General features: G+C 34.1%; 2 protein-coding genes, 1 long non-coding RNA gene and 6 other non-coding genes across 10 annotated transcripts in view; 1 reads left to right on the top strand and 8 right to left on the bottom strand.

Annotated features, from left to right (window-relative positions):
• The window catches only part of LOC130970008 (external alternative NAD(P)H-ubiquinone oxidoreductase B3, mitochondrial-like), a 4,070-nt gene extending 616 nt beyond the window's left edge, over nt 1-3,454 (bottom strand). Inside the window, exons 1-9 of one of the 2 annotated variants that reach the window (XM_057895947.1) lie at nt 3,114-3,454; nt 2,386-2,641; nt 1,923-2,087; nt 1,597-1,847; nt 1,303-1,522; nt 1,100-1,204; nt 764-1,024; nt 539-660; nt 336-455 (exon numbers count right to left, since the gene is read on the bottom strand). In XM_057895947.1, the coding sequence (XP_057751930.1) occupies nt 336-455; nt 539-660; nt 764-1,024; nt 1,100-1,204; nt 1,303-1,522; nt 1,597-1,847; nt 1,923-2,087; nt 2,386-2,641; nt 3,114-3,205 (1,592 nt within the window). In that variant the 5' untranslated portion in view covers nt 3,206-3,454. Of the gene's footprint in view, nt 1-335; nt 456-538; nt 661-763; nt 1,025-1,099; nt 1,205-1,302; nt 1,523-1,596; nt 1,848-1,922; nt 2,130-2,385; nt 2,642-3,113 lie in introns of both variants that reach the window. The other variant, XM_057895946.1, reaches the window with a different exon arrangement.
• On the top strand, nt 342-2,733 carry LOC130970009 (uncharacterized). Its single transcript, XR_009081981.1, has 3 exons — nt 342-872; nt 1,291-2,147; nt 2,331-2,733. It is a non-coding gene; the product is annotated as an uncharacterized LOC130970009 (long non-coding RNA).
• A 512-nt stretch (nt 3,455-3,966) lies between the features above and the next one.
• Nucleotides 3,967-8,422, bottom strand: LOC130965299 (external alternative NAD(P)H-ubiquinone oxidoreductase B1, mitochondrial-like). Its single transcript, XM_057890048.1, has 10 exons — nt 8,189-8,422; nt 7,311-7,581; nt 6,937-7,140; nt 6,507-6,757; nt 5,758-5,977; nt 5,543-5,647; nt 5,062-5,325; nt 4,854-4,975; nt 4,447-4,566; nt 3,967-4,349 (listed from the first exon to the last, which is right to left on the bottom strand). The coding sequence occupies exons 1-10, from the start codon at nt 8,281-8,283 to the stop codon at nt 4,262-4,264; spliced, it is 1,740 nt and encodes a 579-aa protein (XP_057746031.1). The 5' UTR covers nt 8,284-8,422; the 3' UTR covers nt 3,967-4,261.
• Nucleotides 8,423-52,832: 44,410 nt separating this feature from the next.
• LOC130972370 (small nucleolar RNA snoR97) lies at nt 52,833-52,943 on the bottom strand. Its single transcript, XR_009083553.1, has one exon. It is a non-coding gene; the product is annotated as a small nucleolar RNA snoR97 (small nucleolar RNA).
• A 558-nt stretch (nt 52,944-53,501) lies between these two features.
• On the bottom strand, nt 53,502-53,610 carry LOC130972369 (small nucleolar RNA snoR97). Its single transcript, XR_009083552.1, has one exon. It is a non-coding gene; the product is annotated as a small nucleolar RNA snoR97 (small nucleolar RNA).
• A 172-nt stretch (nt 53,611-53,782) lies between these two features.
• On the bottom strand, nt 53,783-53,897 carry LOC130972354 (small nucleolar RNA Z278). The gene has a single exon (XR_009083538.1). It is a non-coding gene; the product is annotated as a small nucleolar RNA Z278 (small nucleolar RNA).
• Nucleotides 53,898-54,167: 270 nt separating this feature from the next.
• LOC130972347 (small nucleolar RNA Z223) lies at nt 54,168-54,260 on the bottom strand. Its single transcript, XR_009083531.1, has one exon. It is a non-coding gene; the product is annotated as a small nucleolar RNA Z223 (small nucleolar RNA).
• A 56-nt stretch (nt 54,261-54,316) lies between these two features.
• LOC130972388 (small nucleolar RNA U36a) lies at nt 54,317-54,404 on the bottom strand. Its single transcript, XR_009083569.1, has one exon. It is a non-coding gene; the product is annotated as a small nucleolar RNA U36a (small nucleolar RNA).
• Nucleotides 54,405-54,655: 251 nt separating this feature from the next.
• On the bottom strand, nt 54,656-54,793 carry LOC130972392 (small nucleolar RNA snoR134). The gene has a single exon (XR_009083572.1). It is a non-coding gene; the product is annotated as a small nucleolar RNA snoR134 (small nucleolar RNA).
• Between the last annotated feature and the right edge of the window lie 17,296 nt (nt 54,794-72,089).

Below are 72,089 nucleotides of genomic sequence, written 5' to 3' on the forward strand. Positions count from 1 at the left end.
CTATTAAATTGCCAATGATAATTTTAGAAGAAAAAAAAAATCACTAATAGTAACTTTTAGAAGCACATGAGATTTTTGAAAATTAACAGGTCATCTTTGTTTTAGAATATTTCACCCTGTTATGACCCACATAGAAAATAATTAGTGTATGCTTAGTTTGCATATTTGATCTTTTTTGTTTTTATTTCTATCATTTTTTTTGGAATTTTGTAAATAAAAATAAAAAAAAGAAAAAAATAAAATTTATTATTTTTTTATAAAATTCTAAAAATAAAAAATAGTAAAAATAAACATAGAAAATAAAAATATGAAGAAAATGATTTAAAATGAATTACCTAGCATATATAGAATACCACAACCATTGAGTGCTATGGCCAATTGAAATCCAATCTCCCGGAAGTTGAGCTGCAGTTTGTTCTCCTCCTAGAGGAGCAAACTGTCCAAAATGCTTGTACCTTGAAGATTGATGAAGTTGTTGATGTCTATGTGGTTTGATTAAGTAAATGAAAGGGCGAATTGAAGCATCTTGAATTGGTACCTGAAGGGATGAAAGCGATGGCGTCCGGTTCCCCTGAATCTAAGAGGACCTTCCGGATACCGCTCGCATATCTCCATACGGTTGAAACAATCTGCAAGATACGCTCCTTGCTGAGCAGCTACCTATAATTTCTTCAAATTTGTAAGTAACATCATTGGGTTTTCAGAACCTTATATATTTACAGAGAAGCTCTTTTGATTTATAAGGGAAGCGAGTAGAATTTACCTGAGCTGTTGGAGGGAGATTTTTCATCTGAGTATCAACATTGGAAAGTGCAGATTTGAAGGATTCAATGTCAACAGTAACTGAGCTCTCTTGAGAAAACTTGAGCAAGGTAGCAATATCTTTCATTTGGTTCTTCTTTAAATAAATCTCCACCTGAGGGTACCTCTCGATTATGTCGTCCACAACGCCTTGAAACTCTTTCAGATCCAACTTCCCGCTGTTCTTCTTGTCTGCCTTGCTGAATATCAATGCTATATCTTCCTGTTCAATTCAATCCAAATTATTTTTTTTTTCATTTTATGATCCTTCTCAGCTTAATGCATAGGATGCACATACCATAACTTTCCTCTGATTTATAGTGGCACAATCACCTAAAGCATATATGTTGTCATATCCCTCCACCCTTAGCCATTCATCAGTGGCTAATGCACGTCTATTACTCTATAACACAAACAGTTCCAACCAACAAAAACAATTAAATAACCAACACTTTTTTCTTGGTTTAAATATATTAACTCTATGAATAGGAAGCGACAAACCTGGCCAACTTGTTTCATAAATTCAATTATTTCTGGTCGAGGACCGACGCCGGTGGACCAAACTACCATTCCATGAGGTATGGAAGCAACTTGACCGCTTACTCTGTCTTTGGCCGAGATTTCTCTCTCACTTACTTTGATAACCATAGATCCTAACTTCACATCTATGCCATCCCTTTTGAACTTTGTTTCAGCAAATTCTGTGATTCTCTTGTCAAACCTGCATTAAGTAAAGAAAATAGATGTGATTGGAAGAAAACAATGTAAGGAATAGGAAAAGAAAGAAAATGTTACATGTTTAAGATATGATCTCCGGCCTCCAGCAAAGTGATATTGACATAACGTTGTAGAGAAGGATAGAGTTTAGAAAGATCCTCATGAACAAAGTCATGAAGTTCTGCAGCAAACTCTACCCCAGTTGGGCCTCCTCCAACAATCACAAAACTCAGAAGCTTCTTCTTCTCTTCATCAGATATGGATGGAATGCTTGCTTTCTCAAAAAGATCAACCACCTTTTGCCGGATTCTTAGAGCATCATCCACTTCCTTCACATATATTCAAACACTACTACTTTAACACATTACTCTAACTATAAAACCTTATGTACATGATTACCATACCTTCAAGAAGTAAGCATGTTCCTGAACTCCAGGTGTGTTGAAGGTATTAGAACGTGCTCCCATGGCTATTACAAGGTAATCATAATCAAGGGAAAAATCTTCAATCCCACCCATCTTTTTCTCTGGATCAGCACGGCAGTAAACTTTCTTGTTCTTCGGGTCGATCTTATAGCATTCAGCTTCACTGAATTCAATATTTACACCACTCTGCGTTGCAAATTAAAGGTGTGTACTAATCACTATTTATCTCATGAGTCCATATTCGATCACTAGTTTTCACTTTAATCATGCTATTTTTACTTTACCATGAAGCAACAAAAAGTCGAACATGCACGTTTGAAAATACAAAAATATTAAGTTTATATTTATATTTATATGTTGTTTAATATGTATTTATATTTCAAGAAGGATGCGATTGTTTATCAATTTTGACGCCCCAATAAAACGTACCCAAATAGAGTACCTTTCTTGAGATGTTGCGAATGGGTTCAACAATGCTGCGTGCTTCGACAGTGCCACAAGTGACACTTGGCAACAAAGGGGTGAATGCAAAATAGTTACGAGGTGAAACAACATGGATATCATAAGATGAACTTCTGATGCTCTTAAGAAAACTGGTTCCTGCCCAACCAGTTCCAAGAATCACCACTTTCTTTTTTGGGGCTTCTTTCACATTCTCACTTTGTACCGCTTCACCATATGCCACTAGGCCTCCACTACTGCAAACCCCCAAAACAAAATAATATAATCATCACAACAAATAAGAAATGATCATTAATTGCTAGAGTTGATCCATTGTGGTGTTTTGATCCTTTAAGGCATACAAAATTTGTGTTTTTTGAAGTTTTGTTACATTTGGATTTGTCATCACAAATAACTCGAGATGTTTAAAGAAAACAAATTTCTAATTATTTGAACCAAAAAAGCATTGAATTCTAAATCAAATAAGGAGTAGTCAAGTCACCAAAAAAACAATAAGGAGTAGTCTTCGTTTATTTATTTATCTGTTACAATCACTTTTCGCTTCATGCATTTTTTTATTCGGCATATTCTATTTGTTCAGATACAAATATACAATACTATGGCTACTAAAACATTAAAAAAAAGAGAGAGAAAAAGAAGAAGCATGAGATAGAAAAGGAAAAGAGTACAGAAAGAAACAAAAGTAGAGAATTAAGAAGGTGTGAGGACCTGATAACAGTGCATACAATAGCAGACTTGGACCAGCTGGGATACTCATTAAAAACCCTTGATGCTGTGTGATAGAAGGATGACCAACGCATTCTGAATCCCTTGATTAATTTCACTTCTTTTGTGCCTTTGTGTTTGTTGTGCTTCTATATTTTCATTCCTTGCAAATGAGTGCAACCAAAAACTAGTAACAGATTTTTGAGGTACAGTTTTAAATACTGGGGAACCTGGTCAAATTGAAAGTGTTAATGCCACGTAGTGTATGATGCATTTTGTTCGGTTACATTGTCAAGTTGAAAGGATTAATTAAGACATACACTTGCCTATTTTAATGTAACATAATTAGGACATTTGCCTATTGTAAGAGATACAGATCTCCAATATATGAGGACTTGGATTGGATCATGTTTGAAATAATAATAATTAAAAAAAAAAAAAAAAAACAGAAGTGGAACAGTAATCTATTGAATCGGGTTCTTCATGTTTCAAGAAAACACTACACTTTGTAGGCTTAATTCACGGATCATTCATTTAATAAATCATGCAACAAACGAAATTGTGATACTATAGACTATAGTCTATCTTTGACATAAATGTTAGTTTTGTATTCGCTTTTTCCTATCATGGATAGGATGAGAATTTTAGTTAATTTAAATCAGATACCCACCTAATACTAAAGGAGAATAAATTGACTCAATGTTCATAAAAAGTGTGAATATCCAGTTCTATTGGAATATTGGACTCGAGAAAATATACACTTTTGGCCAATATTTTATTTTTCTCCATCCTAATTTTAGTCTACCTTAACTTTTTTTAAATTTAAAAAACTAGAGAGACTAAAATTATCATAATATGCTTGATATTAAAGTTAGATAATAATAATAATAATTTCAATATAGGCTACCATTTGAGTGAAGTTCCATATCGAACTCATATCGCAGGTGAGAGTGACATTTCCGAACATAGTCTACCAATTGTGACAAATTAGATGGAAGCTGAAGAAGCAATTTTCATCCAAAAGATTATGACACTTCTCAAAATGTTACTAATAATTGTGCCTCCAAAATTACCACACTATACATGTACCCGTATAAGAATGAACAGAGACACTGCCACAAATTTATTCAGCCTTGAATTTGTTAATCCCACTAAACACGACTCGAGTCTCTTCCAAAAATGAATCTTCTAGTCCAATCAGATATGACCAATACCCTTGTGCGCCAGCTTACTTGCTTGCTGTATGTTGTTCAAATAAAACTAGTTAATACATAGCATGATTGAGTTGGTAGCTGATATTTTGTGTACACGTAGCATGGTTGTACTTGAAGATTACCTTGCATATACAGAATACCAGAGCCATTGAGTGCTGTGACCCATGGAAACCCAGTCCCCGGGAAGTTCTGCGGCTGCTTGCTCGCCGCCCAGCGGTGCGAATTGCCCAAAATGCTTATACCTTTGTGACAACAATCCACCAACATCTCACTGATTAGTTGAGTTTAAAGCAAGGAAATGGCATAAATATCTTAAGTGAGCAAAATGCTAATCTATATATCTTTATTCACCCACTTGGTTATCAATTTTGAATAATGAGTTCATAACTATTTTGTGCCGTGCCTTACTTTTTGGCTAGTGGCAATGTCGGAGTAGAGTACGTGTTAGTAGTTGAATACGGTGTTGAGTACCTTTGTTTAAGTTTTTGTTTTCAGACAAAACCATAAGACAACAGAATATAAGGTGTACCGGAAGGGAAGGAACTTATGACGTCCGGTTCCTCTAAATCGCCGAGGACCTTCAGGATTCTCTTCACATTGATCCATGCGGTTAAAGCATCTAGCTAGATAGGTACCTTGTTGGGCAGCAACCTAAACAAACCAAACCAAACCTTTAAAAACTCCAGGAATCTTTGATAACAAGCATTGGGTTACTGGTGTGGTGACATAATGCAAACCTGTGCAGTAGCTGGAAGACTCTTCATCTGTGAATCCGCATGAGAAAGAGCCTGCTTAAACCCTTCTATGTCTATCTCTTTCCTTTCATTCCCTTGTGAATCTAACCACAGAGACGTGAAATCAAGAAGATGCTTTTTCTTCATAAAAAGTTCAACTTGTGGATATCTTAATAAGATGTCATCCATCACATCTTGGAATTCTTCAATGGTTAAGGTACCGGAGTTATTTTTGTCTGCAGCCGCAAATATGGCTGAGATATCATCCTAAAAACAAAGGCAATGAGTTAACTATGACATAGATAAACTCAACTGCGATTTATATCTGTCTAAAGAAGATCTTGTATTTTCCTCCATTCTCATCCAAAAGTTGAAAGATAAAACTGTATGATAAGTTGGTCAAATGTGTATTAATTTGAAGGAAAATTACAATTGACAATATAAGCTTAATATTAAAAAAAAACACTTAGGATCAAAACGATACCATGATCTTTCGTTGATCTATTGTACAACAATCACCAACAGCATACACATTTTCACATCCTTTTACTCGCAACCATTCGTCGATTGCTAGTACACGTCTTTTACCCTGCACATAGAGCAAGTCTAGTTTATACATGTTACCCGAATAACAGTTGATCATGATTTGAAGAAGAAAAGAGGGGCAGTGTTTTAGAAAATCATGGAATTGAGAAGCACCTGACCAACTTGTTCCATAAAGTCCCTTATAACTGGAATAGTTGAAATGCCAGTGGACCAGACAATCAATCCGTGCGGCACAGAGCAAATCTCTCCTGTTGATTTCACCTTCATTGTAATTTCCTTGTCGCTAACACTGATGACACGACATCCTGTTTGAACCTCTATACCGTCTCTTGAAAATTTCTGCTCAGCAAATGTACTTATTCTTTTATCAAACCTACAGGATCAAAGATCACATTTTGATGAGTCTTGGAAAATACATGCTTTATGGGGTAAGTAATACCAGAAACTTAAGAAAATTATTAATGTTGGCAGAATGCATCAAATGATAGAAGGCTTATGTTGTTGCTTGAGTTATAAGTTTCAAACGAATAGTAAATACAATCTTCCATCAAAGCTAAAGAGGACCAACTACATGTTATAATTAGAAAAGTTATAAGGAATATATCACCAATTCATCATACTAGTCCTTTTTGAATCAAAAGCACTTATTTAAAGGTTTAATTGGTTGATAACCCAAGTGATTTATGATGCCTGATAATGAAGAAGAGGCTAAATACCAATCATAATACCAAAACAAACACTCAAAAGTTATTCCACTATTTTTGTATGCCATGTTAGAAATAAACAAAAAAAAAAAGTGATTTTGGGATGTAATATATAACAGCACAACTAATAAGATAAAGAATACCTAAAAAAATGTGATTTGAGGAAGATAAAGTGTTTCAATTTTATGATTTTCTTACGTATTCAGGATGTGATCTCCTGATTGAATCAATGTTATCTTCACCGAATCCTTAACGGCCGGATATAAGTTCGTCAAATCTTCTTGGACATAATCATGGAGCTCTGCAGCAAATTCTACTCCAGTTGGACCCCCACCAACAACTACAAAATGAAGATTCGACCTTCGCTCTTCTTCAGATAGACTAGGAAGAACAGCCTTCTCAAAGCAATCTGTGATAGACAGCCTGATCCTCTTAGCATCCTCAATATCCTATATATATATATTATACACACTTTGGATTAGTCAGAGACAAATTAAGAAAAACAAAAGAACTCAGATAATAACATTTTGTCATCAACAAGTTCAAAGTTTTACTGAATATTTGAATCAACAATCAGAACTTTTTCGAACCATAAATGATCAGATGTTGCATAAGAAAATATATTTACCTTCAGAAAGTGGCAGTTCTCTTTCACTCCAGGGGTGTTAAAAGTATTTACTTGTGATCCTACTGCTAAAACCAAGAAGTCGTAGTCCAACGAAAATTCGCCCCTTCCCACTAAGTTGTTGATATTGTCTTTACAAAAGACCTTTCTGTTTGCAGCATCAATCTTGACACACTCTGCCTCCCAATATTTTATTTCACCTTTATTCTACAATATGAAAAAAGAAAGACAATTTATAAAAAAGAAAAAGAAAAACCACACTAGTCATCGATTAACTACTCAACATACTCTTCATATCATTAGAAGACAATGTCAAGACACATGACAATCTAACATATCAGTAGTAACTCTTAGAGCTATGGTTTTGTTTCCTCCACCTTTTTTATTAAGGTCCGAACTGGCTCTACGATGCTTCGAGCTTCAACTGTTCCACAAGTGACACTGGGTAACAAGGGAGTGAATGCAAAGTAGTTCCGAGGCGAAACAACCTGAACATCGTATCGTGAGGCATCCAGATCCTTAAGGAAACTGGTACCAGCCCATCCTGTTCCAAGAACCACTACTTTCTTTTTTGGGGCTACATGAGCATCAATGATAGGATGTTCGCTTTCTGATCGCGATTCTGAGTATGCCACAACACCTCCACCACTGCAGTTTCCAAGAGCATATTGACTCAGTCACACTCAATGAAACTATTGAACACATCACATATGCATAAAAAGAATAATGAAATACATTGATGGATTCATCCACACAAATGACTCTCTAAATGCTACTATACATACATTCACAATATTGTTGTAAAATAAGTACCATACCATGTCACACTCATAGTGGAAGATCCAATTCTGTGAAATAGATCCTCTTATTTGCAAATTGCACATAGTATTCATCCCACTCTCACCTACAATAATTATTTCTTACATGTGTAGGAGGACAACCCATGGCACAAGAGTGAAGGTAAAAAAGTCAACACTTGGTCAACAGGGCCAGTAGCCTGAACACACATGGAGTAATTTTTTTTTCCTATGATTCTCAAGATCTCAGATTGGTTCTATCTTCCTAACTTGAAGTAATAAAAATTTGTTTATCTGCAGATTATGATGATTGATAAATAATCACCCCTACTATGCCAATTATCATGTGTTCACTAGTCCAAGATTCCCCATTTCTTTGCAATACTCCAACATTAATTTCATCAAAAGCAGAAGAAAGAAAGAAAGAAACAGTATTGAAGGGTCAAAGAGAAAGGGACCTGATGCTGAGAGTGCAGAGAAGAAGCAGCTTGGAGGATGAAGAGTAGCCTTTGAGAGCATTGGAGGTCCTCATGAAGAAGGAACCCATCTTCATCTTAGTTTGTTGAGTAGTTGAAGATTTTCTCCAATGGAGTCACAGCAGGTAGGTGAATAGGAAAGAGTTCAGAATTTGATAGCTCACACCAAAAGCGACTTTCTGATCTCTCAAAGTTCATTTCTGTTTAGAAAGTTTCTTTCAGTTTTCAGATTTGGAAACTGACATAGATTATTCTATGACACGTGTAACAAGGACGTAACAGCTTGGCAATAAAGTTGACTTGCAGAATATTTTTTGTATTGGAGTTATTATTGTTCCCAGGTAGTCTGCGAACAGATTTTTAAAAAATAAATATTAAAATTATAGAGATGGACACGCATCACGTTTTTACACGTTATTATTATTCATCCTGTCCGTCGACAATTTTTTTACAAATGTATCTAGTCTTTGAAGAATAAGAAATAAGTAAAAAAGAATGAACAAGTATCTGATCTAAAGACAAGATAAGATACTATGACTATTTTTAAACATATTTAGTCTATAACAAAAATGAAATATATATATATAATTATTTTGTCTTTTAATGAGGACAAGATACGTATAAAATTATTTTTATCTAACCTAAACTAACAAAATGTATACTTATCTTTACAATATATATAGAAAGACCTCGAATTATTATGTATTTTTATTGACCCCATTTAAGCTTCATTAATAACATCTCAATCGTCAAATAAACTTTAAAGTTTAAAACACATTCAAAAAGATCTATTAAATCTAGACATAATAACCAAGGTATATCAATTAAAATATTTACTCATATTTGTGTGTGGGAGAGAAAAAAAAAAACACAAGCATATTTGTATTAAAAATATCTTATAATAAAGATGTTAGGAATGCATACATAAAATATATACAACAATAACTAACATCTAGATCATTATTTATTAATGGAAAAACTCTACATCCATGTAAAAATTACATGGATGTTATTCAAGTACCTTCTATTATACGTGTTTTATATTTGTTTATTTTACACGCGCCTCATATAACGTATATAACCTAATTCTCTTTTTGCGTGATCAACCTTTTTCAACGTAAACCTTTCTCAACCTAAACCTTGTTCTATTCTTGCGTTTTCTTTCTTCTTCTTCTTCTTCTTCTTCTTCTTCTTCTTCTTCTTCAACCTAATTAAATTTGTTCTTCTCCTCTGTTCGCGCTTTTCTTCTCTGCATTATGGATCTGGATTGACTTCAACATAATTAGCTTCGTCGTTCTTCTTCTTCTTCGTTTTCTTTGTCGATCTGCACTTCTAAATTGAAACAATGAATGAATCAACTTTAAATCAGTTAAATGAGTGCGATTTGGATAATTCTTCCGAAACACATCAATTTGATGAGGTTTGAATTATTGAATTTTTAATCGAATTCAATTGCTAATTTTATTTGAATTGAATTGAATGGACTGAGGTGATCTGTATCTGAATTGAATTGAATTAACTTGATAATATGTATAATGGTTTCGTTCATTGTGAGTAACTTTTCGGTTCAGTAAATACTATAGAGTTGTTTAACCATGTCCATGTGTTCGGTTCGATATGCAGAAAGGAGTCTAAAAAAAATTAGACGAATATATTCTGTTTTGTTCCCTAAGCACTATATAATTGTTTAACTGTAATTAAGATTTCGGTTCACTGTATTTAAGATTCTGGTTCACCGTGCAGACCAGCTGTGTTGTGGATGAAAAATTTGTCTCAAATGTGAGAATGATTTCAAGACACTAGAAGAAGCTGGAAAGTTCTACAAATATTATTTCAAACTTACCGGTTTTTCTATGAAAATAAGGAACACGACTCGTGATGGAGACAAGATTAAGAATCAACTAATTGTATGCACTAGAGAGGGGAGGTGGAAATCCAGGATATCTCCAACTTTGAAGACAAACCCTTTAGCTGGGTTAAATTGTCCGGCCAGAATTTACGTACACATAATGAAGGACGTTGGTCTTTGGACAATTTCCAAAGTTATGGTGGAGTAACATAATTATTTTTAACTTATATTGGTGTAGTTTTAAAACTCTTTCTTGGATGGGTTTTGGGTTTAGGATTTTAGGGGTTTAGGGTTCAGTGTTCAGGGTTCAGGACTTCAGGGTTAAAGGTTCAGGGTTCAGGGCTTCAGGGTTCAGAGTTTTAGGGGTTAGGATTTAGGATTTTAGGGGTTTAGGGGTTCAGGGTTCATGGTTTAGGGTTTAGGATTTAGGGTTAGGGTTTTAGGGGCTTAAGATTTATGGGTTCAGGGTTCAGTATTCAGGGTTTTGGGTTTAGTGTTTAAGGTTTAGGATTTAGTGGTTCAGGGTTCAGGGTTTAGTAGTTCAGTGTGTTTCCAACTTTTGGTTCACCCAATGTATTAATTTAGGTTCATTGTGTTCAAGGCTCAGGGTTAGGGGTTTAGGGTTTAGGGGTTCAGGGGTCAGGGTTCAGGTTTCAGGGTTCAGGGTTTAGGGTTTTAGGGGGTTAGGGTTTTAGGGGTTTAGGAGTTCAGGGTTCAAGGTTTAGGGTTTAGGGTTTAGGGATTTAGGGTTCAGGGTTTTAGGGTTTTATAGGGTTTAGGGTTTATGGGTTCAGGATTTAGTGTTCAGGGTTCTGGGTTTAGTGTTTAGGGTTTAGGGTTTAGGATTCAGGGTTTAAAGTTTAGAGTTTATGGTTCAGGGATTCAGTGTGTTTCCAACTTTCGGTTCGCCAAGTGTATTAATTTTGGTTCACTGTGTTCTTTTGGAGTTCGTAATGTATTGGTAAATACAGTGATTGCAATCACTGAGAACCTGTAACAAAATAGCAGCCAAACAGTTCCAACAGATATATAAATTAACATCTCAGATGAGTAATCCATCTTGAATCAAATATAAATATTAACATTAACATTTAGATTAATATTGACATATATACATTTGAAGTAAGCATTTTTTGCTTTTTAAACAAGTTAAACAAAATATTGTTAATTATAACCAGCCAATCATAGTATATGCTATTTACTATCTAATATTTATGGGACATTTGCCAAGGCACCAAATCTCATTTCTTCCACTATATCTTTCTTTTTTTTTACTCATATCCATGTACACTGTTGTTATTGACTTTGTTTGGCATCTACAATAATGAGTTTTCTGCAAGTTTTGAAACAGAATGTTAGGATATATTTATAATATAAAATAGATATTATTCGAATGAAAATGGATAAATATATTTAATCTGCTTATATTATAGTGTGGCTTCTCCTTCATTGTTACCATTGTCTTGTTTTGTTTTGCTGTAATGAAAAATTTTGGTCAATACTTCGCTCAATACATCAAGCACAAGCATGTATATCTTAATCAAGTCAATTAAAATGCCATAGGACACCGAACCGAACAACATTCACTTGGTGAACCAAAATCACAAAGGTCACCGAACCGAACAACGTTCATGTGGTTAATAAATGGTGATCAACTTTCAATCAACAAGAATAGTATTCCTCCATGCAAAAGAAGTACTGAAGATAGTAACAACCAATTTCAAAGCTCTAGTTAAACTATCCACACCGATAAGAACAAACACGTATATCTTAATCAAATCAACATCTTCCAAAAGAAAAGTTTTTCGAATTTCATGAATTAGGTGTTCTTTCAAAATGACATTTGCAAATTGGCTTCTTTAAAAACTCTTACTGAAATTTATCCAATATAATGAGACAATTTTACAATAGTATGACTTATCAAAGTGAAAGAGTTGTCTCTAATGTCAATTGTCCTAAACAAAATTTACATTTGGACAATACACTATTTGCTTCTCAAAGGGATTCAAACTGAAGATTCTTACTAGCATTATATAGTACAGCCTTAACGAAACTCATTCATGCACAGAATCAAACATTATAAATAATGAAACAACTAGGAAATGATTTGCTGCATGCTATCACAAAAGGAACCCATCGAACCGAACATCATTCACTTGGTGAACCAAAATTACAAAAGCCACCGAACCGAACAAATCTCAAAGCCCTAGTTATACTATCCACTGAATTGAATTAAAATGACAACAAATTTCATTCGAAGGCCTAGTTATACTGTAAAAATGCATTCACAATAGTTCCATCTACTAAACAAAGCAAATCAATCTAGTAAACCTACAATGCAAGTAGGAGAAGCGCGACATTGCAAGATTTCAAATGAACAGTAGTTTTCTCATACCTTTAGTAGTCTCTGTTGCAGTTTTCATTCGTTTCTGGTTGTTGCTTGCGAAATCTTCTCCCGATTCCTTTTCAGTAATGATTTTCGCAGAGAACGTGATTGAAGTTTGAGTGATGTTGAGAGAGATTCGAAGAGAATGATTCATTTCGTGTTGAAGAAAATGTAACATTTTTTCATAATGAAGCGCGAATGAAAAAGGAGGGTTTCATTTGTCTCTAGCGCATATTTTCACTCGTTATTTAATGCACCTGATTCTCTTTGAATTTGGGCCAACTTGATTATATGATTATATGGATGTGTAGTAGTCCTGATTTATTAAGTAAGGCAAATTATAAAAAAATTTCAATAAAAATGTTGAATTATAGGTCATTTTATTACGTATCTCGTCCTTAATTTAAGATCGAATATATATTTATTACAAGATAGTTTTATATATATATTGTCCTCATTATAAAAGAAATATGTTATAAAATGATTGTAGTGTTTTATTTTATTTATGGACTAAATACGTATTTATTCTTCTTTACTTATTTTAGTTTTACTAAAAATGAGATATGTTTTTAAAAAGTCGTTCTATTTAAAAACGAGATAAATAATAACATATAAAAACGTAAAATTTTTAACGCAAGTCTGTGTCTTTAATTTTTATGTTTAATTTATTTATTTCAAAAAATCCCCGTTTGCAAACAGTGACATGAAAATGAAATAAACGAAAGAATAGTTTAAGACCATATTGAAAAAAAAAAAAGGTTTAAGACCAAAACCGTTGGAAAAAAAATATTTAATTACTCAGCTTTCGGGTTGTGTGATTTTGTGTTGAATAGATCTCATGAATGAGAGTGAGTATTATTTTTTAGGCACCACTCACATAAAGTTGCCAAAAACAACTTTTTTTAAAGATGCCTACGTAGCAAAATCTAAACTATATATTCTAAAACCACATTTCTAACTACATAACACTTAAAAACCGTAGCCCTTTATAAGAAAAGCGTCACCTAATGAAAAAAAAGTAAATTAAAAGATTTAAGAGAAGAAATAATTAAATTATCAAAATTAATAGATCAAAAACTAATGATTTTGACTAATGTTAATTGTAATGACACCGAATTCTTAAAATCAATACAAAATGATTTTTTCTCAAAATCTTTATTTTACTATAAGTTTTATTGAAGGGTTTCAAAAACCTGAAAAAACTTATATTTCACATGAAATTTCTAAAAACTGCTACTATGGAAATGATTCCCCACATCTCTATCATACTTTTAATCCACAATTAAATTCTATAGTAGATATGCTTGAGGAAATATTAATATCCATAAAATTTCAAAAAAATAAGGAAAAAGAGGAACCTAATATAAACGAAATTAAACAAATATTAAATAAATATTTTCAGAAAGAGGATCCCAAAGAAGAAAAAATTCAAAATATAGCCAATATAACAAAACTAAAAGTAAAACCACCATTGAAATTATGAATATTGAAGAAAAATTAGAAGAAGTTACAATGCTTTTTAAACAATTAAAAATGGCTCAAGAAAATAATATTATGGAACAAGAATTTCAAATAGAAGAAGAATTAGTAAATTCTGAAAATATAGAAAATGAAGAACACATCCTAGATTATTCAAGTGATGAAGAACCAGCAATTCCAATACAAGTAAAAAATGAAGCTGGAACATCTAAGGATAATCAATCTCAATTTAAATGGGAAACAGGGTTTGAAAATTATGCTTTTAAAAAGGGATTTATAAATAAAAATTCAAAGTATACAAAAATACCATCAAAATACGTTCCTAAAATCCAGGAAACGGAAGGAGAAAGAATGCTCGATTTAGACTGTAAAAAGAATGAAAAAAAAATTTTGAGAACTGGTTGAACTCCTTCTTATTAGAAGCCTTTACTAATCCAAAACTTAGTGAATTATCTGGAGGAGATATCTGGAATTATATAGGATTTCACACTAAAGGAACTGTAAGAGATTATACGACGTCAATAGAAAACAAAATAATAGAGGAATTAGCAACAAAAACAACAGTTTACGATAAGATATTACATATAATGATGATTCTATATAAAGAATTTTTTGGAAAAAATATTATAGATCATAGACAAGAAGTCTATAATAACGAATATCAAGAAGCGAAAAACCATTTAGCTAATATTCAAATATATGATTTATGTAATATAGAATCTTATATATGTGAATATAGAATACATTATTATAAACTAAAAGAAGAAGATAAAAACCATTATCTTAGTATGTATATAACAAAACTTCCATACCCTGCTAATGAATTCATAATGGGAAGATTTATAAGAGAAATAAATAGAGGAACAATTGAAAATAATTTTGGAGGAGCAACCTCTACAATAAGAGAGGAAATAAAAGAACCATGTATGCAAGAAGCAACTCAAAAAAGATTTGAAAATATAATTAGAATTTGCTGTCAAGATAATGAGGAAATACCTCAAAAATATGGTCTTAATAAAAATTTTCAAAGAAAAAGAAAATATCAATTTAGAAAAAGAAAATACTATCCAAATTGGAGAAAAAAGAGGTATTTTAAAAAAAGAAGTAACAATAAAAACAAAAAACAAAAAAATGACTATTGCCCAAATAAAAAAGAAAATTGTAAGTGTTGGTATTGCCAAGAAGAAGGACACTATGCAAATGAATGTCCAAAAAAGAAGGATAAAAAAGACCTTACCAAACAATTAGAAATTGCTAAGTCTTGTTTCATGGAACCATTAGAAGAATCAAATAATAACTTAGACTATATTTTTGAATATGTCTCAGAAACAGACTCAGAGACTGAGTAATAATGCCACATTTATTACTATAAAAATAACAGAAAAGTTTGTAAATGCTTTTATAGATTCTGGAGCAACACAATGTTTTGCTAGTACAAATATAAAACTTGATTGGAAAAAATTAAAGAAACCATTAAGAGTTAGAATAGCTGACAAATCAATACATAAAATTGACCAAAAAGCAGAAATGGTTGAAATATTTATTCAAAATTATAGGTTCATTGTTCCATCCATATATATGTTAGATTCTGGGATGGATTTTATCATAGGAAATAACTTTTTAAAGCTATATCATCCATTCATTCAAGAATTAACATATATAGTTCTAAAAGCTCCACATGATTCTTCAATAAATCAAAAATCAAAACGTATAAAGATACCAACTACTACCATAGATAAGATTTTAAAATTTAAAATATTCTCTATATTAGAAACATGTTATTTAAATCTATATTTTCAGATAAATATCCCAAAAAATAATCTTGAAATAAAAGTAGAAGAACTTTTGGATGAAATTTGCGCTGAAAATCCTTTAGATATTAAAAATACAAATAAAGAATTAGTAAGTATTAAATTAAAAGACCCTACAAAAGAAATAAATGTTCCAAATAAAATTCCTTATTCCGCAAGAGATAGAGAAGAGTTCTCATTAGAATGTAAAGATCTTTTAGAAAAAGGAATTATAAGATTAAGCAAAAGTCATCATGCGGCTCCAGCCTTTTATGTCGAAAACAATAATGAAATTAAAAGGGGAAAACGAAGAATGGTAATTAATTATAAGAAAATAAATGAAGCAACTGTTGGTAATGCTCATAAACTTCCAAGAAAAGATCCTATTTTAGAAAAAATCAAAGGAGCAACTTGGTTTTTATCTCTTGATGCAAAATCAGGATATTGACAACTTCGTTTAGACGAAGAAACAAAGAAATTAACTGCTTTTACTTGTCCAACAAAAGAATCAACAAGTGTGTTGATCTATGAATGAAATGTTTTACCATTTGGATTAAAACAAGCCCCAGGTATCTATCAAAGATTTATGGAAGAAAATCTAAAGGAGTTAAATGAATTTATCTTAGTTTACATTGATGATATATTAATTTTTACAAAACAGGATAAAGAATATCACTTTCAAAAATTATTAATAGTTTTAGAAAGATGTAAAGAAAAAGGATTAGTTCTTAGCAAAAAGAAAGCAAAAATAGCAAGACAAGAAATAGAGTTTCTTGGGTTAATTTTATCCACTCAGGGAAAGCTAAAACTTCAACCAAATATTTTAGAAAAGGTAAATTTATTTCCTAATAAAATAGAAGATAGAAAACAATTACAAAGATTTTTAGGATGCATAAATTATATTTCTGATCAAGGATTTTTAAAGAATATAACAGAACGCACTAAAAACTTATTTCCAAAAATAAGTACTAAAAAAGAATGAAAATGGGAAGAAAAAGATAGCATGCAAATTCAAAGAGTCAAAGAATTATGTGAAAAACTTCCGAAACTTTATATTCCAGAAGAAAATGACTACTTAATAGTAGAAACAAATGCTTCAGATATAACCTGGTCATGATGTCTAAAAGCTAAGAAAGCTATAAAAAGTTGGAAACAAGAAAAAGAATCACTAGATTCTAAATATTCCCCAAAGAAATTACTTTGCAGGTATATTTCAGAGATTTTTACTCCAACAGAGCAGAGATATACTACTCATGAAAAGGAAACTCTAGCAGCAATTAAATCTCTTAAAAAATGAAAAATTGATTTATTACCCAAAGAATTTACATTAAGGACAGATTCAAGTTACCTAACAGATTTTATTCGATACAATTTAAAAGTTGATTATAATCATGGGCGACTGGTAAGATGGCAATTATTTTTGTTACAATATCCAATAAAAATTGAATATATTAAGGGTAACAAAAATGTTATTGCAGATACATTAACAAGAGAATGGAGTTCGTCTACAACGCATTAAATCAAGAAATTCAAAAATATCAGCAAGAACTCGAAGAATGCAAACATTGTCAGCAAATAAGGACACAAATCCAATCCCTCGAGAAGGCCATTGAAGCAATGAAATCAGCACAACAAGCAAAACCATCAGAGTTCAGCCAGCTAAGCATGGTGGACAAACCAGGTGAAGGAAAAATTTCCGAAAATAAAATAATTGCTGAAATTATTAAAAAGTCCACACAAGACAAAAAATATTATGTAATTTATAATGGCCCCATGAAAGGAGTATATGATGCCTGGGAAAAAGTAGCACCATTCACACATCAATCAAAGATAGTTCACAAAGGAGGATTTTTAACACTAGAAGAGGCAAAGGAATCCTTCAGGGAATATGAAACTCTTCATCCAGAGCAAACCTGATGAGCGGATAATTTGTACGCTTTTTGGCATAGTTTTTACATAGTTTTTAATAAGTTTAAGCTACTTTCAGGGATGTTTTCATTATTTTTTATGTTAAATTCACATTTCTGGACTTTACTATGAGTTTGTGTGTTTTTCTGTGATTTCAGGTAAATTCTGATTGAAATTGAGGGATTTGAGCAAAACTCTGAAAAAGGGCTGACAAAAGGACTGCTGATGCTGTTGGATTCTGACCTCCCTGCACTCGAAATGGATTTTCTGGAGCTACAGAACTCCAAATAGCGCGCTCTCAACGGCGTTGGAAAGTAAACATCCAGGGCTTTCCAGCAATATATAATAGTCCATGCTTTATTCGAAGAATGACGACGTAACTTGGCGTTAAACGCCAAGTTCATGCTGCTGTCTGGAGTTAAACGCCAGAAAAACGTCATTATCCGGAGTTGAACGCCCAAAACACGTTATAACCTGAAGTTTGACACCAAGAAATGCCTCTACACGTGGATTGATCAAGCTCAGCCCAAGCACACACCAAGTGGGCCCCGGAAGTGGATTTATGCATCAATTACTTACTCATGTAAACCCTAGTAGCTAGTCTAGTATATATAGGACACTTATCTATTGTATTAGACATCTTTTGACCACTTTAAACTCTTTATTCATTCGGTCACTTGATCATGGAGAGGGCTGGCCATTCGGCCATGCCTGAACCTTTTGCTTATGTATTTTCAACGGTGGAGTTTCTGCACACCATAGATTAAGGGTGTGGAGCTCTGCTGTACCTCAAAGATTAATGAAGTTCTATTTTCTTTTATTCAATTCCTCTTTTATTCTTATTCCAAGATATTCATTCGTACCCAAGAACATGATGAATGTGATGAGTTAATGACCCTCATTAACGTTCTCACTCATGAACGCGCGTGATTGACAACCACTTACGTTCTACATACAACACAAGCTTGAATGTGTATCTCTTAGATTCCCCAACAGAATCTTCGTGGTATAAGCTAGATGGATGGCGGCATTTATGAGGATCCGGAAAGTCCAACCTTGTCTGTGGTGTTCCGAGTAGGATCCTGGGAATCCAGAAAGTCTAACCTTGTCTGTGGTATTCCGAGTAGGATTCCGGTAATGAATGACTGTGACGTGCTTCAAACTTGCAACCTGCTGGGCGTCAGTGACAGACGCAAAAGAGGGATTCTATTCCAGTAGGAAGCGGGAACCAACCGGTGATTGGCCGTACTGTGACAGAGTGCGTGAGCATTAGCTTTCACTGCGAGGATGGGATGTAGCCATCAGCCATGGGTGATGCCTCCAGACTGGTTAGCTGTGCGAGTGACAGCCGCATAGGATATTTCCCCGAGAGGAATGAAAGTAGCCACAGTTGATGGTGAACCCCTATACAAAGCTTGCCATGGAAAGGAGTAAGAAGGATTGAATAGAAGGAATAGGAGAGCAGGCGTCCGAGAGCTCTACAGTATCTCCATTCAGCTTATCTGAAATTCCTACCCATGAATCTACATAAGTATTTCTATCTCTTTTATTATTTATTTTCTTATTTCTATTTTCGAAACCCATAAATCAATATTTAATCCGCCTAACTGAGATTTACAAGGTGACCATAGCTTGCTTCATACCAACAATCTCTGTGGATTCGACCCTTACTCACGTAAGGTTATTACTTGGACGACCCAGTACACTTGCTGGTTAGTTGAACGGAGTTGTGAAGAAGGCCAATTTCTAAAAGGAATTTCATAACGATGCCAAAAGGCACAAAATAGGAATCACAATTTCGTCCACCAAGTTTTTGGCGCCGTTGCCGGGGATTGTTCGAGTATGGACAACTGACGGTTCATCTTGTTGCTCAGATTAGGTAATTTTCTTTTCAAAAATCTTTTTCAAAATTTTTTCTTTTATTTTTCGTTTTTCAAAACTTTATTTTCGAAAAAATTTAATAAAAATCCAAAAAAAAATCATAAAATCATAAAATCCAAAAATATTTTGTGTTTCTTGTTTGAGTCTTGAGTAAAATTTTAAGTTTGGTGTCAATTGCATGCTTTAAAAAAATTTTTCTTGCATTTTTCGAAAATTTCATGCATTCAAAGTGTTCTTCATGATCTTCAAGCTGTTCTTGACAAGTCTTCTTGTTTGATCTTGATGATTTCTTGTTTTGTGTCTTTTCTTGTTTTTCATGTGCATTTTTGCATTCATATTTTCCATGCATTAAAGATTTCTAAGTTTGGTGTCTTGCATGTTTTCTTTGCATCAAAAATTTTTCAAAATTATGATCTTGATGTTCATCATGATCTTCAAAGTGTTCTTGGTGTTCATCTTGACATTCATAGCATTCTTGCATGCATTCATTGTTTTGATCTAAAAATTTCATGCATTGAGCATTTTTGTTGTTTTTCTCTCTCATAATTAAAAATTCAAAAATCAAAAAATTATCTTTTCCGTATTTTCCTCCAAAAATTTTGAAATTTTGGGATTGACTTGGTCAAAAATTTTCAAAATTAGTTGTTTCTTACAAGTCAAGTCAAAATTTCAATTTTAAAAGTCTTATCTTTTCAAAATCTTTTTCAAAAATCATATCTTTTTCATTTTTTTTTATAATTTTCGAAAATTTTAAAAATCTTTTTCAAAATATTTTCAAAATCTTTTTCTTATCTTTATATCAAACTTTCAAAAATTAGCTAACAATTAATGTGATTGGTTCAAAAATTTGAAGTTTGTTACTTTCTTGTTAAGAAAGGTTCAATCTTTAAGTTCTAGAACCTTATCTTGTAGTTTCTTGTTAGTTAAGTAATTTTTAAAAATTAAATCTTTTTCAAAATATCTTTTTCAAATATATCTTTTTATCTTTTTTTATCTTTTTCAAAAATTTTATCTTTTTCAAAAATTTGATTTCAAAATACCTTATCTAACTTGCTATCTTCTTATCTTTTTCAATTTTGATTTCAAATCTTTTTCAATCAACTAACTAACTTGTTGTTTGTTTCTTATCTTTTTCAAAACCACCTAACTACTTTTCCCTCTCTAATTTTCGAAAATTCTCCCTCTCTTTTTCAAAAATTCTTTTTGTTTTAAATTTTAATTTTAATTATGTTTTGTCTATAATTTTCGAAAATCACTAACCATCTTTTCAAATTTATTTTCGAATTCTTCCTTCTCTTCTCCTCTTCTATTTAATTAATTAATTACTAACACCTCTCTTCCTCCATAAATCCGAAACCTTCCATCCCTCTTCTTCTACCCCTTTCTTCTTCTACTAACATAAAGGAATCTCTATACTGTGACATAGAGGATTCCTCTTTCTTTTCTTGTTTTCTTCTCTTTCATATGAGCAGGAACAAGGATAAAGGCACTCTTGTTGAAGTTGATCCAGAACCTGAAAGGACTCTGAAGAAAAGATTAAGAGAAGCTAAATTACAACAATCCAAAAACATCTTTAAGAGAAACAACCTTTCAGAAATTTTCGAACAAGAGAAAGAGATGGCAGAAGAAAATAATAATAATAATGCAAGGAGAATGCTTGGAGACTTCACAAAGCCAACATCCAAATTTGATGGAAGAAGCATCTCCATTCCTGCCATTGGAGCCAATAACTTTGAGCTTAAGCCTCAACTAGTTGCTTTAATGCAACAAAACTGCAAGTTTTATGGACTTCCATCTGAAGATCCTTACCAGTTTTTAACTGAGTTCTTGCAGATCTGTGACACTGTAAAGACAAATGGAGTTAATCCTGAAGTCTACAGACTCTTGCTTTTCCCTTTTGCTGTAAGAGACAGAGCTAGAGTATGGTTGGATTCACAACCCAAGGATAGCCTGGACTCATGGGATAAGCTGGTCACTGCCTTCTTGGATAAGTTCTTTCCTCCTCAAAAGCTGAGCAAGCTGAGAGTGGATGTTCAAACCTTCAAACAAAAAGATGGTGAATCCCTCTATGAAGCTTGGGAAAGATACAAGCAGCTGACCAAAAGATGTCCATCTGACATGTTTTCAGAATGGACCATATTAGATATATTCTATTATGGTCTCTCTGAATTTTCGAAAATGTCATTGGACCATTCTGCAGGTGGATCTATTCACCTGAAGAAAACGCCTGAAGAGGCTCAAGAACTCATTGACATGGTTGCAAACAACCAGTTTATGTACACTTCTGAGAGGAATTCGGTCAACAATGGCATACCTCAGAAGAAAGGAGTTCTTGAAATTGATGCTCTGAATGCCATATTGGCTTAGAACAAAGTGTTGACTCAACAGGTCAACATGATCTCTCAAAATCTGAATGGATTGCAACATGCATCCAACAATACTAGAGAGGCAGCTTCTGAAGAAGCTTATGATCCTGAAAACCCTGCCATGGCAGAGGTTAATTACTTAGGTGAACCTTGAGGAAACACCTATAACTCATCATGGAGAAATCATCCAAATTTCTCCTGGAAGGATCAACAAAAACCTCAACAAGGTTTCAACAATGGTGGACGCAACAGGCTGAATAATAGTAAGCCATATCCATCATCTTCTCAGCAACAGACAGAGAACTCTGAACAAAATAATTCTAATTTAGCCAATATAGTCTCTGATCTGTCAAAAGCCACTTTCAGTTTCATGAATGAAACAAGATCCTCCATTAGAAATTTGGAGGCACAAGTGGGCCAGCTGAGTAAGAAAGTCATTGACACTCCTCCCAGTACTCTCCCAAGCAATACAGAAGAGAATCCAAAAGGAGAGTGCAAGGCCATTGATTTAATCAAAGTGGCCGAATGCACCAAGGAGGAGGAGGACGAAAATCCCAGTGAGGAAGACCTCCTGGGACGTTCCTCAAGCAAGAAGGAGTTTCCTATTAGGGATCCTGAGGAATCTGAGGCTCATCTAGAGGCCATAGAGATTCCTTTAAATCTTCTTCTGCCATTCATGAGCTCTGAAGAATATTCATCCTCTGAAGAGAATGAAGATGTGACTGGAGAGCAAGTTGCTCAGTACTTAGGAGCTATCATGAAGCTGAATGCCAAGCTGTTTGGTAATGAGACTTGGGAAAGTGAACCTCCCTTGCTCATTAGTGAACTAGATACTTGGATTCAGAGAACTCTACCTCAAAAGAAACAAGATCCTGGCAAGTTCTTAATACCTTGCACCATGGGCACCATGAGCTTTGAAAAAGCTCTATGTGATCTTGGGTCAGGAATAAATCTTATGCCACTCTCTGTAATGGAGAAGCTGGAAATCATTGAGGTACAACCTGCCTTGTTCTCATTACAATTGGCAGATAAGTCCATAAGACAAGCTTATGGAATAGTAGAGGACGTTCTAGTAAAGGTTGAAGGCCTTTACGTCCCTACTGATTTCATAATCCTAGACACTAGGAAGAAAGATGATGAATGCATCATCCTAGGAAGACCTTTCCTAGCCACAGCAGGAGCTGTGATAGATGTCAACAGAGGTGAGTTAGTCCTTCAATTGAATGGGGACTACCTTGTGTTTCAGGCACATGGCCATCCCTCTGTGACAAAAGAGAGTAAGCATGAAGAGCTTCTCTCAGTTCAGAGTCAAGAAGAGCCCACACAGTCAAACTCTAAGTTTGGTGTTGTGAAGCCACAACCAAACTCTAAGTTTGGTGTCCGAACCCCATATCCAAACTCTAAGTTTGGTGTTGGGAATACCACACTTAAGTTGACCTGATCACCTTGTGGCTCCATGAGAGCCACTGTCAAGCTACTAACATTAAAGAAGCGCTTGTTGGGAGGCAACCCAATTTTATTTATCTAATTTTATTTTATGTTGTTTTGGTGATATTTTTGTGTTGAATTAGGTACATGATCATGAGGAGTCACGAAAAAATCAAAAAAATTAAAAACAGAGTCAAAAACAGAAGAAAAAAATTTTCACCCTGGAGGACGCACGGGTTGGCGTTCAACGCCCAGAAGGAGCATCTGGCTGGCGTTCAACGCCAGAACAGAGCACCATTCTGGCGCTGAACGCCCAAAACAAGCTACATCCTGGCGTTTAACGCCAGAATGCGCACACAGAGGACAATCTGGCGCTGAACGCCAGAAACAAGCTTGAAACTGGCGTTCAACGCCAGAAACAAGCATCACATGGGCGTTTAACGCCCAGAACATGCATCAATGGGCGTTTGAACGCCAGAATTATGCATAAAGGCATGTTACATGCCTATATGGTGAAGGAATGGTATTTGTTTGCACCTCAGGATCTGTGGACCCCACAGGATCCCCACCTACCATATTCCCACCTTCCCTTTTAATCCTAATCACACTCTCTTAATCCAAATCTCATTCTCAATATCACACTTCCCAAAAACCTTCACCAATCACCTCAACTCCTCTTCCCAATTATCCCATTCACCATTCACATCAACCTCCTCTTCCCCATAAACCCCACCTACCTCCATCAAATTCAAATTCAATTTCCCACCCTTTCCCACCCAAAATGGCCGAACCTTTACCCTCCCCCCTCCCTATAAATACCCTTCTTTTCTTCTACATTTTCACACAACACAAACCCACATTCTCCCACATAGCCGAACCCTCTCTTCTCCCTCTCCACCATATTTTCTTCTTCTTCTTCTACTCTTCTTTTCTTTTCTTGCTCGAGGACGAGCAAATTTTAAGTTTGGTGTGGTAAAAAGCCTAAGCTTTTTTATTTTCATTCACCATCAATGGCACCTAAGACCGGAGTTTCCTCAAGAAAAGGAAAAGGGAAAGCAAAAGCTTCTTCCTCCGAGTCATGGGAGAAGGAGAGATTCATCTCCAAGAGCCATCAAGACCACTTCTATGATGTTGTGGCAAAGAAGAAAGTGATCCCTGAGGTCCCTTTCAAGCTCAAAAAGAATGAGTATCCGGAAATCCGACATGAAATCCAAAGAAGAGGTTGGGAAGTCTTAGCCAACCCCATGCAACAAGTCGGAATTCTAATGGTTCAAGAGTTCTATGCCAATGCATGGATCACTAGGAACCATGACCAAAGTATGAACCCAAGCCCAAAGAATTATCTCACAATGGTTAGGGGAAATACTTGGATTTTAGTCCGGAAAATGTGAGGTTGGCGTTTCACTTACCCATGATGCAAGGTGATGAACGCCCCTACACAAGAAGGGTCAACTTTAACCAAAGGTTGGACCAAGTCCTTATGGACATATGTGTGGAAGGCGCCCAATGGAGAGTAGACTCCAAAGGCAAGCCAGTCCAACTAAGAAGACTGGACCTCAAGCTTGTAGCTAGAGGATGGTTGGAGTTCATTCAAAGATCCATCATCCCTACAAGCAACCGATCTGAAGTTACTGTGGATCGGGCCATCATGGTTCATAGCATCATGATTGGTGAAGAAGTAGAGGTTCATGAAGTCATCTCCAATGAACTCTACAAAATAGCTGACAAGCCTTCATACATGGCACGGCTAGCCTTCCCCCACCTTATATGCCATCTATGTTACTCAGCTGGAGTTATCATAGAAGGAGATGTCTCCATTGAAGAAGACAAGCCCATTACCAAGAAAAAGATGGAGCAAACAAGGGAAGCTCCTCACGGCCTCCAAGAAGAACATGAGGAAGTGCATCATCAACAAATGCCTCAAGGAATGCACTTTCCTCCTAACAACTATTGGGAGCAACTCAACACCTCCTTAGAGGATTTGAGCCATAATGTTGAACAACTAAGGGTGGAACATCATGAACACGCCCTCACTCTCCAAGAAATAAGAGAAGATCAAAGAGCAATGAGGGAGGAGCAACAAAGGCAAGGAAGGGACATAGAAGAGTTGAAGAACATCATTGGTCCTTCAAGAAGAAGACGCCACTAAGGTGGATTCATTCCTTGTTCTTTATTTCTTTCTGTCTTCGGTTTTTAATACTATGTTTATCTATGTTTTTGTGTCTCTATTTCATGATCATTAGTGTGTAACCATGCCTTAAAGCTATGAATAAAATCCATTAGTCCTTCACCTCTCTTAAAAGAAAAATGTTTTAATTCAAAAGAACAAGAAGTACATAATTTTCGAAATTATTAGTGAATTTAGTTTAATTATATTGATGTGGTGGCAATAATTTTTGTTTTCTGAATGAATGATTGAACAGTGCATATGTCTTTTGATCTTGTTGTTTATGAGTGTTTAAAATTGTTGGTTCTTGAAAGAATGAGGAACAAAGAGAAATGTTATTGATGATCTGAAAAACATCATGAAATTGATTCTTGAAGCAAGAAAAAGCAGTGAAAAAAAAAGTATGATCTAAAAAGAGTATATAGAAAAAGAAGGAGAAATAGAAAAAGCCAATAGCCCTTAAAACCAAAAGGCAAGGGTAAAAAGGATCCAAGGCTTTGAGCATCAATGGATAGGAGGGCCCAAGGAAATTAAATCCAGGCCTAAGCGGCTAAATCAAGATGTCCCTAACCATGTGCTTGTGTCATGAAGGTCCAAGTGAAAAGCTTGAGACTGAATGGTTAAAGTCGTGATCTTAAGCTAAAGAGTGTGCTTAAGAGCTCTGGACACCACTAACTGGGGACTCTAGCAAAGCTAAGTCACAATCTGAAAAGGTTCACCCAGTTATGTGTCTGTGGCATTTGTGTATCCGGTGGTAATACTGGAAGACAAAGTGCTTAGGGCCACAGCCAAGACTCATAAGTAGCTGTGTTCAAGAATCAACATGCTTAACTAGGAAAGTCAATAACACTATCTGAAATTCTAAGTTCCTAGAGAAGCCAATCACTTTGAACTTCAAAGGAAAAAGTGAGATGCCAAAACTGTTCAGAAGCAAAAAGCTACAAGTCCCGCTCATGGAATTAAATTAATATTCATTGATATTTTGGACTTTATAGTATATTCTCTTCTTTTTATCCTATTTGATTTTCAGTTGCTTGGGGACAAGCAACAATTTAAGTTTGGTGTTGTGATGAGCGGATAATTTGTACGCTTTTTGGCATAGTTTTTACATAGTTTTTAATAAGTTTAAGCTACTTTCAGGGATGTTTTCATTAGTTTTTATGTTAAATTCACATTTCTGGACTTTACTATGAGTTTGTGTGTTTTTCTGTGATTTCAGGTAAATTCTGACTAAAATTGAGGGATTTGAGCAAAACTCTGAAAAAGGGCTGACAAAAGGACTGCTGATGCTGTTGGATTCTGACCTCCCTGCACTCGAAATGGATTTTCTGGAGCTACAGAACTCCAAATAGCGCGCTCTCAACGGCGTTGGAAAGTAAACATCCAGGGCTTTCCAGCAATATATAATAGTCCATGCTTTATTCGAAGAATGACGACGTAACTTGGCGTTAAACGCCAAGTTCATGCTGCTGTCTGGAGTTAAACGCCAGAAAAACGTCATTATCCGGAGTTGAACGCCCAAAACACGTCATAACCTGAAGTTTGACGCCAAGAAATGCCTCTACACGTGGATTGATCAAGCTCAGCCCAAGCACACACCAAGTGGGCCCCGGAAGTGGATTTATGCATCAATTACTTACTCATGTAAACCCTAGTAGCTAGTCTAGTATATATAGGACACTTATCTATTGTATTAGACATCTTTTGACCACTTTAAACTCTTTATTCATTCGGTCACTTGATCATGGAGAGGGCTGGCCATTCGGCCATGCCTGAACCTTTTGCTTATGTATTTTCAACGGTGGAGTTTCTGCACACCATAGATTAAGGGTGTGGAGCTCTGCTGTACCTCAAAGATTAATGAAGTTCTATTTTCTTTTATTCAATTCCTCTTTTATTCTTATTCCAAGATATTCATTCGTACCCAAGAACATGATGAATGTGATGAGTTAATGACCCTCATTAACGTTCTCACTCATGAACGCGCGTGATTGACAACCACTTACGTTCTACATGCAACACAAGCTTGAATGTGTATCTCTTAGATTCCCCAACAGAATCTTCGTGGTATAAGCTAGATGGATGGCGGCATTTATGAGGATCCGGAAAGTCCAACCTTGTCTGTGGTGTTTCGAGTAGGATCCTGGGAATCCGGAAAGTCTAACCTTGTCTGTGGTATTCCGAGTAGGATTCCGGTAATGAATGACTGTGACGTGCTTCAAACTTGCAACCTGCTGGGCGTCAGTGACAGACGCAAAAGAGGGATTCTATTCCAGTAGGAAGCGGGAACCAACCGGTGATTGGCCGTACTGTGACAGAGTGCGTGAGCATTAGCTTTCACTGCGAGGATGGGATGTAGCCATCAGCCATGGGTGATGCCTCCAGACTGGTTAGCTGTGCGAGTGACAGCCGCATAGGATATTTCCCCGAGAGGAATGAAAGTAGCCACAGTTGATGGTGAACCCCTATACAAAGCTTGCCATGGAAAGGAGTAAGAAGGATTGAATAGAAGGAATAGGAGAGCAGGCGTCCGAGAGCTCTACAGTATCTCCATTCAGCTTATCTGAAATTCCTACCCATGAATCTACATAAGTATTTCTATCTCTTTTATTATTTATTTTCTTATTTCTATTTTCGAAACCCATAAATCAATATTTAATCCGCCTAACTGAGATTTACAAGGTGACCATAGCTTGCTTCATACCAACAATCTCTGTGGATTCGACCCTTACTCACGTAAGGTTATTACTTGGACGACCCAGTACACTTGCTGGTTAGTTGAACGGAGTTGTGAAGAAGGCCAATTTCTAAAAGGAATAATTTCATAACGATGCCAAAAGGCACAAAATAGGAATCACAATTTCGTCCACCAAAACCCTAAAAAGAGCAGATAAAGCTCCAATTCAAGCCCAGAGAACAGGAATAATGAGAAACATTCCTACAAGGACTGAAATCAAGGAAAAAAAAAGGGTCTGTAGATCAAATCTCAGAGAAACCCTTAATATAGTCCTGAATTGGACTGAAGAAAAAAGGGCAAGTTTGGGATACTATCCTATTGCCAAAGAACAGTTAACAAAGCTGGTTATTTTTCCAGAGGCTTCCCCATCTGACACTTATCAGTTTTTCCAGTATGGATTAATTGATACAATTTTAATTTTTAATAATCTGAAAATTATTAGTGAGTTTCCTGCAGGATTCGTTGATGCAGTAAAAAGATTTTAAAATATGATTGACAATGTAAATCCAAGGGATATATCCCTAAAATTTACGAATAGTCAACATATTTTTAATGAAGAAGAAGAATGCTTAGTTCCAGCACACCAAGTAATATTCATGTCCGTCTTCCCAGGAAACTTTCAACAAATTGATCAAGTTCAAGATTTAACAATCTATAGTCATGAAGGAAGACTAGCCAGCACATTAGCAAGGGTCTTTGAAAGAACTCAAAAGATAACAAGGGAATCTCGCACAAGAATTAATTATAAAAGCAGAAATACTCTGCTTGTGTCCAGTAAAAGAAATGAAATTAAAGAAAGAGAGATGAGACTCTTGGTGGAATTTGAATCTGCATTCTACAATCTATCCGGACTCTTAGAAAAGCTCCCTGAAGGGATAAAAAGGAATCTTTGCTATTTGATAAAAGATAGAGAAGACCACAAGTGCCAGCTGTGTGTCTCAGAAATATCTGAAGAAAGCAATAATGAAATGGGATCCATCCACATGATAAAAGAAGAAGACAGCGCATTCACCCACATGATAAAAGAAGAGGACAGCGTATCTGAAGCATCCCTCAACATTATTGCATAATGACGTAAGCGCTTAGGTCATAGAGCACCAACAATGTAGCTGGTGCAAGATAATGAACAATGACGTAAGCAATGACGTCATAAGAAGGGTAAGGATGGGAATTGTCCATCAGACCCAACCATTATAAATAGATTGCTTAGACAATTGTAAGGGATCATCAGAAAACAGAAAGCAGAAGGCTAAGAGTACTCATATGCTAGGAGAGCAAGGAGGAAGCTGCCGAGACGATTCTGTAGTCTGACAAAAGAATTCCCTTAGGAAAAAATAGTTTTAAACTCCCCTCTGGAGTTAATATCTATAATCTCCCCTCTGGAGATAAAAACATCTTATGTAAAATATACTAAATAAAGGAAGTTTTTCTCCAGAAATGTACGCCTTTATCCTAATCTCTTAGTTATGAATTATTTAGAAAGCTTAGAATTAACGGAAGAATCTGATTATTATAGATTATCTGCTTTATTAGACAATGAAAAACAGGCTGTTCTAAAAACAGAATTAAATCTCAAATCAAATGAAAATTTTAATAAACAAAATCTTTTAAAAGAAGTTTTTAATAGAAAAAATATAATATACTATGGAAAAATTCAACTTGAAGCCCCTATAAAGATAAAATCCGCCAATGGAGAACTTGAAATAGCTTTAATAAATGATGAAGAATTGAGTAAACAGATTGAGAAAATTAAGGATCAACAAAAAAGATCTAAAATTGGATGGATTCATATTAGTACTATACAAGTCTTAATCAAATCTACATATATGAAAGGAATTAATTCACCAATAAGCTTAGCAATCTGTGACAAAAGAATTACTAATGACCCAATAGATCAAATAATTGGAATTGTTCATGGAAACTTGGCAAACGTAAATGTTAAATTCAATGCCCATCTTGGATACGCTATACCTTTATCAACTGAAAATCTTGGAAGATCTATAAGTTTGGCTTATAAATTTCACAGAAAGAATCTAATGGAACAAGATGATGAACCATTTTCAATTACATATGCAATAAATTATGCTTTAACAAATAGCCATCATAGTATAATATTTAAAAACAGAGAAAGAATTTATGTTGATGAATTATTTCAGAAAATTGTAAAAACAGAAATACCAAAATATAAAGCTATTGAAAATCCAGTTCTATTATTAAAAGAACCATCAGGAAAATTAGTTTTATCGAATTTTCAAATAAGAGAATCTAAAATTAATAGCCCTTTAAGTTTATCTAAATTAAAAATTAAAGAAGAAAATTCTGAAATAAAAGAACTAACAAAAAAGGTCGAAAAATTAAATGAAACCCTAAACACTAAATTATGACAATAAATAAAGAAGAAATATATGTAACTTATCAAGACAAGAAACAAGAGCTCTTTGAAAGAGAAAATCGTTTGAATTATTTACAGTTTTCTGAAATAAATCAAAGAGCATTTGAAGCCCTAAAAATAATCTATGACAAGTTGAAAAGAGAAGTTGAAGAGCTAGAAAAATTAATAGAATCTCTAGAAAATAGTGATGAATCGATGATAGAATTTGCAGAATTTTAAAATAAATAATGAAGCATAAAAAGATTGAAAAACTAGAAAATAAAATAAAAAGAAGAAGGACGAGAAAATTAAAAAGTAAAATAAAGGAGTATAAAAGGGAATTAAATAATCTTCAGATTGAAATTGATGATCTTATAATAAAAAGGATAGAAATAAGAATAAATATAAACAAGTTGGAATTAAACTTAAAAAATTTATAAATGCCTGAAAAACCATATTATGACTTAAAAGAATTAAAGCTGTTGAAAGAAAAAATGGAGAATGAAATTGAAAAATTAAACAGATATTTAGAAACAAGAGAAAGTGTAGAAGTAAAAGAAGTTATTAAGGAATTGAGAAATTATATTAAAGAAAAAGACAAACAGATAAAAGATTTTATATACAATAATTCATGCAAAAAAGAATATTATAAACTAAAACAAGATTGAAAAGTTATAAATCAAAATTATAAATATACATCAAGGACTAGTAATAAATGCAAGAGAAATAGTAGAAATGGTCAATACTTTAGATTATGAATTTGCAAATTATTTAAATAAAGCACCACCAATTGAATCTATACAAATTATAAACTTATTCAAAGTAAAATATGATGAATAGAAATTTCGAAAAAGAAATTAAAAGAAAAGTCGACGTTAAAAAATTGGTATCAGAGCCAAGTTAACGATTAAGGGTAACACTTTCTCTTTAAAGTAACACTTTTAGTGATACGCTTTTAAATCAATAACAACTACAAAATGAAAAACGTCTTTACAAAAAGTTGAAATTGACAACTTTACCGGAGCATCCACCTTTTTTTTTTTTTCGTAATGTTGATTTTGTCCAAAACAAAAGAGCTGGAGGAGGACCATTTATTCATCTTGTGCTCATTATTGTCTCTTAGCAAGTTTGATATTTCAACAAAATTTGAATTTTCCATTTTATTAGGAAACTAGATTGAGGATGCGGATCTATCTTTTGTTATTTCAAAGGTTCTTTTGATAAGTCATATAGAAATATTTTTCCATTGAACCTAAAGATACATGTTTTTTCTTTTTTAAAGTAACTTAAAAGATACATGTTAATCTTAGTAAAAAGACTAATATTTATACCAATAATATTACCTATATATAAAAAATTAATTATCAAATTGGCTTAGGATATAAAATATATATTAGAATATAAAATATTTATTAAAAATAAATTAAATAATATATATTTATATATAAATATATTATAATTGATTTAATAACTAATTTTTTATACGCACGTAATATTTTTGTATTTTTATTAGTGTCAAATCTTTATATATATAATAAAAATAATATATAAATTCTATATTTACCTTCACTTTCAGTGACAAAGAAAAATTAATTATTTTTATAATTTTTAGAATAAATCATATAAATAAAATAAACCGATCATAATATTATACAAATATTCTATGTCAAATTAGTTATTTATGTAATGTGTTCATATCAAATTAGGCTTTTAATCATGAGCTCGTTTAGGTTTTTTCACGTGAAGAGTACAGACTTTTTCAACTTGTTCTGCTAGGGTTTTTTCCAAAATAGAAATTTTGTGCTATCTAGGTTAATGTTTGATTTTGTCAATTTCTTTCTTTAATTCTTTCTTTATTTCATTCTTTATTCCTTTCCTTTAATTCGCCATGAGAGTTTTTTCATGGAATTGTCGCAGTTTGCGAAAATTCCTGACAGTTCATAACCTTAAAGGGATGTATCAATCCCACTCCCCTGAAATTGTGTTTCTATGTGAAACAAAAAACCAATCTCATCTAGTAGAAAGTAAGTTGAGATCTTGTCATTTTACGGATTGGAGGATTGTTAGTCCGACAGGTACAGCTAGTGGATTGGCTTTACCATGGAAGGAGGGTACAATGGTTGAGATTCTTACCGAAAAAGAGTTTTTCATAGCTGTCAAGGTAACTGATCATGCTTTGGACTGTTCTTGGGGGCTAATTGGGGTGCATTTAAATAGCTTGGATGAGATTCGATCTACCCAATATATAGAACTTTTCTCTTTTGTACAAGGTTTCTTTGAAAAAGTTATAATTATGGGTGATTTTAATGTTATAGTGAGCCTCGATGAGAAGGAAGGAGGTGGTTAAAATCAGCTTCATCTATTTCTGAATTTGTGAATTTTATTGATGGTGGTGGACTGAAAGACTTGGGTATGATTGGGAGAAGGTTCACCTGGACTAATAGGCGACGAGGGCAGGACTAAATCAGGAAACGACTTGACCGTGCACTTGCAAACAGCGAGTGGATGGATTGTTTTCCATCAGCCTCACTGTCTCGACTCACAGAAAACGGTTCAGATCATGCGCCTATCCTCCTTGATACAAACCCGGTCATAGAAAAATCTAATCGGAGGTTTAAGTTTCAGGAGAGATGGTATAGTTTAGAAGAAATTTGGGTAATTATTACTGAAACTTGGAAGGAATGTGTGGATGGCCCAGCAATGTTTATTTTGGCTAAAAAATTGAAGCATTCTAGGCACCGTATTGTTCAATGGCAACAGCAGAACAAATCTAATTCGAAGAAGGACGACATTGGTGAACTCACATCTCAGCTTGAAATTCTCATAGAGGAGGGTATTACAGGGGGAGAACAGATTGAAGTCTTGGAAAATAAACTTGAGGATGCTTACTTTAGGGAGAAAAGCTATTGGAGGAAGAAATCTCGTGTAAAGTGGCTAAAAGAAAGGGACAGAAATACAAGTTTCTTTCACCAATCATTCCAATCCAGAATCCGGAGAAATAAAATTTGGAAACTAGAAAAGAATGATGGTACGTATGCTACCACCCGTGAGGAAATTGCACAAGTAGCTGAAACATACTTCAAGGATATCTTCACATCGATTAATTAAGCTGATCCGGCACATGCATTCTAAGATTTTGAAACCAAAGTTTCAGCAACCATGAACAGAAAATTAACTAGACCTGTTAGTTTTGATGAGGTAAAACATGCGGTCTTTAGTGTTCACCCTTAGAGCGCCCCTGGTGATGATGGATTTACGGCTAAATTCTTTCAGTTCTACTGGAGTTTAGTAGGGGAGGATGTTTTTAAGGCTATCTGCAGTTTCTTTGTCAGTGGTAGACTACTAAAGAGCTTCAACCATACACAAATCTGTCTCATTCTTAAGATTCCTGATGTAAAGGATATGACACAGGTTAGATCCATCAGCCTTTCCTCAGTGTGTATAAGATTATTTCTAAAGTACTAGTCTATTGGCTACAGAAATTTATGACTTCACTGATCAGCCCTAATCAAAGTGCCTTCATTAAGGGTAGATTGATTTCAGACAATGTCCTAGTCGCTTATGAATGTATGCACTATCTAAAGACAAAGAAGAGGGACCCATCGAGTGAAATGGCTTTTAAATTGGATATGAGCAAAGCCTATGATCGTGTTGAGTGGCATTTTTTTTGGTTCATTTTGGAGAAGCTGGGATTTGAATCTAGGTGGATCGGTTGGATACAGGAGGTAGTGACTACAGTTTCTTACTATGTCTTTGTTGAAGGTCAACCTTTTGGTTTTTTTAAAACCAAATAGAGGTATCCATCAAGGAGACCCTCTATCTCCATACCTTTTTTTCTGTGCAGAAGGATTATCCTTTTTGCTAAATAGGACAGAGCAAAACGATCTCATTGAAGGTATTCAAATCAACCGAAGATGTCCTAGTGTTAATCATTTATTGTTTGCAGATGACTCAATCTTTTTTTGCAAAGCGTCAGAAAACAGTTGTGAAAATATTCTCAATCTTCTTCAGTCATACAAGGGGTTCAGTGGCCAAAAAGTTAATTTGCATAAATCAGCTCTATTCTTTAGTAATAATACTCCTTCCGCTGCTCGATTATTATTGGCTTGAAAAATGAAAATTGATCATATTGGTGTACAGGATAAATATTTGGGTCTTCCATCTGCAGTCCAAAAATAAAAAAGGCCATCTTTGGAGAAATCAAGGACAAGGTGAGGAAGCGAGTTCAATGGTGGAAAAGAAAACTTCTCTCTTTGCAAGCATGCATGTTCTAATCAAAGCTATTGGGGAGGCTATCCCAATTTATTCATTATCATGTTTTCATCTTCCTGACACTTTAATTAGGGAGATTCACAACTACTCTTCCAATTTTGGTGGGGTAAAAAAGGTACAGAGCGAAAAATGGCATGGGTTAGTTGGGATAATATGACAAGACCGAAATTATAAGGTGGACTAGGTTTTAAGGACCTAAGGGCTCAAAATTTGGTGCTATTAGCAAAACAATGTTGGAAAGTTGTCTCTCAACCACAACCACTCCTATCTAGACTAATTAAAAGTAAATATTTTTGATACAGTTCTATAATGAATGCAGAGATCAGAACAGTACCTTCGTAGGGTGGCATAGCATATTGGAAGGGCGTAAGGTTGTTGAAAAGGGGCTAGTTTGGTGAGTTGGTGATGGATCCAGTATCCGAATCTTCAGTGATCCTTGGCTTGCTCCTCCACATCCTTATGTTGTTTCTTCATCTGAAACTTCCAATCTACAAAATCAACCACTATTGATGGTCAAAGACTTAATACTTTCTAATGGTCAGTGGAATCAAACTCTAATTAGAAATATTTTTCCTGAGGACACTAGTCAGCGTGTGCTAGCAACAACAATTGGGGGTGGAGAAGATAAAATTTATTGGGCCCTTAATAAAAGTGGTTTGTATGAACTGATGAGTACTGGGTACCATGTGGCTTATGGGTTCTCGCATCCTCCCATTGAATTTTGCCCAGAGATTATGAGACAACGAAATTTGTGGCAAGAACTGTGGAAGCTGAAAATCCCAGGGAAGATTAAGATTTTTCTCTGGAGGGGCTTCCATGAAAAGCTTTCAGTGTTGCAAAAGCTTCATCATCGCATCCCATCAATTCAATCTATCAGCCGAAGATGCCTACAATTTCCAGAAACAATCAATCATTGCATCTTTCATTGTGTAAAATCAAAGGAAATTTGGTAAAAAATGGCTTACCAGCTACTAGAAGGAGCACCGAAGACTCTGATTTTTATGTTGAGTGGAACTTGAGAATGGGAGCCTTGCATACCCAAACCAATAGCTCCTCTCAGAGAATGATGATGGTGATTTTGAGCTGGTCCTTATGGAAGGCTAGGAACAGGTTCATCTTTGATAATGTATCAACTAGTGTGGAAGAGATAATGACGTTGGCTTTGAAGTTGCAGAAAGAGTTTCAACAAATTTCCAATTCCTAATTAATGAGCACTTTACTTTTTTATTTCTCTTATTAGATTATTATATGATGTTACCTCTATAGTAGAGCATTGGAAGTCCCCCATTTTTTTATTTGTCCCTGTATAGACACATATATGTTTCTTTCATTTCATGAATGGAATTATCTGACTTTGCAAAAAAAAAAATAGTTATTTATGTAAAACGCTATAGCTAACAACGAATTAGGGTTGCCAATGAGTTATAGCTCAAATGGCATGGTTTTCCTATACTCACCTACGAGGTCTCGGGTTCGAGTCTCCCTACTTTTGGTTTAAAAAAATAACGAATTAGAGTTTTCAAGTAAATTGTGAGAGATGGTCACGATTTAACTTGGAGTATAATAAATAAATCATTTGTTGCAACCATTTAGCTTTGATAAAATCATAGGAGGCTAAGATGATTTAACTTGGTTAAAGGAGACCCTGTAGATTTAAAGTGAACACTTTTATCACACTGCAAATAGAATTAGAACTTTGCTAGGAAGATAATGAAGAATCTTGACAATGTGTACAATAAATTTTAAATTTGGCCCAATACAAGAAAAAAGAAGAAACCCAAATAGTTATTTCAAAAAATTAACCATTAAAATCCTAATTTACCAATAGAATTTATCCAAACATCCTCTTCCCCAACGTCTGCTATCCCATCCTCATCAATCATCCCACCTCTCCGCCGTTAGATGCTCCCTTACCGGCCATCAAACAACCATCCATATAGTTATTAAAATAATCATCCGACTACCTAGTGAAATGACCATCCAATATTTGTTAATTGTATATACTTAAACTGAATCAAACAAAATAACCATCTAATTAAAAATTAAAATAACCATCTACATACCTAGTGAATTGAACATCCAGCATCTAAATTCGTCCGATAATATATATACTTTGAAGACGTAAGGGAAGCGAAATCCAAGAAAGCCAAGATGGCTGCGCAAGACAGGACATTTTTGAAGTGGGCTATGTTTGCATGTACAAAAACGGGAGCATCATGGACTAAATTAATTGCTTGCACAATTATTGTTGTGTTATCCTACACTGATCTTGGACCTATACCTATGTAAAGGGAGGCGACGTCGTTAGCGGCAACAGCCATAGACTATGCGACGGACGCAATGTGTGCAAAGGGAGTGTCTCCATTTAAGATCTTGCGAGACGTGATGGACGTATGAAAACAACACACTTGTGTATGTCCTCTATACATCACGAATGACGATGTTGAAAGGGAGAAACCGCTGGCACAGAGGAGGGGCTGCACGACTGGCGCGATGCGGGACTGCAGAAACGATGCAAACTACGCAATGGTGTTGCTGGGTGTTTGTGGTGCGCACGTCGGCATGAGCTATGTGCGACGGCAGTTGGTGTCTGTGGCGGCACAGCATCGGTGAGAGAGGAAGAGACTGGACGAGAAGCCAGTCACATCAGATAAGGGAGAAGGAGGCCATTTTTGGGGTTTACGTAACTGTTGCAAATCCTTATTTATTTTGAATTTCAAATTGGTAATTATTAAAAATTAATTATTTATTTATCATTTGATGTTAATTTCAATTTTACCTCTATTGTACATATTGTACACTAAATTCATTGGCTCCCCATACTTTCTCATAGAATTAAAGTGAGAGCTCCATCGAGTATCCCCAACTCTTTATAAAGTACTTATTTGATTCACACCTTTGCCTGTTTCTAATTCCTTTTGAGCAATCAAGTTTGCATTTTCAATTGCTTGAGCTTCTTGTAATTAATCATGTCTTTTTGAAGAAGCACTAACAATAATGACAATAGAGTTTAATTGAATAAAAAATTCATGAATCTGAAGTATCTCTCTTGAAGCTATCACCAGTGCTAATTGTAACCTATGAACAAAACAATGTACATATTTGCTTGTGGAGAATCTTTAAGAAACAAAGCTTGCAAACCATTCCACTCACCCCGCATGTTACTAGTATCATCATACTCTTGACCCCTAATATTTTTAACTTGGAGATTATGATGAGAAAGGACAGAAATTAACTATTTCTTTAAAGTTATTTCAAAAGTATCAGTGGCATGCACAAGATCAAAGAATCTCTTTTTAACAAAACCATCTAGAGTAACAAATCTCAAAACAATGGCCATTTGCTCCTTCTTAGATTCATCTCTAGCTTCATCAACACTAATACAAAATTTGGCATCTCCAATCTCTTCTCTAATCGAATTTGTCACCTTAATAGCAAGAATATGTAGAATTTCTTTTTGGACATCATTTGAAGTATACTTAGCATTTTTTGGAGTATTTTTCAAAACATTCTTTTTCATTCTTTCATTGTAAGATCCCAAAAATTTCAACATTTCTAAAAAGTTATCTCTGTTACTTGAACTTTGGCTTTCATCATGTTCTCTGTAAGCGCAACCTTAAAATGTCAACCATCTAATGCAATCTACAGATGCTCCTAATCGAATTCGATTATTTTCAATATCTTCTGATGTTTGCTTATGAAGAAGTTTGTTGATATATTGTGATTGTTTCATCAAATCATCACATAATTTTAGCGCCTTATGATGGAATGAGTTGGGAGCTTTGTCAATGTGATTCAAAAGATCACATTCTTTTCCATTATTTATTTTATTCCAATTCCTGAAACCATTCTCAATAAAAGTATTTGAACGCATATTGATTGAAGATTCCATAGCAAAAAGAAAGTATGAAAAATAATATACGGCATCATCTTCTATAGAATATTCTAAGTAAGATGGTGGGAACAATTTAAACCACGAAGCTTGAAAGCGACGATGATTTTTATCACCAGAAAATGGATAGTTATCAAGAATTGGTTGATTTGGCACAACTTTAATATAAGCTCGACAGTTTTCATCTCTTTAATTTGGAGAAAACTTCCAAATCATTGGTCGCATTTTAGGATCTCTTTCCAAATGAAAAACATCCAGTTGATTAGGAAGAAGTCGTGGACGTTTTGAGCTATTCAATGAAGAACTTGAAGTAATGAAATTTGATGACCCCTCAAGTATTGGGGTAGTAATAGTAGAAGCATCTTCATTCCCTTGTTCTTTTCTTTTAAAAAAATGTATCAATAATTTTGAATTTACCCATAATTCAAATGGGCAAATAAGTTTCTATAATTAAAAATGTATTTAGCAAAAAGTGTAAATTATAATCTATAATCTTTATAAAATATAAAAATTATATTTCAATTCAAAATAGGATATTAAAATTCAGAACAATAATTCTAGCGTTGTAGTATAAATAATATAAAATTGTAATTAATAGTTAATTAATAAAAAACTAAATATACAAACTAACGTATAATAACATAAATTTAATTAACAAATAATAGTTAATTAAGTAAATAACCAAATATATTAAAAACATAAAAAAAAAATTAGGCAAGACTGATGCAGATTTTTGAATACCCACAAACTAACCGGTAGTGCACCGCGTCGTATCAAGTAATACCTTAGGTGAGTGAGGGTCGAATCCCACAAGAATTGATGGACTGAGCAATAATGGTCGAATGATTCACTTAGTCAGGCAAGTAGAAAGTGATATTTTGGGGTTCAAAAGCATTAAACAATAAATTAAAGAGTAGAAAACGTAAGTAATGAGAATAGTGAGAAACGTATAAGAAAATAGTTAAGGTATCGGAGATATTTACTTTTCGGATTAAGTTTTCTTACCAACTATTTTAATCATGCAAGATTCATTTCACAACAAACTGTTATTGATTAAACTCTAATATCTTAGTGATTTAGTCTCCTCTAACCAAATCAACCGCCAAATTTAGTCTCCTCTAACCAAATCAAATGCCAATGTCTTGGTTACTTAATTTAGATTAGAGGGTTAAGAGAAAATCAAGTTTATGCCTACAGAAACTCTAATTACCCAAAGTTAAACGGATTATATGTCACGTATCCAGATTAGTTCAAGTAATTAGCAATTTAGGAGGAATTTGCTTTCAAGATATTATTCAAGCAAAATAGCTCTGTCGAGAATCACAAGCACACATGTAGAATAAGGGTTATACTGTCGTTCTACCCAGATTCATAACATGAAGAGTGAAAGCAATCCTTGAAACTGAATTAATACATTAATTAAAATAGAAAAGTAATATTCTTAATCTATAGAAATAAATAGAGCTTCTAACCTTAACTGAAGAGGTTGGCTTATGACTTACAGAGAAAACAAGAGTTCTGAAAAGTAAAATGTGCAAAAGTGAGAAGATCCCCATAAAGGGTGAATCTTTTTCCTTTTATATTTAACCTAATTTGATTTGAAATTAAAATAAAATAATAAATTCTAAACTTAAAAGATTTTGTTTGTAATAAAAATTACAAAAATAAAAGATAAGATAATAATTAAGAGTTAAATCCAACTAAAGATACTCCAAGAGTGTGATTGTGATCCGGATTGCTAGCGCTAAACGCCAGGATTAGCGTTTAGCACGAAAAGAGGCAGAAGCGCTTCTGATTTGTGCTGGTTGCTGGCGCTAAACGCCAGGGGGCAACTTCAATTCTTCTTCTTTTTACTCAAAACTCTGCCAAATTGATTTGAACTTCACCTAAAATAATAAAAACACCAGAAAAACTCAAAGTAGCATCCAAAGAGGATTTTGACACTAAAATATAATTAAACTTACTAAATTTAACTAGAAAATAAACGAAAAATGGGTATAAAATATTCACGTATCAAAGACTAACAAAAAATAATAAAAAAATACATTAAACAAAAAATTACAACGCTAGATGTATATAATTTATTCTTCTTATCCTTTCATCCTACAATGTAACATTTACTAGTCCTTAAAAAATTGTAATATTAAATACAATTCATTTGCTCTATTTTCAATAATTCTCTTAAAATAAAAAAAAATAAAAATAGAACCTTTTTTAAAAAAGAGGAGTGAGAACCACTTATTGAATTATTATCTTTTTTTTTTAATCTGCAAAAAAAAAAAACGAGTCAAAAAGTAGAAGATAAAAAGATTAAAAAAATAAAAAAAAATAGAAAAAGTTGTTACTATTAAAAAATGAGAAATTTGAGTGAATGAAACATTGAAAGAAAAATAGAAATTTATATTTTATTTTTTAAATAAAATGGACTACTAGACTAAGCCTAGAACTGTTATATTTTATTAACACTATATAAAAACTATATAAGAATGAACTTTTTTTTGTTATGAATTAAAGAAAAAAAAATAGCATTAGTCCCACTAATTCACCAACTAATGAGTCAGGGAGGGACTGAGAAATAAAAAAAAAGAGAGGGCATATCCATCAATTTTTTAAAAAAAAAATTAAAATTTTGGGGGCCCATTGCCCCTTCACTCCTATGTGTCTTCGCCCCTGGTGTAGTTATGGAGAGTTCAAACGATTAAGCTTGGGAAAAAGTGTTATGTTATTCATGGAGGCTCCCACAGTTTAGCAAGTAATACGGGTTATATAATTCGTTGGAGATTTCAACTATTTAGTAAGGAGAAATAGATTCAATATGCGTTCTCAATTATTTTACCAACTCTATCATTGTTTATGGAAAAAACAGATTGTCTCCTATGATGCATGAGCACTGATATGAATATGGGATATGACACGATACGACGCAAGATATATGGACACACAAATTTAAAATTTTTAAAAGATATGATAACATGACATATATATAAAATATAAATTATTTTTTAGATAAATTATAATGACATTTTAGTATTTTATTGATACTAAAATATAAATTAATTTTTTTAATTATTTTTATTGTCTTTTTTAATTATATAAAATATTTAAATATTTTTATTATAAAATAATATATACTATTTCTAAACTCATTTCAAGAATACATATTAAAAATAAGATTAGACATGCCAACCTGTGATAGTATTTAGGTATGTCTAAGTATATTTAAAAAATAAATTTTTATTTTTTATTAAAACGCAGTTGGACATAAAAAATATATGTGTCGAATGAGTGTTGTGTCTAAAATGTGTCTGACATATGAACATGACAAATAAAAAAAGTATCCATGTTATATAAATTATCTCTATCAATTAAATGTGATTGCTTATGTTGCTCGACACATAAAATAAGGGGTGAATATATAAATTTCTTATGAATTTGGTTAATTTCATATTGGATTAAAAGTAGTTTGTTTTGATTAGTTTTAGAATGATAACCATGCTGTTAATAAGAGTTAGTTACTATAAATAAGGCTAGACTAGAATATATGGTATATACATTGTTTTTGGTAAATATGACTTTAAATTTAGAATATAATCTCCATGACATTGAGTTTGGATTTTAAAAAAAATATATACTCATTTTGGTCTTTTTTTTATTGGAAAGAGAGAGAATTCATTCAACGAAACCAAAAGGTTTAACAATATTAAATTGAGTACATGAACAGGCGCATCCTGCATTCACACATAATTTGAATTGTTAGGTGTTAATTGTGCTAATTCACGAACAATTTTGTTTCCACCTCTCTTTACATGATTGAAACTAACTAATCTAAAATTATTTACTAAATCTAGGACATCAATAATAAAAGTTCCAAAATAAGAATCCAAATTACTTCCTTTTTTGAGAGCATTCACTACTTTTATATTGTCACTCTCTAATATAATATTAGTAAAACAACACTCCATTGTTAATTTTATACCAACAAAGGCTGCATAAGCCTCTGTCTCTTGTGGTTCAAGTAGATATAGTACAACCCATAAAACTGCTGTCATTATTTGACCTCAATTGTCTCTAATTACCATTCCTACACCATTATTAAAATTTCTAAAGATTGCAGCGTCAACATTAACTTTCAAGACAGAGTCTGGTGGGCACTTCCTATAACAACTCAAATTTTTAAAAATTAAATAATTAATTATTTATGAACTAAAATATTATATCAAGATATAATTTTTAAAAAAACTTTTTAACAAAAATAATTAAATAAAATTTTATGATTATTAAAGTTTAATTTAATTATTATTCTCTTAAATTTAAATTATTTATCAAAGAATAATTTGATAAGATAAAAATTAAATTTATTATTATTATTATTATTATTATTATTATTATTATTATATACCGTTGGCCGAAGCCTTAAGGAATTAAGGAAAGCCAAAATGTGGCTCATATACCATATATACATGTACACACACATGTAACGCCAACGTATAGAGGAGGAAGATACGAACACTTTTACTAGATTAGATTTTTTATTTGAGTTACGAATCGTAAGAAATCGAAACCAGAAGAGTTAAGGTTTCATGGTTTTTCATCACTCACACTCTCAGTTACTTGAATTCTTTTCTTTTCTTCAAAGATTCGGTTTCTAAGAGTAAAAAGAATGTTAGATGGTATAACTTGGATTAGGTGTTATTATCTCATATATATAATAACGACACCTAATCCAAGTTATACCACCTAACCTTCCTTTTACTCTTAAAAACCGAATCTTTGAAGAAAAGAAAAGAATGCAAGTAACTGAGAGTGTGGGTGATGGAAAACTATGAAACCTTAACTCTTTCGGTTTCGATTTCTTGTGATCCGTAACTCCAATAAAAAATCTAATCTGGTAAAAGTGTTCGTATCTTCCTCCTCTACACGTTGGCATTACTTTTATTCGATGGAAGCTGATAGTGACATAGCTCCTCTTCTCCTTGAGTTCGGCTAATTGGAGTTCTAGGAGGTACAGGCAATTACTGACGTTTTTCTCTTCAGCAGCTCGGTCAAAAAGTTTCTCCAAAATTTTCGTTGATTTTGATTTCGTATAGAGCTAGGAGATTTATTTTAAAATTAATTATTTTAATTTATGAATGCCATTGAAGTTTAGGAGTAACTGCCAATAATTTATAAATGTCTTGTTTGATTAATTGATGAAAATGGATGAAATTGAGATTATTGGTGATTGTGGATACGGTTGAATGTAATGAAATTGTGATGAGATTGATTTGTGACTGTGTTTGAGGATGATGATTTCTGTTGGTTATGTGATTTAATGGCGATGAGGGTATACTTGAAAACGTTGTTGGAAGTTGATGAACTATTATGAATATGTGTGTGTAATTTTGTGTATTATTGATTCCGAGTTTTTGGGGCTATATTACTAATTCTAATAACTTTGTTTAATGAAATGAAAGTTGGAATTGTAATATTGGAAGAGTTCTAGGTTTAGATACAAAATTTGGAGTGTAAGGTTGCTTAATTGTTATTAAATTGAAATATGATGAGTTAATTATTCATTGAAATATATTTGAGAAAAGTTAGTTGTGGAGATTACTCTGAATTATGATTGAAGCTGTATGTGGTTGTGAGTTGTGATCGAATTATTGATGGTTGTGATGAATGAATTAAAATTCTAATCTTTGATGAATTATATTGAATTGGTTGTTGATGAGCTAGTTATTCAATATATGGTAACGGTAGTGGACTTAATTGGTGACTAATTAAGAATTGGTTTTGGAAAATTAGTTATGAATTCTTGAAGTTAGACGGGTTTACTTTTAAAAGAACAATAGTCGTTAAACTGGTTTAAGATAAGTTGTTTATTGAGAATCTATTATTATGATAACTACTGATGAAAAGGGGTGGTGATTTGTTAAGAAAGAGGGAACCCGTAAGGGTGGCTAAGTCCAAGTTTTAGGCGAAGTGCTGTCGAAATTTTTATAAAATTTGGGATCTTATTTGAAATGCTATTTTAAAAGATTTGATTTTGAAAAGTTAAATTATTTGAGACTTATTTAGTTGGGAAAAGATTTATTCTACTTTGAATTCGATTTATTAAGAAAAGTATAATGTGTTAAATTATATCTTTTGAGAAAAGATTTTGCTTTAAGTTATGTTTTGAGTTCGGTTGATAAGAAAGAAAAGAAAAAGAACGAAAAGTAAAGGAAAGAGAGATAATTAAAGGGATCTCTACCACAGTAGAGTAGAGAGCAAAGATTGAAAAGAAATTGAATATTGTTTGGGTCTTAGTGCCAAGTGTCTAATGAAGACGGCGATACGTAATGCTCACTTGACACTATAAGGACGGCTCAGTGAGGACGGTGATACGTAACGCTCGCTGGAGACCGAAAGAAAGGTTACGGCTCAGTGAGGACGGTGATACGTAATGCTCACTGGAGACCGAAAGGAAGTTTCTCTCATGAGGACGGTGATACGTAACGCTCATGAAGGGGACGTTGGCTGAGATAAGGACGGTGGTACGAGACGCTTATCTCAGGACCAGTGTCAGAAATCGGACAACAAACCGACACATGAGCTCATGGCCTTTATAGGACTAGACATGCATCATCCTTATTTGTGCATTTGCATTTGATTGTGTTTGCTTATCTTGTTTTTCTGTGATTGTGCTGTTTGTCTTATCGTAATTTTTTTGTGTGTTGATCTGTTTCTTGTGCTATTGTTTCTCTGTGATTGAAAACTGAGGTTATGATTGAAAATTGTTTGAAGTCTGGAAATCTAAAGAAGGTAATTAGTTATATAAAGTAAAAGTAAAAAGTATTTCAAAGGTTTAACAAAATAGTTTTACTGAGTAAATTAATTATTTGCATTAAATTCATTATTTTTACGGTATTCCCATTCCCTATTGAGAACGTGTGGTTTGTTCTCACCCCAAAATCTTCCACCCTTTCAGTAACAGATTCGAAGATTCAATATGAAGTTGCGGACGAATAGTAGATTTACTTGTGATACCTGTTATTTTTATAGAGTTCCCTCGCCCTTGTTGCTTTAGCTTTTATTTTGTCCAAAGGGATAGGTATTGTCTTCAAGTTTTATATTGAATTCATTTATATAGCATTTATTATTAATAATAATTATGTGATTATTATTATTTGAAGATTTTTTATATGTGATTTAAATTACTAAAAACAATTTTCTGAAATTTCTATAAAACTAAAACGCGACATCGAACTAAAGGCACAATATTAAATAGTTAAAAAGGAAAACAAGTTAGTAAGGCCTTACTTTTGGTACGATCATGACGTGCTAAAAGTTAGGGTGTTACACTCCCGATTTTGCATTGATGGACACTGCTGTTAATTCCCACTTGTCCTCGTTTCCTCTCTGATCTGGGTTTGCCAAAAGTCCTCAAAGAGGGATCTAGCTTTTTCCAATTCTTCTTTGATATGCAACATCCTTTCCTCAAACACCATGGAGTTTCTCTCCTTCCACAATTGATTCAGCATGGCCTTTTTTTATTTCTGGAGAATCTCTATTGTACTCATTATCCATTTTTTCAGGTTTGTGTCCCTTCCAGCTTCAGTTCTAAGGGTGAACGGGGAGGCAAACCTGAATCTTTTCGCAAATTCGCAATCCCTGAAGATGTGCTCCTCAGTTTCTTCCTCATTCCAGCATTTGGTGCAAATCGGTGAACAGTTAATTTCTCTTCTATTCAGGCTCTTCTTCATTGGCAAGGAGTAGTGTAAGAGTCTCCACATGAAGTTCAGTATTCTTGGGTGAGCTTTAATTTTCTATAGTTGATTCTAGGTATTCTCTTCCTCTTGGTCTATGCTTGAATTGTATGGTTGGTTCCTGTTTTGGATTTTTATTTCATGATAGGCCAATTTGACTCTGAAATTTTCATTTCTAGCTTTCTTCCAAATAAACCTATCTGGTTAATCTGACCTGGGAATAGGAATTTCGACAATCTGCTTTGCTTGAAAATTTAGGAATATCTGATTTATTAGCCTTCTATTCTATTCTTTGTCATTTGTTGTCATCAACTTTGTAATTATTGCATCTGCTTCAAGAATCTTTGGAGGGGACCAGACTTTTGATTCATTTTGTTTTGGCAACCAAGGGTCCTTCCAGATTTTGATGTTGTTTCCATTTTCAACTTTCCAACAACTTCTCTTTTCCAGCACTCCTTTTCCTTGCTAAATTCTCCTCCAAGTATAGCTTGGTATAAAACCAATCTTCGAGTTTAGAAAATTTTTTCTATTAAAGTGCTTGCATCCTATGGTTTTGGCTGCTAATGAATCTGGGTTCCTGATCAATCTCCATCCTTGTTTTGCAAGAAGCGCCATATTGAAAGCTTTGATATCTCTGAATCCCAATCCTCCACTCTGTTTTGGTAGGCACATCTTGTCCCATTTTATCCAATGAATTTTCCTTTCTCCGTTCTTTGAGCCCCAATAGAATCTGTTGGTCATAAACACAAGATGGTGGCATAGACCGCTCAGAAGTTTGAAGCATTCCATTATGTATGTTGGGATCGATTGCGCGACGGACTTGATAAGTACTTCTCCTTCCACCCCTTCAACTTCTTCCACACTTTGTCTTGGACATGCTCAAAAACTTGTTCCTTAGATCTCCCAACAAAAGTAGGAAGCCCTAGGTACTTAGAATTTCTTTGTACAACCTTTATCTCCAAACATTCTTGGATAAGCTTCTGTCTGTTAGTTGGTACGTTTCAGCTAAAAGACAACTTTGATTTTTTTTAAGTTTATTCGCTGTTCCGAAGCTCTCTGGTATGCAATCAGGGCTTCTTTGGTGGTTTGAATGTCTCGGTCAGTGGCTCTTGTGAAGAGTATACTATCGTCAGCGAAGAATAGACCATTTATTTCAGGTCCCTTCTTTGAGATTCTAATTTCGTGGATTGGCCTGCTGTTTTGTGCCTTAATGAGGGTTCCCGATAGGGCTTTGGCATAGAAGATAAAGAGGTATGGGAATAGGAGTCTCCTTGCCTCAATCCTTTTGATGGTTTGAAGCTTTTGGAAGGGGTACCATTTAGTAGTAATGAAAAAGACGTAGTGCTAATGCAATTCCAAACTATTTGCACCCACTTGTTTGGAAACCCCATTGAGATCAGGATCTCTCTTAGGAAGCTCCATTCCACTCGATCATATACTTTCTCCATATCGAGTTTCATTCCCACAAAACCACTTCTTCCTTTTGACCTTTTCTTCATGTAATGGAAAGCTTCAAACGCAATCAGATTATTATTTGTTATAAGCCTACCCGGGACAAATGCACTTTGATTTTCTCCAACTATTTGTGGAATGATTGACTTCAGCCTGGTTGCCAAATTTTTAGTTGCTAATTTGAAGATGACGTTACACAGGGATATTGGTCTATATTCTCTTGTATGCTTCGGTTTCTCAACTTTTGGTATCAAACAGATGTGGATTTGGTTAATAGGTGTCGGATCTGCTCCTTCATTCAAAATCTTAGCACTGCATTTGCCACTTGATCTCCCACAGTTTTTCACATTCTTTGATAGAAAATTGCCGGTAAGCCATCCGGACCTGGTGCTTTTGTGGGATGCATCTGTTGAAGGCCTTGGAAAATCTCCTCTTTTGTGAATGCCGCATTGAGAGTCTCAAATATGTTCTTGTTTATCCTCCCCTTAACCACATCAGCCACTTCCTTCTCATACTGTGTTTCTTTTTATTTGAACAGATTTTCGAAGAAGCCTCTCATGACCTTTTCTATCTTATCTTCATCTTCATACCTTATGCCCACATCGTCTGTGATCACTTCAATTCTATTCCTTTTTCTTCTTTGTAATACTTTTTGGTAGAAGAATTTTGAATTTCTCTTTCCGTGCTTCAACCAGTGCCCTTGATCTTTGGCTCCACCATATTTCTTCCATCTTCAATAGCTCATCTAATTCTGCTTCTTTCTCCTTTGTTTCTTTTATTTGGGAGATAGAATTTAGTTGGTTGATCCTCTCTTGGACTCTCATCACTCTTTTCAAAATTTTACCAAAATTTTGTTGTCCCCAATGGTCCAGTTTCTTGCTACAACTTTCAATCCTTTCTTGAATGCTTCCTTGGCAATACTCCCAGGCCTCCTTCACTACTGTCTCAAATTCTTCATTTGACAACCATACTCCTTGAACCTGAATCTTCTAGGACCCTTCTTCCTCTTTCCTACTTCACCGGCTAAGTCCATCAAGATTGAACAGTGGTCTGATTTATATCTGAACAGGTGCTGGACCATCGTCTTTGAAAATGTTGCAGACCACTCTCTATTAGTAAAAGCTCTGTCTATTCTCTTTTGTATGTTCTTCTCAACAACTTGTCCATTGGACCATGTAAAAGGGTAGCTTGCATATCCCAAATCAAGCAGTCCACACGTTTGTACCGCTTCTTGGAAGTCTCTAATTTGAAAATAATTCACTTGGTTTCCCCCTTGCTTCTCTTGTTGTCTCATCACTTGGTTGAAGGCACCGAATGTTGTCCATGGCATATCAGATGCTTGCCCAAGTGTTCTCAAGAGTTCCCAGCTTTCTTATTTATTTTGGCTCTCCGGAAAGCCATAGAAGCTCGTTTCCCTCCAACAAGTACCGCTGCCCGCTACTCTCACTTCCATGTCAACATGGTTAGTTGACCTAGAAATCATTTCAACCTCCAGAGACCTATCCCATAAAACAGCCAATCCACCCCTTTTGTCTTCCATCACCTCTGAAATCCACACCGATAATGTTGTTCATTCCACCCTTATATCTTAATCTCATCATCTCATTCGCTTTTCTTCTAGTCTCCATTAAGAAGACTAGGTTGGGGACTTATTTTTTAATGAGCTTGTTTAGAGCTCTAATTGCCCATGGGTTCCCAAGTCCACGACAATTTCAACTTAAGATCTTCATTGGTCTCGGCGGGGCTGCTCTTCGGCCTCCACCGTTTCTGTCTTTTTTTTCCAGAGAATTATTTTTTGGACTTTGTTTTTCTATCCTCAATCTCCATCTCATCTTTGTCGATTGTCTTCGTTTTTTGTGCCTTGTTTTCTTTTTCTATTTTTCTCCCTGTATCATTTGGTATTTCTTTGGCTTGTTTCTTCCATCTCCTTGCTGTGCTTGCATTCTCTCCCTTGCTTGAGTTTGTAATTTTCTTTTGCTTCCTTTTCAGTCTCTTTATTCTCCTTCACACTCATTTCCAAGTCTGGCCTTGTTTCTTCTTTGGTTTGTCCTTTCTCTTATTTGTTGATTTCTATAATTTTTTTTTCCTGTAAACTCATGGAGTTCCTTACCCTTTTTGATCCCATCCTCCAAATTCCTCTTCGGTGAGGAGGTTCCTAGGAGTGTTATCGCAGGGACCTGGCTATTATCTTATCCAATGTCGGCCTCAAAGGAGTCCACCATTGAAAGACATGCCAGTTTTTCCATTAGTTTCTCTGTGATTCTTGTTTTACGCTTTTCTTCTCCCTTATTTTCTTTTTGTTGTTTTTCATTTGTTTTACTGTTTATTATATCAACTCTAACACTAGTAATATCTACTTTATCCGAGGACTAAGAGATTTAGATTTATACATACCTCTTTTCTCATCTTGTTTTCTTTTTTCACAGCTATTTTCTTCATGTCCTGCTTTTTCACAATAGTAACAAAATGTTGGTAATCTTTCATACTTGAAATTTACTCATGTAAGGCCATCTTTCTTGCTCTCCACGTTTGTTCCTTTTATGAATGGTGTATTAATGCTCATTTTGACATTTGCTTTAATGAATCTCACTTGGTCTTTTCCTGCTTCAAACAACTTGCACCTCACTAGCAGCTATCTTTTCTTCAAGTTTTGGTGTTTTGTAGTGTTTCGGTAGGTCCTAAATCTGCATTTTTGTCTCCACCTTATTTAGGCTTTTGTCTATCTGGTCTTCAGTTCTCTCTCATTTCTTCACTAGCAGGCAGGCATTCCTAAAGAACCATGAATTTCCTTTTAGCACCCTGGTCTCTAATCATTTGGACGAAGGATTAAGCGTTTCTAACAATTAAAAATTATCCAAGCGATCCTTACCTATCCAAAAAAATGGTCTTCGCACTGCTTGTAACCGGCTGAAAAAAGGTAAAAGTTGACGTGTCAGTGGATCTTCCAAGATTAAGACAAGTCGACCCCTGCAGAAAGTTGAAAACCACAATGTGAAGAACAAAACTCATGTTCTTCAACAACAGCAAATGAGCAAAATCTCAAAACGACAAAATAACCCTTCCCACAAAGTTCATGGTCCACCCCTCCACCCTTTCCTCCCTTCTCCGCCACCTCCGATTACTACATCCACCTCTGGGAGGTTCGCAAATCTTCCATCAAGACCCTCTCCCTCTTCAACAACAACAAGACCATTGAAAATGTGTAACTAGGGTGTTTGTAAAAATGTGTCAACTAAATTTGATGATCACGCACCTTCCATGCCAGGGAAGCAAAAACCAAAGAAATCGCCGTACATTAACCAGAAAAATTGACGGCAACTCTTTCAATTCCTCCGGCACCGCCTGTGGCAGATTCAATTGGGAGAAGCGCATGAGGAGGTCGCCGCGCCGTGCCTCTCCTTCCGGTCTCGCCGTCCTCGTTGCCGATGCTACGGGATTCGTCGAGTTCCGTGTACGGGCTCAACTCCACCCAAGGTCCCTTTCTCCGAGAAGGACTGTATGACGAAGAAAGCAGGGAAGGACACAGCCCATAACTATAATCACATCTACGGGTTTTCTATCACGCGCCTGAGGCTCTTCACGGTTTACAGACTTTTCATTACAGCCCGCGAACCTTCTTCAACAACAGCAAGACCAGCGAGTTCTGCGCCTCTCTCACCGTATCGCCTTCTATTAGAATGACATTGGTCCCAAACATATTAGAACCTCAAGTATCGAACAAGCAGGATTTGAGGTACATGGCCACGATCTTGAGGTTAGTAATGCAGTTGTAATATTGCTTGGGCTTTGCAGAGTTCTAGACACATTTGTTTTGCTAGGAATGATGCTCAAGCTCTGATTTGGGAATTGCCTACTATGGCTAGACCTAATGGGATTCATCCAATATATGTGTATTCTGTTGGGATTTTATTCTTTACGTTGTTGGTTTGGATTTTTTGCAGGAGTCAAGTTGTCCTAATTTTGGAGAAACAAAATCCCACGTACAAGATCCACTGATATGTTAACACCCTACCGTTTTTCAACTGGTTGCAAGGAACGCGAAGACCATTTTCTTAAGTGGGTAAAGATTGCTTAGGTAATTTCTTTGTTGGAATGCACTTAGTCCTTCGTCCAAATGATTGGGGTTCGAAATAAACATTTACTCAAAAAATTTATTGCTCCCATATGTAGACTTTTGTCTCAAATTATTTGTTGTGTGTTTTTTTTTTTAGTTAAATAACAATGTCATTAAATATTTTTTTATTTTTTTACTTACAATTATATAATAACTTTTAGGTTTAAAGTTTCTACCAAATATAATTATTTATTACATGTGTTTAGTATGAAATCTTTTCCTTGTAATGTAGCACACCTGTTGTATTAGGAACATTAGAAGACACTTAATATGAGTATATGATTCTTGAGCATCGTTTCTTTTCTAGAAGCTCAACAACCACTGGATTAAGCACCAAGAGTCCACGCCTTTCATATGTCTTGTATTCAGTGACAATCACATTACAAACTTCCAATTGATGTTGAGACGGTCAGCGTATGTCTCAAGATTTCGAGAATATATTTGTATACATAAATTGGCTCAAAAAAATTCTGCATTATGTTTAATGTAAAGTGTGATGAACTAAATTAAGTAGAAGTCAGGACCTTTTGCAACATTGAACAAAAGTCATGGTAACTTACATTAGTTTGATTAGTAGCCTTATGAAATTCAACATCCAAGACATCAAATTTTATAATATATACTCTTTGTTAATTCATAATGAATTGTTTCAATATCATGTTATACACACTTTTGCACAAATAACCCTAACTCAAGTGTGTAGAATACCTACATAGTAACCCACACAAAGAGGAAGAGATATAAAAAAAAAAAAGATTTCAGAAACCATGCTAACAAAAGATAAGAATTGGAATGAACTTGTTACATATCTGTAGTGCTGTTATTTAACTCCAATCTCGTGGGTTAAACAAGAAATGAAGCTGATAAACAACACACATTGATCTTTGAGTTTTTCAGACCCTTGTCCGTTTGGAACCGAACAGGGTATAGTTAAACTCACGAAAAAAAATTTGTATTGAACATAACAGCATTTGCTTAAAAGCAATCTGAAAAACTAGAACAAATACAAATAGTTCATTTTTTCATTAAACCTCTGTCTCCACTCTCCAAGCTGTCTTCATCAGGGCAATATCCACAACATGACCTCTTCTGTAATCCTTGCAGATGGACAACCTTATTATCAACCAAGTCCTTCACTTTCATCCATTTAAACATCAAACAAACTAACTTAGTTTAACTTGATACATATTTTAAATTGTTACACTTGGAATCTACTTCGTCTTCAATATTATTTATGATCACATCTTGCAAGTCCACAATAACAATCTGAAGTTCTACACCACCAAAAATCTTTTAAGTCTGAACAACAATATAAAGCTCTGCACTCACCGAAAATCTTTTAAATCTGAACAACAATATAAAAGCAGCAACAGCTTAAAATCAGAAGTAGAAGCTAACAAAAATTAGAGCAACGAAAGGAAAATTTCTCATATTAACATCATAATCCATGCTGCTTGAAACCTATATTATCGCAAAAGATGTAGTGCTGGTATTTGTCTCCTATCTCGTGGGTTAAACAAGAAATGAAGGTGATGAACAACACAACAATCTATGAGTTTTTCAGACCCTAATCCATTTAGGAGGGAATAGAGTATAGTGAAACTCAATAAATAAATTTGGATGAAACAAAACATAAGCCTAGTAGCTTGCTATGAAGTCAGCTAAACCACACTTGCAATTGAACAAGTCATAGTAACAATGTTAGAATAAACTTGAAACAAAAAGAAATCAGTAAGTTAATTCTTTACTTAAATAGTGCCTCAGTTAAATCCAGTAACGTCATATGAATGTAGCTTCACCAAGGAGGTTCTCCCTGAAAACAGGGTCTTGGCTCCAAAACACCTCAAACAATTGGATTATATCGTCACCGGCAACACAATGTATTTTAATTATTAGTTAATAGATAGTAGATTAGTATTTATGATGTAGTTGATAGTAGTAATTTTGCTAAGCTACTAATAACTACCAACTAAAATACACCATGCTAATTATTCTAATAACCAAATTACCGCATGTCATAAAACAAATGTTAAAATTATAAAAAACTTAGGGCTACTATATCATAATTGTCCACTAGAATCTCTAAACCCTAATTAGATGAGATCTGACACACAGACACACACAGAGGACTCCAACATTATTGAGAGGCTCAGATTGTGTAACAGCTCTATCAATCACAGTTAATCAGAAGCAGAACTGGCATTAAAAGCTGAATAAATATCCTCATAGCCAACTAAGTAACTAACTCGCTGAATCAATTTTCCTGTTTTAGAATAAGAAATATTAAGACTTGGCTCATATCAAGAAATTCAACCAATTTTTATCCTTTATGCTTCATAGAATATTCTCAGAAGCGCGGATAAATTGTAATCATTGCCAAGAGATTCAAAACATTAAGAAATAAAACGTCAAAACTAGTACTTTATGATTTGAATAACAATGTTTCGGACATTTTCAGAGGAAAAAACAGTGAGAATTTAAGAACCCGAAAATTGAAAACGACCGATAATTAATTTGCGCCTCAAGGACTAGCTCCGAATTTCATTGAACACTTTTGCGTTCGAAAACAAGCTGAAGGCATAGCGAGGCAAATTCAAGATTAGAATCAAACTAAATTCATCACAATAGAGGAATTTTGCCGTTTCTTTGACACAGCTTGAGCCATTGAAAATTAGGGCTAAACTGCAACACGAACGGCGTGGTTTTCGCACGTGCATTGGGACATTCACGTCACGGATCTATCAGAGAAGCCCGGGTAGCTCGTGCAGAGAAATTCGATAAAAATTGGAAGCAAATTTGACGCTGGAGACACTGATTTAGTGATGATGTATTGCAGAGTTTGAATCGCTGCACCTAAACCCCTAAATACGGCAAGAGAAGGAAGGGTGGCTTATGAGCAGAGAGGAGGGAATAGAGAATTATATAGGCGCAACAAAACCTCCTCTAAAGTCTAAAACCCTAGTTTTTTTTGGACCGCAAGCGTTTTTGCCTCATCAAGGGAACCCGCACTTTGTGCCTTTGTAAGTGTAGCGTTGACCCGACCCGTATTGTTTGATTTTTCTTTGGGCCATCCATGGTGTAATCTAGTAGTCTGACAAAATATAAAAATAAAAATAGAGTGCATTGTCTCACAATTCAACCGAAAAAAAAAAGAGTGCATTGTCTGTCCGATAACACGGTTTAGTTTTTTTCAAGGTTCTGAAAATCGAACTGAACTGGTCGATTTAACTGGATTAATCGGAAACCGGTTATATGGTCGGTTCAGTTGACTATAAAAACCAATAAACAAAAAATTGACTAGAGAATCGATCGAATCGGTGATTAATCGGTGAACTGTCAGAATCGGCCAGGTTTTTTAAAGGTTTTCGATTCAGAGTTAGACTTAAAACGTCGCCGTTTTTGGTGTCATATATATATGAAAAAAACACCCTGAAGATGGAAACCCTAGCCGTTATCCCATACCATCATCCCACCCGTCTCTTCCTCTCTGAAATTTGATCTCTGGAGAAGAATCCAGCCCCAAAACCCCTTGGAAGCCGCAGCCACCATCCTCCCTCTGTTTCTCTGACTCAAAGGTGAACCTAACCCTAACCCTTTTTCCACAGCAGCACCCAGCCACCATCCACTCTTCATCGCCAAACTCTTCTCCTCAGGGGGAGAGTGCTGTCGTCACTCAACGTTCATCTTCTCCTCGCCCTATTCTCGTCGTCTGCTCGTGGTTGCTCGATCCTCGTCTCCAGTGAAGTTCCTCCCTCGCCAGATCTGCTCAGAACTACTGTTTGCATCGCCATCTCTGCCCTGGTCATCAATCCCTCCTCTGTCTTCGTCGTTGTCAGCAGCTCTGAACTTGTGTCTCTGTCATCGTGCTATCACCCCTAGAAGTGGTCTCTACAAATCGGCCCTCTTCTCGCCGTCGCCGCACTCGGAGCTCTTCTCACCGTCGCATCTCTCTCTTCAAGCTCTCTATATCTCTCCCACGGTTGCTTACTCACAGTAGCAACCCTTGCTTTCACCTTCATCCTCCGACAGTTGTTGAAGTCTACTGTCCTTTTAATCGAGTTAATTTTTCTAGCTTTGAGTTAATTTTTCTGAAATAATTTTGTTGATTGTTGATGGTTTTTTGTTAATATTTTGTTGATTTCTGATTTTATTGTCCAATTGTAATGGATTCTAACTTCTGAGTTTGTCTTCTGAATTTTTAGATGTAATTGTTAAATGTTGATTGTGTTCTGAAATTACATGTAACTTTTAACTTCTGAGTTTGCTTTTGAATTTCTGGATGTAATTGTTAAATGTTGATTGTGTTCTGAAATTGCATGTACCTTGGTTTGTTGATGTGATTAGAAATTGTATAAATTTTTGTTAATAATTCATTTTTAGTTGTTGATTGTATTTAATTTGTGCAAGTTTGTGTTTGTGTTTGTGATGGTTGCTGATTATAAAAATTTTATTTTATATTTAATTAAACTGGTTGAACTCTGGTTGAACCGTTGAACAGTTAAACCAGTCACCTTACCGGTTCATTGACCGGTTTGGTTTTTGAAACTTAGGTTTTTTTATTCATTCGACCGCTAGTTTAAGGGTGGCAAAACAGCCGAACCTGTGGGATTCACCTTAGAGGTGAGCACAGGTTACGAATACCCGATTACCTGTCTAAACTCGAATCAAACTAATTAAATTGGTTTTGGAATTAACGGATAATTGGGTCCAACCCGAATCAAACCAATGACTCTTTCTAATAATTGGTTCGAGTAACGGTTTTGGGGGTGCGGAACCCGAACCAACCCATAGATCCGACCATATATTAATTAAATAAAAAAATAAAAAGTTAAAATATATTTATGACTTTTAATGTGTTTGGATTTTAATGTCTTTAATGTTTAATATGTTTAGATTTTAATGTGTTTAGTTTTTAATGTATTTGGTGTTTAACATGTTTGAATTATTTCTATTAATGTTATATGTTTATTGTACTTACAGACTTTTTAAGATAAAAATTTTGTTTTTTGATTTTTTTTTATGATTTCTGTTTCATCGAATACCCAATTACTCGAACCGAACCAATCCATTTTTAATCGGTTTGGTTTGGTTTGGGTACATACATAAAAAAACACAAATCCAAATCAAACCAAACCAATTACAATTTAATTAGTTTGGTTCTAATTTCACCTTAAACCTGAACCAACCCGACCCGTACTCACCCCTAATTGACCTGCCAAACCCGAAAAAAAAAAAGATTTGACTAAGATTTAAAATTCGTCAAATAAAAAGACACCTGATAGTTTTGGTGGGGAGGGATAGTCGGATAGGTCGTTTGGAAGGGCGAATGATTTTCTTTATAAAAAAGTGATTAGTGATATAAAAATATATACAAAAATTAACAATGATATAATTTTTAATTATATATCTTTTATTTTTTATTTTTTTGTTATTAATTTTATTTTATACTCTCATATATGTGTTTAAGTTGTATGATTTTTTTTTTAAAATAAAGATAATTTTATTGACAGATATTATTAAAAATAATTCTATTAAAGTTGAAAATTTAAAAGAAGATAGTGAAAAAATTATGTTATAATTTGACTATTTTTATTTGTATTTTATTTTTTATATTATTTTTAATTAATTTTATTAATTTTTTATAAAAAAAATTACCGCCCACACTATAAAGCCAGACAAACTAAGAGATAATATTCAATTCGGTCCCTCAACTTGCAGGTGAATTTCAATTTAGCTTCTGACTCTATTTAGTGTCTAAACTTTATGAATGTGACTAATGTTAGTCATTGAGATAATTTTTTATACACAAAAATGGGACGCTAATGTAGACCGTTAGATGTCACGTTGGACCGGTAAAACGGCGTCGTTTTTGTTTTGTTTTGGCACTCAAATAGTCTAAAAGAGGCATTGTAAGTGGTATTTATTGAAACTTTTCCTCTTAGAGCAAGTGATCCGACATTGTTTTTGGGTTATTTGAGCGCAAAAACCAAAATGATCACATTTTACAAGTTCTAGCATGATATTTGATTGTCCATGTCAGCGCTTTATTAATATTTTGTGTCGAAAATTGTCTCAATGACTAATATGGGTTATATTTATAAAGTTTGGAGACTAAAAAAAGACAATTATAACTTTAGGAATTAAATTGAGGCTCACATATAAATTTAGAGACCAAATTGAATATTAACTCACAAACTAGCATTTTAAGTATGTTTTATTTTAATAAGTGAGCTTATTACGCAAGCTAACGAACTACCTGTTTTGTCATTCTTCATCTCATTTTTCAAGAGATAATAATAATAATATTACAATATTCTTTAAAAATTTATTTTTTACAAAAATATTTTTAAAAATGGAAGCAATAAAAACACTCTCTAAAAATTTAAAACACTGCTAAAAATATTTTAACATAAAACAAATTATAGAAACAAATTTACATTATGTTGTTCTATAGACTGATTTAGTAAAGATTTTTTTTGAAATAGCTTATAATAATTATATTTTAAAAGATAGTTTTCTAAGAATTGTAGGTAAATCAAACTAAAAATAATATTTAATAAATATATAGAATAATAATTATGTTTAGTAAAATAATTTTTAACATTTAAATATAATTATAAATTTAAATATTTATTAATATATAAAATAATATTAAATTTTTTAATTTTAATAAAATTAATAAGGATAAACTAAATTTAAAAAAATTCTTTTACGTATTTTCAAAAGTAACAAAAAAGTCAATAACTCAATCATCAAAGAATTTTATTTGTAAAATACGGACAACTAATGAGGTATTCTTTTTCTAGTTATGTGCTTTCATTTTTTCTGTAGTACAATTCACTCCAATAGTTGGTACCCCATATGAGAGTGTTACTGGATTAATATTTGTTGCTGGCAGCACCCGCTCCGTGAGTAGTTGTATTATTGATATATGTTATGGACCTAAGGTTGCAGGTTCCTGCACCTGTGCATGAGGTGGGTGTGCAGCAAACTCTCTAGTTGCTTCACTCGTTGATAAAATAGCTAGTTTAGCTAGAAGTTTTTCATGTCTTTTGGTTACCTCCTTTTTTTTCTGCAGGCTTACCTTACATGAATTCTCCTTATCTTGTGCGTTATCTTCCGTTTCAAGTTTCCTTCCTAGAATTTCAGCACGAATCCATGTGCCCCAGCCCCCATGCATGTGTGTTTGTAATTGGTCGTGCCTCTATTGCTCCAATGTTGTCACAGTTAGCATCATCATGTCCAATAAAGCCGCAACAAAAACAAAAACTAGGGAGTCTTTAACATTTAAAATCAATCCACATAACACCATTCTTTTGACTGTCCATGTGAATGTCTGTAAAAAGCGGTTTATCAATCCGCATCCTTATCGTGGCCTTAATAAATATTCTGTTCCCGCTGCCTCCATCATAGAGATGGAAATCAAATACATCACCCAGCAACGTAGCCAATTTCTGCCCCAATTTAATGGTCTTACACTGTTCTGGTAAGCTCCACATTTGGACATTAACCACAATCGTAGAAAAATTCATATAGGGTGGATTAAGGTTTCTCTCCTATTTTTCAAGAAATAACCAGGAATTTCTGAAAATCCAAGGACCTCCTTTGAAAATGCGCATCATATCAGATTCTTGTTCAAAGAAAAACTAATAGAGTTTCGATTGAATTTCCTTCGTAATGAAGCCTTTGGGTTTCCTCTAGATGTTGGTCATGGCACTGTGTACCTAGCTAAGATTTGGTTCAAGGTGCTAATATATTATTGGTTGAATTTTCAGGTATAGAAAGGGTGTAACACCTTACCACACAGAACTTTACACCTAGAACGTAAATCAGAGGTGGCGCTATGATCTCTAAAAGTAAAAATACATATATAGATATATTGAAAAAGGGAATTATCTAGGAGTCTTGAAGAAAAGTTAAACAAAATACCAACAGACAAGCGCATCAATCTCGATCAGGTCAACACAGAAAGGTGGATAAGATTGACTAGAAAAGATATATATATATATATATATATATATATATATATATATATATATATATATCAGAGTTCCAAAGATATAAGTAACAAGTTCTAGACTCAGCCTGCGAAGTTAAAGGCCGGCCGACATATAAATACATACATGTAGATTCCAAAAAGACAAGACCACACCTATTTGTTTCAAGTCAATCTCTAAGAGAGACAAAGTAAAATATATACAAGGCAGAGAATCTATTTATAATATGTACATAAATAGAATTCAAACTCTAAATCCCAAAAGAGTTCTTCGCTTCCAAAGAATCTCCAAAATGCTCAGTGAGGTGCCTCCTGATCTACATCTGAAAAAAATAGCAATATATGTATAAAATGGTAACCGAGGGTTCTCAGTATAGTAAAGGTACCCGCATATTTAATATAAAAGGTCCCGGAAAAGCCAGAGGCAATCCTAGAACTTCGACACTCACATTTAAACTTAAGATTCAACTAAACCATAAATTTGGTAAAACTATCTAAGGTATCCAAGTCTCAATCTAACTCTAACTCTACAATTCACTTTCTGTCTCCTCCAATTTAATAGTAATTTAATCCTTCACTTTTCGTTTTCTCCATTCCTCCGAAACCTCAATGGAACAACCCTCGTCATGCCTCCCCCACACGAGAGATCTCTCAGTTGCACACACAGATAAAACAGACGAGGAAAGCACAAGAATATATAGCAGTTACAACAAGTAGAACAAGTAGCAAATAAGTAGAGATAAAGCAGTTAAGCAAACCAATACAATGCACACTCAAGCAAAACATACAAATACACATGATGTATGCCTATCCTATTGGCCGTGAGCTCACGTGTCAGTTACTTTGCTAGAACCCGACACACCCAGTAGCTAACCCGAATATCGTCTCTCTAACATGCCTCTACACTCTTGGGATATAGTGCCCGTCACACTCTTGGGATATAGTGCCCGTCACACTCTTGGAATATAGTGCCCGCCACACTCTTGGAATATAGTGTCCGTCATATTTTCTGGGATAAAGTGTTCCCACACTCTTGGGATATAGTGCCGGCCACACTTATGGGATATAGTGTCCGGCACACTTTACAAACAGAGAGAAAATGATGCAACAAAAATAGAATAGAACATGCATTCACACTTCACATTCATAATCATTGTCCACATAATCAATTTCAATTATTCTTCTTCCTCAACTTATACCCGGAGCAGGTGGACAACACCACTGCCTCTTACCCGGTCACCTATATCTCAATCAGAGTCACTTTCACTCTCAACTTCATTAACAATATCATTCCAATTCATATCTCATCTAATTGTAAGTCATCACTACATTTATCATCTTAATCAATCTCCTCTCACTCAACGTCACCAACACTTCATCAATTCCGTTATCATTTCACGACTCCTTTCTGACATCCCCTCAACTTATTTAACAGACTCATCCTCATTGTAAGGCTTAAAGACTCACTAACGGACCTTAAACAAGTGTAAAAGATGTTTGGAAAGCTAGATGTTTGCTTCAACATTAAAAAATATCACATTTGGCTAAAACAGGGGTTTTGCGTAGGCGAGATTTGAAAACAATGGAGAATTCTCATCTTGCGTATACTACTTGCGTACGCGAGCATCCAAATTTGTAGGGCCGCGTACGCAAGACCATGTCTGCGTACGTGGAATGCCTGGGCGGAGCCCAAGTCTGGCGTCGCGTGCATGTTCGCATACGCAACCACCCCTTTTTCCTCAAAAGCTGCCAAGTCCATGAAAATCAGTTTTTTACACCCAACTTTGAACTCACATAACGTTTTTGTAAAAATTCATTTTTAACCCATTCTTTGAACGTTATAAACTTCACGGACCCAGTTTTTATTCAAAATAAGTTTTACAAAATTTGGGGCGGAAGTCAAGTTATTCACCACCGAAGTTGGTCCAAAATAAGCTTTTACCCAAAAATCAAAACCTTTAGTTTTACCAAAATTCTCAACTTCAAAACTAATTATTTCACAACCAATTTAATACCAAATATCTCTAATCAAGTTCACCTACCATCCAATCACTTCACAACTATACCAACCATTAAGCTCTTCATCCAAGTCAACAATTACACCCATAATTTTTCCATCAATTCCATTCCAACCTTAACTCCAAATCAATTATCCACATTCCATCAATTTTCACAACACCAAAATAAACTAATTAATTAAATAGTACAGCATCTCAATTTTCACTCAACTTACCGAGAATTATCTCATTTCGGCCTCTGGCCTAATTTCACACTAATTACCATCATATGTTCATAATTTCACCAAAGTTACATACACATATCCAAAATCAAATCAATTGCACACATATACACATTTATTCACTAACCATATCAACAACCAAATTCAATCCAAACTTATCCTATGGTCCATTAGGCTAAGTTTTCATGTGACATTAAACATTAACTACGAGAAACCGAAATCATACCTTGCCCGATTCCTCCCTAAGCATGGAATACTTTAAAAACCTCTCCTTTCACAAGCTTCAAGCTTCCAAATGCCAATTTCATAAGTTCAACTACTAGAATTTCGTTTCAATCCACCAATTGAACTCCAATTCAATAAGATACACAATCTAATTCATACAATATCATAATAATCAACATTGAGCTTACTAATTCACCAATTCACAAAGGTTAGAATTTTTTTTACCATTACCCACGAGTCAAATGGACAAAATTCGGTGATTATCTATCGCTTGAGTTTACCTAAACCATCAAAACCCTCAACATCCAAAATCCAAAAATCACAAATTGAAGAGGGAATAACTGGGCACAAGGTTCAAAGATTCTTACCAAATTGTTTAATGGATTTCATAGAGAATTCCGAGATGAACGCGTGGTTACAAACGACTCATCAATCGGAGTTACGGATTGAAAGTTAGAAGGATTTAAAGTTCGGATAGTCGCTGCCGTAAGCGATGAAGTCGCAATTGGTGGTCAATCCGAGTGGACACTACTTAGTCAGTGAAATCACTGTTGAGGCGGTTACAAATAGAAAAAATCCCAAAAAAGAAAAAAATAAAAGAGTATTTACTATAGCTAACGAGGTACTTAGATTATTATTATGATCACATTTTTTTTGACCCATTTATATCGACCTATATATGTTACTTCACATATATTGTGCTAAATAAACTAATAAACATGTGCCAAATATAATTGATGCATTTGGAAAGAAACAATCTTATCTTATATCTATTAAAATACAATCAAAATCAATTTTGATTAACATTAAAAGGTAAAATATTTCAATTTTGTTTTGTATATATAATAATTTAATAACTAATAATAAATTATTAAATAAAATTTTAATCTTCAACAGATAAATCTTTGATCGATCGAATTAGAAGATAATATAAAAGGACAGTGCTACGATAATAAAAGGAATATTTTTTTTTATATGCTAAAGCAACGTAGAAAAACTGGTTGGTGGATATGTGTCAAGTTGTTTTTCAAAAAAGGCAACTCTGAATAGAAGCAAAAACAGTAGACTATAATAGATAAAGCATATTAATGAGATAAGTATTATGTTGTGTTAATTATTATGATTAAATGTTTGGACTATTTTTATTTCAAGCCAGTAAAATTTTTTTACAATTAGGTTATTTATTCTCCTTAGACTTAGTTCACGTCTAATAATAATAATAACAACAACTATTAGAATTAGGGTCTCTCTCTCTCCGAAAGCAAAGTTAACCTTACCTTAAACTTGTAGCAAAACAATTTCGTAGAATTTAAAGGTTTAATTTATTTTATGTTTTTTATTGTATTTTATTTTTATTATTTTTTACTATATCCATACCTTTAATATTTAATAAGTTTATTAATCAATTTTTAGTATTTAGAAATTGTACATTAATATTATCAAAAATAACTTATGATACATAAAAAAATAATTAAATTTAATTATAAAAATAATTTATTATTATATATATAAATATATGTGTTTGTGTCATTTAACTTCAATAACAATGAAAAATTAAATATAAATTATTCTCCCAACAGAAAATATAGTCACAATTAAAAATATTTCACCCCACCATTTTTAACAACATCAAGTGCACAATAGTGACTATAAATTCGTTTAATTTAATTAATGCAAACTTTTTCAATTATATATTAATGAAACTAATTAATGTAATAAATTAAATATATTTTTATATTTTCGTTAGATACTTTATCATCATTCTTAGTTGGTTTAATAAACACCTACTTACATTTTAATTGGAATAATTTTTTTTAGATTAAGGTCATAAATTTTTAATTACTTAAAATTTTAAATCTTGTCAATTTTTAAATTTCGACCTTAAACAATAAACTCTCTCTCTCATTTTCAAACTTCAATTCTAAAGTATAAATTCTAAACTCTCTGAACACTAATTTTTTTGAATCTTAAATTCTAAATTCTAAATATTCAATCACATTCATTAAACTCTTAACTTTAAATCTAAAATCCTTAACTTTTTAAATTAAAACCTAAACCCTAACACCATAAAGACTAGATCATAATCTAATAAACTCTAAACCCCATAAATACCATAATTTATAAATTCTAAATCCTAAATTCTAATTTCCAAATCCTAAATCATATACAATAATCCTAATCCTAAACCTAAAATCCTAAGCTACAAAGTCTAAATTATATAAATTAATCCTAAATAAAAAATCTTAAATAATATCATTAATTTTTACACTAAAATAATAAAAAAATAAATTAAGTTTTTAAATAAAAAACTAACAATAATTACATATAAAATAACCTCTATTAAACTTTTCAAATTATCAAAATTGTAGTTATTGAATGTGAAAGAACATTCTAAATTTTATTTATAATTTTTCTTACTAAATTAACAATTACTATATATATATATATTAATTGTTAATTTAGTAAGAAAAATTTTATATATATATATATATATATATATATATATATATATATATATACTTCTTTTAATAATTAAGAATCGTGTTCACTAAAAATCTTTTTATTTTTTTTAACTAACCAAAATTTTAACTCTCTAAGACTAACAGTGCAATAAACGAACAAAAAATCCACTTCACAATATAGTAAATATCTTATACTAGTTATGCACAAAAAAGTCCAACATCATAATCATTATTATTAGGTATGAAAAAATTTTCATCTAATTAATCTCTTTCTGTGGTATTAACTGCGCATCATCTACCTCCGAACAGCCAATATCTCTATATGGAAAACAATGACACACATGTCAACCAGACGGCTCCTCCACATCACTTTAGCAGCTGAAGAAGAATAAATTCTTTATCACCATAGCATTGGCCAATATAAAAAACCAATATATATTTATGAAGCATCATTAGTTCCCTTCTTGTAAATCATTTTCTTTTTCTCTTTGCAATTCTTCCCCATCTTTTCTAAGCTTTTGAGCTAGGGAAGAAAGAAATGAAAATTGGAGCGCAAGACCAACCAGAGAATTCAAAAAAGCTTCAAGGTTATGATCATCAACATAGACATAGTCACACCCTAAAAGGCTAAAACAAAAGTTTTCGTTATACTAGTAATAGTCACAAACCTTGTCACCATATACATTATCACCGGTCCATTTAGCACTTTGTATTTTCATAACACATCAAAGAATCCTCATCATCATAACAACTTTAACTCAATCTTGCAAGAACTCAACACCACAAAATTTTAACTTGTTGCTAGCCACTCACTTTTGTTTGAGCTTTACTATAGGCTCAACTCAACTAACCTTCTTGTCCAAGCATTACTCATTGATCTTACAACCCAACAAGAAAGTAAAATTCTAGAAATAACAACGACAAAAGGTCTTCGAATAAAGAGCTTAATCTTGCACTTGTCTCTTACAAGCTCCTTTTCGGATACTCGGATGGATAGGGTAAGATGAGATTCTTTCTCCAATTGGTGTTGCGTGTTTGAGGTTCCAAGATGAGTTGAACCAATACATGTCATATGACATAGGAGATGAATGCCTTGCAGATGAGGTGTTTGCACAAATGCTTATGTCAAATGTGAGCCACTCCCTAGAAGAAGGTGCCATCTCAAGTCTTCAAAATGTTTTGTTGAGCCAAATCAAGATTTGCAAGATAACTTTTGAAAAATTTCACCAGATAGCAACATTATTTGGATTTCTTATACTTGTAAGAGCCACAAATACCTAATTAAGGGGAAAAACAATAAAAGGTATTGTAAAAGGTTGCTTTGATCTGCAAAGAAGAAAAAAGGGTAGGTGAATCTTTGATGATGGTGAACTTGATTTTGGGATAGACCGAGTTCTTGGGACGAAAAGATCTCGCAGCACGATTTGTATCAGACTTGATATTGGTGGTGGAACAAGGACATTGCTGCAAGAATGAGAGTAAGAAATGTGACAATCATAACAAGCACACTGAATTTGGATGGTCCATTCAGCCACTTCATTGCATCAAGGGGATTGATACCAATTCATCTCAGCATATCTCTGATATTGTGTTTCATGGAATTCATAGGAATTGGATGCCAGAGACTATGCCACAGGTTGATAGAACTTATTTGCCAATGTTTGATAGAGTTGGATTCAACAGACTTAGATGGCATGCCAGTAGAAAGCTATCATGATGGAGTTCAGAGGAATGAATGGTACATTTCAGCATTGTTAAAAAAATCAGTGATTTGATTTGAGGCAATAGGGGTGGCAAACGGGAAAGACCACTCCGCCAAAAGCCTGCCATCTGACAGGTTGGCCCACTCTATCTAGTGAGGCGGTCCTAAATTCTTCTTCTGTCCCGCCTAACGGCGAACTAGTGGGTTGGCAGACCCAGTCCGTCAAATTTTTTTTAATAAACTATTAAATATTAAATAATATATATAATTTCACAACTATTTCAATGAATTTATAATTTTTAAAAATATAAAAAAATTATAATTTTTAAATTCACAAACATTAAACTTTTTATAATTATCAATATGCAATAAACATAATTATAAACAATTTTTTTAAAATAATAATAAAATTAACATTGTGCAAAGTAAAACAAACATTTCCAAAACATATAATTAAACATCTTCAAATTTATAATCAATCGAATATAAAACATAATCCAAAATATAACTTAGAACATCTTCAATTATCATCTTCACCCTTTTATAGATCAATAATATCATAGAAATTTGTAAAAAAATGTCCCGACAAAAAAAAACATCTGGCTCGGTGGAGAAGTCTGTCCCATCTCGCCCCGCCGAAGCCCACCAAAACCCACAGATTAAACGATACAAGTTAGACAGATTTTTTTAGTTTGGTGGTCTCAGATTTTCAGTCCAACCCGTCTTTTTGACGGGTTATACAGATTAACCGATGGATTTTGGCCTATTTTCCATCCCTATAAAGTATGCATGATGATGAGTTTGGAAAACTCCAAATTAATTTTTGTGATGAACAAACATTGTTAAAATATATAATTACAAAATTATTAATACAATGTTGTTTGATCATATGCTAATTAATAATTTTTGTAATGCAGGAATTAAATTGGGCCGAAATAAAAAGAAGATGGTGCTAGCCCAATTTGCATTCAGTCTTAGTTTTGATAATAAAATAAAAAATGGCTGTTTTAATGTTACTTGGGCCCAAATGTTTTTGATTACTCTAAGCTCAAGTGGATTACATGCTTTCCATTTTGTTTTAAGCATGCTCCAAATCTCATCAGGAAAGCAAATGCTTTTATATTGGGCCAAGAACATCCCTCATTGCAATCAAGCCCAAACTATTAATGTTTCCATGCATCAACCGAATCCATGAAGCAAATGAAGTAACTAAATGCTTCCAACGGATTCCACTTCATTATATTGAAGGATTTCAAACTCAATTAATGCATTGGAAACATAAGAAAGAGAGAGAAGATTGATTTGATGGCAGCCATAATGATACACGCCACTCTAAGCTAGGGAAGTGGAACTTTTAATTTCATTTCATCATTGTCCATTAGTTTGAGTTCAAATTTCTCTCTCTTCTCTCTCTCACATTTGCTTCTCTCTTCGGTTAATACTCAGGAAACCATGGAAGCTACTTGGTGCTACCTAAAGAAAAGAAAAGCAAGGTTGAAGACCATCAAGTTGATGGCACAAAAAGGAAAGAGAAAAGTATGCTGTGGCTAAGATCTGCATCACTTATGGTAAGATTTTGTGATGAGATCCTGGCTTCTTCATACCCAAAAAGAATGAAGAAGATTCGGCCAGCAGAAGGATCTTGGAGGCGTGACTTGTCTTCATTTCTGATCAACCACCACAGGGAGTAGCTAGAGTGGCGAAGTGATGGTTGAAGGCAGAAGATGAAGCAGATGAAGTCATCATCATCATGAAGCATCAAGGGCCAGAAATCCATCTTGGAGAGGAAGCCAAGGATGGAGCGCTCGGATTGATGAAGAGTGGTGACCAAGAAAGGACTAGAGGTATTTGCATGTTGGTCTTTGCATGAGTAACTTCTTCTCTCTGTATGGCCGAACCGGTTTTTGTTGAAGGAAAAGAAGCTGAGCTTGGGTCTGGTTTTCAAACTGTGAAGGCGTCACTTCTCTATAAAAGAGGTGAACAGTCATGGTTTGAATCAAGGAAAAGAGTAAGATTTGAGAGTGCAAGGCACAGAGTTCTCAGAGCTTCCTAAGCTAGTAGTTCTTCTTCTCCTTCAATGTTTTCTGTTTAATATTTTTCTGTTTAATTTTGTCATGTCTTGAGTCTCATGGAAAAAGGCAAACAGTGAGGTTTGTAGAAAAAGCCATAGAGCGGAAAAAGGCAGAGAGTGCAAAATTAAAAGAAAAAGCCATAGATGTCTTAGAGTTCCTTTGTACATCTTTGTTGTGTTTCATGATTCTGTGGGAATCCCCTTGTAAGTTGGGTTAGCACTTTACAAGTTGTAATCTGTATGATTATAGTGAAATTCCATCATTGTTGTGATGGAGACTGGATGTAGGCTGCACTGCACTTAGCAGCTGAACCAGGATATATCTGGGCGTTATCCTCTCTCTCTCTCTCTCCTACTTCAATTCTGTTTTCATTGTTCAAGATGCAACATCAAAAATGTCTCATGCCAAGTGACGAGACAAAATGAAAATGTCTCGTGACTAGGGACGAGATAAAACAGAAAAGTCTCATCTAAAGTCCAGCAAGTGACAGCAAAAAGGGGCTAAGATTCAACCCCCCCTTCTCTTAGCCACTGAAACCATCAATTGGTATCAGAGCTTGGTCTCAAAGAGATCAAGCTTTGCAGCTTGGAGTAAAGATCCTAATGGCGGAAAGCAGTGGCACAAATGTGGTGTCTTATAATCTGACAGAAGGACAATCAAGCAACAGACCTCCTCTTTTCAATGGGAAAAATTATACCTATTGGAAGGAGAGGATGAAGATATTTGTACAAGCTGTTGATTACAGACTTTGGAAGATCATCTTGGAAGGTCCTAAATTTCCGACTACCACAAATGCTCAAGGGGTAACCTCTCTTAAACCAGAAGCAAGCTGGACCGAGGAAGATAGAAAGAAGGTGGAGTTAAATGCCAAGGCAACCAATTTGCTCAATTGTGCTATCAGCTTTGAGGAGTACCGACGAGTATCACGATGCACAACGGCAAAGGAAATCTGGGACAAGTTGCAAATCACTCATGAAGGAACCACCATTGTAAAAAAGACTCGGACAGACATGTTAAACAGGGAATATGAAATGTTTACAATGAAGGAAGGAGAGTCCATTAATGAACTGTTCGAACGGTTCAATGCCATCACTATTGGCTTAGATGCTCTTGGAATCACACATTCAGAATCTGTGCTAGTGAGAAGAGTGTTGAGGTGTCTCACAAAAGAGTGGGAAACAAAAGCCCTAATTATTTCTGATAGTAGCAACTTAGATTCCATGACACTTGATGATTTGAGAGGAAACTTACTTGCTTTTGAAAATTCCTATTTGAAAAAGGATTCAAAAAAGAAAGGAATTGCATTTTCTTCTGTGACTAACCCTCTGGATGATGAATCCAGTGATAACTCTTCTGAAAATGAGTTTGTGTTGTTTGCAAAAAAATTCAGGAAAATGGCAAAGCTCAAAGGCAAAGGCGGCAGCTCCAGGAGGACAAAGAAAGATCTTAGCAAAGTAACCTGTTTCAACTGCAAGGAATTAGGGCACTTCAAATCTGACTGTCCCAAGTTGAAGAAGGAAGAAAAGCCAAGAAAAGGAAAGAAGAAAGGACTAATGGCTTCATGGGAAGAGTTGGAAAATGACTCAGATGATGACGACGAGAAATCAGAAACCAAGTCCCAACAGTGTCTTATGGCAGATCATGTAGATCAGGTAGTCTTTCATAACCCTAACACTGAAGATCTTCATCTTATGATAGACCACCTTTCTGAAAAAATAAGATGCTTTCTATTGGAAAATCAAGAACTTGAACAACAAGTCACCATTCTTCAAGCTAAAAACAGTTTTCTAAAAGAAAAAGTAAGAGAGGCCGAAACTGTTTGTGATCTCGTTGAAGAGAATAAGCAGTTAAGAGCCCAAATTAAAAGTTGTGAAAGTGATCATTCAGTTCTTGCATATGTGAATTGTTTTAAGCAAAATGAAGAGTTGCTTAAAGAGGTTAACAGACTTAAAGAAGACTTAGCCAAGTTCACCCAAAGTTCTGAAAATTTAAATCAAATCTTGGCTAGTCAGAAACCTCTTTATGATAAAGCTGGTTTGGGTTTTTATAAATCTGAAAAACCACATTTTGAAAATATTGCTTCATCTTCAAATGATGCAAAGTATCAAGACCCAACTTGTTTTAACAAAACAGCAACTCCAAGATTTTGTAAACTATGCAATCGAAATGGACACTTTCCCATTCAATGTTTCTTTGGTGAAAGAATGATTGGTGACAAGGTTTATAAAGTTGTCTTTGATTACAATGGCTTAGGACATAGAAGATGGTTTAACGTTAAAGGATCCAAAAAGATTTGGATACCTAAGGGTTCTTAAGCATTGTTATGCAGGTGTGCCTAGCATCCAAAAGAAAAGAGAACACATGGTATATGGATAGCGGATGCTCTAGGCATATGACCGGAAAGACAGCCTTCTTCATAAAGCTTGATGAATATGATGGAGGATTTGTCACATTCGGTGATGATGCTAAAGGAAAAATAGTTGTTGTTGGGAAAGTGGGTAAAAATCTCTCATCTTGTATAAATGATGTCCTTCTTGTACATGGATTAAAACATAACTTGCTTAGTGTTAGTCAATTGTGTGATTTGGGTTTTGAAGTTATTTTCAAGAAATCTGTTTGCTTAGTGGTATGTGAGAAAACTGGGGATGTTTTATTTGAAGCTAAAAGATGTAATAATGTGTATGGATTAACTCTTGAGGATTTAAAAGAACAAAATGTAACATGCTTTACATCTTTTGAATCTGAAAAATGGCTTTGGCATAGAAAGTTGGGACATGCTAGCATGTACCAAATTTCTAAGCTAGTTAAAAAGAATTTGGTTAGAGGAATTCCAAACATCAAGTTTGATAAGGATCTTACTTGTGATGCTTGCCAATTGGGCAAACAAGTAAAATCCTCTTTTAAATCAAAAGATGGAATATCAACCAAAAGGCCATTGGAAATGTTACATATTGATCTTTTTGGTCCTACTAGAACTCAAAGTTTAGGAGGTAAACACTATGGTCTTGTGGTGGTTGACGATTACTCTAGATTTGGTTGGGTACTTTTCCTTACTCATAAGAATGATGCATTTTATGCCTTCTCCACCCTTTGTAAGAAAATTCAAAATGAAAAGGATTTGAAAATTGCCCATTTGAGAAGTGATCACGGAAGAGAATTTGAAAATCAAGATTTTGAAAAATTCTGTGATGACTTAGGGATTTCTCATAACTTTTCATGCCCTAGAACCCCCCAACAAAATGGGGTGGTTGAAAGAAGGAATCGAAGCCTTCAAGAAATGACTAGGGCCATGCTATGTGATAATGAAATTCCCAAATTTTTATGGGCTGAAGCTGTAAACACAGCATGTTATATTTTGAATAGAACAA

Source organism: Arachis stenosperma, chromosome 3 (assembly GCF_014773155.1).
Source record: "Arachis stenosperma cultivar V10309 chromosome 3, arast.V10309.gnm1.PFL2, whole genome shotgun sequence".
Classification (NCBI taxonomy): Eukaryota; Viridiplantae; Streptophyta; class Magnoliopsida; order Fabales; family Fabaceae; genus Arachis; species Arachis stenosperma.

Bases quoted from the DNA above. Each gene is read 5' to 3' on its own strand.
- LOC130965299 (XM_057890048.1), bottom strand. From the start codon at position 8,283: ATGAAGATGGGTTCCTTCTTCATGAGGACCTCCAATGCTCTCAAAGGC. The intron at 7,582-8,188 runs GTCCCTTTCTCT...TGGAAACTGCAG, and splicing joins CTCTGCACTCTCAGCATCAG to TGGTGGAGGTGTTGTGGCAT. The intron at 5,326-5,542 runs GTATCGTTTTGA...CTTTGTTTTTAG, and splicing joins TAGATCAACGAAAGATCATG to GATGATATCTCAGCCATATT.